This window comes from Poecile atricapillus, chromosome 3 (assembly GCF_030490865.1).
Source record: "Poecile atricapillus isolate bPoeAtr1 chromosome 3, bPoeAtr1.hap1, whole genome shotgun sequence".
Lineage (NCBI taxonomy): Eukaryota > Metazoa > Chordata > Aves > Passeriformes > Paridae > Poecile > Poecile atricapillus.
Genome location: NC_081251.1, coordinates 51,654,336 through 51,726,424, shown reverse-complemented (window position 1 = coordinate 51,726,424; position 72,089 = coordinate 51,654,336). Strand labels below are relative to the sequence as shown.

Below are 72,089 nucleotides of genomic sequence, written 5' to 3'. Positions count from 1 at the left end.
TGGTCTTGTTACTCTGCTAACTGGAACTTTTTTTCCCACTAAATGAACTTATGCCCAATGCCCAAATACCATCTTCAAAACATTTACGTACCCATCTGAAAGTATATCTGCTTTCTGCTTGAATATGTGGTATTTAAAACACTGTTAGTAAATGCCTTCTTAAATATTGAATTATCAAATTTTGACAAATACAATAACATGGTCAGTCCATATACTCTTTTTCATACACTTGAATTTGACAGCAAGGTTCCTTCAGGTCATCCCTACATCAGAAAAGAAATCTGACCCCTGACCAGCCCATGTGTGAGAGCAGGCAGACACATGCCTTACACTAAGCACACACTCTTGTTCTCTTCCTAAAGCAGACAGAAGAGAAGGACCTTCTCCACCCAGCTGAAAGGGTGCCTTGCCTTCACATCCAAAGACAGAGATGAGTTATAATCACAGTGAAAACTAAAGATATGTCTGGAAATAGAATGTCTATCACTCCTTAAAAGAAATGTTTTGAGTTGCCCTTTATAGCCTCACAGTTCTTCAAGGAGCTCCATGCCATTCAAGCTGAAGACTCAAGACAGCCTGCTCTTCTCATAATCCCTTTTGGAAACACAATACAAGAGACCATGGTCTGAAGAAGAGGATTGCAATGTCATAGGGGATGGGGAAAATAATGCACACCTTCTCAAAGGAAGGCCTGAAGCTGCAGTCTGAAGTGCCAAAATCACCTAAATCTGATCTGTCTCATAAATTCTTCCTTTCCTTACATTTATAACTGCTTGCTTGTTTGTTTTTGGGGTTTTTTTTTTATGAATAATGCACCAATCCTCTATCATGAAACCAAGCTAGCTCCAAATCACACCAAGCTGATTCCTCAGAATCCCAGAGGAAGACTATGATCAATATACAATGTCTTTTTGCAAGACTTTAAACACAGTAGGACTACAACCAATTAATGTATTTTAGAGAAGCCAGCCATCCTAAATCATTGGTAAACACAAGTCCAGAAGATTAGACTTCTGAAAAACCTATCACTGAAGTGCAATAGATTGCTATTATTAAAGTTTCTAATGGGTTCCCATGGAAGGAGTGATTGATTTCCAGTAAAAAGCATTGGATTCACAATAGGAAAGCTACCACCTGCTTCTGTTTAAAAAGAAGGTTTGAAATGTATAAAGTAGTTTGTGTACAGCATTCTCTTTTCCTGCTGTTAATTCTTTAAATTACCTTTTAACTGCTACTGCTACCATTTCTCTTTCGTTCATTAGTCTTAGGTGGCCCTATCACAGAATTCTCATAACAAACTAGAAAATATCCTTCAAACTTTTATAGTAGACATTGTTACTATCCATACTTCACAGAAATGCGACTGCATAATGAAACATATACAGTCAGATGCATAGACAATTTCATGGCTGGAGTCAGAGGAATGTAATATAAGGATGTACAAGAGGATAAGAGCAATTCCATGTGAAACAAGCTCAGACAATTCATGGAAAGACAGAGAGAAGGGGCTTTTTTTAATTGTTGAGTGGAACAAGCTGTCATTTTGAAATAAACTCGGGCCACAGAGTTCTGATTCCTGTTGGGATGGATACTGTCAGGCCACACTTGGTTTTCAGGCTCCCAAATTTTCTGATGCTGCCCTCAGTCATTCAGGAAAAACTAGCCAAACTCAGACACACCAGCAATACACAGATTTTGGCTCTGGTTATGCAGCCTGTCATTTTGAAGGAGAGCCATACACATGTTGGTCCATCTCCAGCTTTCTGTGTCTGCACAGCTAGCAGTGCCTCTGGCTCCTTTCAATACTCCATGGGAAAGGGTGGGTGGCTGCTTAAAGAACTATTTAATTTGAGAGCAGCTTCCAACATTGGATAGAGTAAAGCTCCAACAGACACGTAGACATCCTAATACATTAAACACTTTGCTGCCATCTCTTCTCTCATCCCTTTTACTCTTTTGCCTGCTTTAAATCCTCCACATACAAGGTTAGTTGTCTTTTTAAGTTACAGAACAAGTACAAGAGTAATTTTCTTCTGACTGCTCCAAGCAGCAAATAACAATCCTTACTTTGCTGACTGGTAGGTCAAGAGAACAAGACCTGCATCTCCACTCCCTGTTCCCATATGAGTCAATGTTCGGTTAGTGCTCAAATGCACAAATTCTTTGCTCAGAGTAAAGATCTGAGTTATTGACATTTTCCAACCAAGTTACAGTAACTTCAATCCCAAGTGAGTAACCACTGCTAATTATGAAGATTTCCTTCACTCAGTGAAAAATAGAGTAATTTTTAATTTAAACATGTGGTAACTTTCAACTTCTCCACTTAAAACAGCTATGGATCTCTGGATTATGATACCCCCTTCACAAAAGGATGGAAAGACCTCAGAATGAAACCTCTGAGAGAAGTCTTTGGGTCTCCATTGCTGTTTCAATAGAGGCTGATTTTTTTCAAGGAAGAGATTTAGCTGACCACACAAGAAGTATTCTCCAGATTCATAAGCAATGAGTCCATGGATCCAGCACAGGACCCTATGATTTTTGGATTTTTTTATTTTTTAAGGAAAGAAGAAAAACATCAAACTGTAGTACACACCCATCTCACAAACTAGTTTGATGTTTAGTATGTGTTGAATATAAAGAGGCACAATTTGCTAAGAGACACTGCAGTGTCTTTTATTGATCCATCACCACATAGATCAGTTGTTCAGGAAGCCTGAAATTTTATTACTCACATTTCTGAGGTCTTGAATATTCACCACAATAAAGACCAATGTGGAAAGGCTTCCTGGCCTGCCACAGTTCATTCCTTTTGCCTTGTCTCTCAGTACCTCTAGCATGGGCTGATACATCTTCTGAAGGAGGTGAAGGAGAGGTCAGATGTGTGTGCAACGTGCCTCTTTGCTGATGCAAGCCTTATGAACTGCATTTTATTAAGCAAGTATTGTCCTTTAGAGACCTACCTCTTAATTACAAAGAAAATGAGCAAAACCAGCTACTTCCATTGTTTAATAACTTGTAACAAAACAATTCTCTTCTCCTGGGGACTGCCTCCGTGCAGTGCATGGGCTGTTTCAGGTTCCCATTATGCCTCCCCTGCCAGTCATACCAACAGCAGCTTCCCCTAGCTAAGATTTCTGCTTTAGGATATGTTGAGTAGTGCCTTAGAAAGACTGTTCCTCTTTATTGATGAGGGTGTACAGAGTCCGGTCACATGTAAATGAAGGTTGGTCAAATGAATGCCATGCATTTTGACTCAAGTAGTTATTTGTCAGGTGCTCTTATTGTACATTCTCCTTCACATAAGTATCCAGCAGCTGTATTTTTGCATCAAAACACCATAACAGCAAGCAGCTCCCTACAGATTAGCAATGCAAAACATAGCATTTGGAGCATAGATTATATGAAGATCTCTGGCTCAAGGCAGATGGAGTACCTTCAAAGCATTGTGGTCCATTCAATTTTTCTGAAGAAGGAGTGGTGAGTAATTTAAGTGTCATTATGAAGAAACAATGACCTATTATAGATGCAGATCAAGAAAATTTGAAGAGAATGGTTTTTGGCTTTGAAAATAATATATAGACAGTTAAAGGTGTAGGTATAATTGTAAGTGTAGACACAGATATTTGGAAAATTGTTTTTCATTGGTGATAGGAAAAACACTGAGGTAACAACTTTTTTCCATATGGCAGAAAGACAGTCGATTTTATCTTGAACCCAAAAACAATACTCAAAATAATATGCATTCTATTGAATGAATTCAAGCACCAGGAGCTTGAACTGGAACAGTCCAGTTCCCCTGAACCTAAGCAATAGCAGACCACTCTTCCTTGTGCTGCATTTCAGGTGCTCTGCTCTGCATATACCTCCTATCTGATATTATTCTTAGGCAGTTTCATTTCCATTATACAGCTTTTTAGAGACAGGAGTGATTTAAATGCATTTTTCTCATTCCTAGCTAGCCCTATGAATTGCAGAACCAGCATTTTATGAAAATACATGATAATGAGGCAATTAACACATTTTTTCTGGTCAAATTTATCTTTTGCAGACCTGTTATACTCATAAAGGAAGAATAGGGTCTTTCTGGATAACAAAAGATGTCTTTAACGTCTTTGTGGTTCCCAAAACTTGTTGAAGTCTGTATGCCAGAGAGATTTTCCAGCTGATTTGCCCTTGCACTCTTGTTTTAGAAAATACACCACTCTCTACTTGAAGAAAAAATTTAAAAGCCACTTTGTTTTTGTAACGTGTTCCATGAGGGAGGAAGCAGAACCAGAATACAACTCTTCCTGACCAGTTCTCCCCTCACATTTTCTACAACATGAATGCCAGTCAAGGGCAGTGAGAATTAATTTCTTGGCTCCCCTTACACAGAGTGTGTCCCCTTCACACACCTTATGTCTCCTTCACACAGGAGATGACAATAACCATGAATTCTCCTCTTCACTGATCAGAGCAGGGATTCAGGTGATTACCTCACATATAGATGTCTAAAGTCAGATAATGTGAATTTCCCATATCTATCTTAATGACAGCAAGTCCCTGCAGCAGAACAGTCTTTGAAGAATCCCAAAAGAGGACAGCTCTTACAACCAGCAAATCTCAAATCCATCATAGCGTTGGACACTAAATAAGCCTGTAGCATACAAGCTATTTTAGTGAAGGTAGGAAAAGCCATACTGGGGAAGACTAAAGGTCTGCGTGTTTGTTTCTGACAGTGGACAGCAGTTGATGCCCAGGAATGATATGAGAATTCTGCAATCAGGAATGGATGCTCCTCTAATGAACCATCAGAATACTTGTATCCTTTGTCTAAAGATCTCCCTGAGACAGTGGACATACTCCTTTTGTGTTTAATGACCCTAAATAAATAATCCTTTTTATGAATATATTTTTGAAAGTCATATATATTTTCAGCATCTACAGTGTTCTATGGTTATGGTGAAAATGTTTTAATTTAAGAGTGAATGAAGACTCATTTTTTCTTATGCATCCTGAATTTGCAGCCTGATAATTTTGTGTGGTGACTCTTTGCTCATGTAAGAAAAAAAAGCCCCAGAAAGCTATTCAGTTTCTCCAAACCACTCATGAGTTTTTAGGCTTTTATCATACTTCAAACCCCACTGGCTATTTTCAGGGCTGAACTGTCTTAACATACTTACTCTCCATGTGCAAGTACCATTACATCATCTTTGTTATCACTCAATTAAAAATTTTTAGTTTTCTTATATTCTCTCTGTGCAAGCAAGCTCAATACTTAACTTTCTAGACTGACTATTGATGGTAGTCATCAATGCTGCAAAAAGTGAATACAATTTTTTTAATAAATAACACAATTACATGGTGTGCTCTCTGCTAAAGTAAATTGATTTTCAGTTGAGATCTGATCAGAAAGGAAAAGGAACCATTACATGCTGGAATAATACTTAGAGCATGGCATTATTTATCCTAATGCTTTAGTTCATTGCTCTCACCGTCACTCTAGATCTTCACTTTTCCCTCTCTCTGATCTACCTCTCCCCTTCCACACTGTGTTTTTTTTTGCTTCCTTGATACACATGGGCTCCTTGTCTACCATAATATTGAGAAATTTGTTGGTTTTCACATGTGAAAATGAAAAACTAGAAAGTGATACTGACATCTAAATCAGAACTTTTAAAATTTTAGGATTTTAAAAATAAAGATGCAAAGACACAAACTTATTTATTTATTTAACACCTCAGAAGATCTCTTCGGCAGTCATCAGGTAACAGAGGATGAGGTCAAAGCTTTGGGATGGATAAAGAGGAAAGGAAAAAAAAAAAAACAAACCTTTGAATAGATTAATATGATTCTGAAGGACTGGAGGCACATACTAATCAAATCATGACCTTTCTGAAAGGCACCTACAGCAAACAAAAGATGCTGACCCAAACAAAAGTTAAAAAAGGAAATTTAGTTCATAAGAAAGTATATGGATTTTGAAATGATACTTGCCTCATATTATAATGAATTTTAAAAATCCCAAAGGTTTTAAAAAAATAAAATATCCAAGTTGAAGCAGAAGTATTTTATGCCATTGTTTTAACTAGCATATCATCAAAGGAATAATTTTATCAAGATAAACATATTTAAACTGTTTTATAAAATTACTTCAAAAATGTAGATGACATTGAAATGTTTTACAGTTTCAAACTTGCTACATCCAAAATCTTCAGTAGAAAATAGCTTCTTGGACAGATTCTGACCAATCTTACTCAGGAGAATAAAGAAAGATGGGAAAAATTCAAAGGCTGAAAACTGTCCCTTCCCACTCAGCTTGACTCATCACACAGATGCAGGAATCAAAACAGGGTGGCATTAATCATCTGTGCCCTGGAATTATGGACCTCTCTATCTTGAGGATAGAGGCAATAAAGCTGAGGAGTGCGTTGCTTAAATTTATAGAGCAGGTGCAAGCATTAACTAAACTTTTCAGAAGACTAGTCTTGCATTTTAAGATGGGAGTTAACGACATGACTATTTTTCTAGTTCAGTAAATCAGGAAGTAAGTGACTTTTACTGTCCTCTTAGGCTCTTTAATCTTATTTCAGTTCATCTGTTAAAGGAACCAATATATATTTGCAACTTATGACTTTATATGACAGAAGTCAAGCAACAGAGCACGTTCAATTTAAGATCTTCTCATCCATGAGAAATTGTTGTAGTTTGGCAGATGAGACATAGAGCCAAAATGGATATGAGAACAGAACTTCCTTAAAGAAATGCAATGCTAATCATTCAGACTCATTATATCACTTTAATAATCAGAATAGCACGCTTGATTAAAAAAAATATTTTGTTTTAGTTATAAACTAAACTAGGTTATAAACAGGCAGAAAATCAATTTTAAAATCAAAGCCATTTTGAGAAGGAAAATCAAAGTCAGGTAGCTTTAATCAAAACGCTCTTGCAAATAATGACTGCAAACTCAAACATTAAAATCAATACCAGTACTGCCACTAGCCTCTGGTAGTTTTCCTCACAAAATAAAAAGTCCCTTGGGAAACTGTCTCAGCTTGGAAAAGCTGACAGTTTTATTCTCTGCCTTCCCAAAATTAGTTCTGTGATGGCACTGATACTTTTCTCCCTAGGGTGCAGCAGTTCTGTTCAGTGAAGCTATGTGACAAAAATCCCACAGAAACTAAAAGCCATATAAAGTACCACTTATAAAGAAGAGGTTTCCATATCTGACATGCAAAACAAGGAGCTCTGCTGTAACTGGTCTCCATGGCCCCTCATTATTTAATGACTTCAACCAAACACTAACTTAACTCTTCAATCTGAAACACACAAATATCACACTGCAAACAAGCAGTGGTAAAAAGCAGCAGGCAGATGCCTTTTTGTTGTGGTGCCCAACCAATACACAACTTTCCCTGATAGCCTTTTATAGTGGATAAATTCTTACCTGAGCTTTAAAATGTAAATAAATAAATAAATAAACAGTGGTCATCTTATTAGTATTTTTTTTTTTCCCAAGTGTGAAAATTAAGACAGGGTAAAATTAATTCTTTCCAGTGGAAAATACTCAAGATAAACCACATTAGTTGCATTTTATTCTCTGAAGAGGTATAAATTGCTGTCATCTTGGGCTTTTTATTGCATTGTTAAGGTGCTTCTAGGAAAGGGAAACTAGGCAGGAAATTGGCATCATAATGCATTTTTAAGCTGCTTATATTTAATCATTAAAAACAGAAAATATTTGAATAATAAACTGGGGGGAATAGACAGTCAAAAATAAATTTTTGTAGCTGCTGGATTGTGAAAATGTCATTTGATGAATTACCTTGAAACAGAAAAAAGGAGCCATCTCCTCCCCTTCCAAAAAAAACCCAAAAAACCCAAAACCACCACATGAAAAACCCTCACACAAAAATCACCTCATCATCAATAAAATTGGAAGACAGGAAAATAGTAATAAATGAAGATTAAAGCAATTCTTCTCTAGTAGATCCACAAGCTTCCTTTCATAATTCAGGACATTAGCAGAGAAATTTAAAGGCAATGAACTTGAGAGAATTTAAAGAAGGGAAAAAGCAATGACAGCAGGTCACAGCTTCCCTGAAAGCCTCTGCATGGTTCTCCACCAAGCATCAAGTGGCAGAGGATGTTACTCACAGGAATTGTGACTTCAGGTCAATCTCAGTTAATGACTGAATTTTAATTAATCCACATTGCACTGCAGTTGCCTCTGTATTTACTAAATAATTATAATGAGGCAGTTTTATCATAGTGAGAAATTAAAAGTAGGCTAAATTTTAGAATCCCAAAACGGTTTGGGTCAGAAGGAACCTTAAAGATCATTAAGTTCCAGCCCCCTGCCACAACACCTTCCACTAGACCAGGTTGCTCAGAGCCCCATCCAACTTGGCCTTGAACACTTCCAGGGATGGAGCATCCTCACCACTCTCCGAGTAAAGAATTTCTTCCTTACACCTAACCTAAATCTCTCCTCTTTTAGTTTTAAACTGCTCCCCCTTGTCCTTACACTACCTGCCCATGTAAAAAGTCATATTCCTAGAAGATACCCTTCTTTCCCCTTGCCTAATTCTGGAGGCTGAAGACCGTAATTTCCTAAAGTGACTGCAAATCACATCTCTTTTAGAGACTACGTACCTGACAGGTTTGCAAGCATTTTTTCAAACACTTTCTAGTGCAGTACCATTATTTCACTATTAACTTTAGTCTGCAATTTATTTTCAAAAGTCACTATATGTCAAAGGGTTTTAATGACACTAACACAACTTAGAAGACTATTGTGGGTTAGTCTGCTTATATAGGGTTGCATCAACTTGATGATACTGAGATCCATGGCTACATTTGTTTTACAGAAGAAAATGAAGTCACACAAACAAGAAGTTAAGTCAAAAAAGATAAGTTGTGATGTGCCAGGTACATGTTGCATTTCTTTTTTTTTTCTGCAAAAAAACAGTTTCTCCTTGAGGTCTTGGCTACATGAGCATTAAAAGGATTTAATAATGATAATATAAAGCCTTAACAGAGAAAATCCAGTTGACAGTATAACACGCAGCTGTACCTCATACTTTATTCTGAGCACTTTCAGATATCAGGGTACACTCTTGGTTTGTGCTTGCTTGATCTGAACTGTAAAAGGGTATATGCATTAAAGAAAAAGAAAAAATTGTAAAGCTTTGAATTTGTTGTCACTTCCCACTATTTTGTTTATTTAGAAACTAATTCAAGGCTTAGTATTTCACATTCAAATTTTATAAATTTTTGGTCTATACATCAAAATCTAAAAAAAAATCTCATTAAGATTAAGCAAACTGCTTCTTCATCAGGGTTAGACTTTATTTGGTGATTCTAGGATTGGGACATAGTTAAAATCAGTCTCATTTTTACTTTTTTGCTCCAAAAGGAAGAAATTATATGTCTGTCAAAAAGGGTTTTAATTTTCAGAGACTGAAATTAAAATAATGCTATTAAAACATATGATTATCTGTTTTCTGTAGCATTACCACTGCTGGACATAAAATTTAAACAGTTGTATTAAAATATTTTTATCAATATTTCTTCTGTAAATTTAATGGTGAGACTTGCAAAGTTGTATATCTGAATAGAAGAGAATGATAGTGTAAAAAGAAAGAAAAATATTGTCTCCATTTTGACCAGTGTGACATAGTTTTGCTACACAGACACTTTCTCAGTTGCTAATCTCCAGGGGTTTCAGCAGTTAAGCTGATGGATGATGGGAAGAGGATTTCTTGACAGCCCAGTAATCTGTCCAGAGGCGAAAGGATGCTTTTGGTCAGGGTTCAGGTACTGGAAGGGCTTTTGACTAGCCAACCATCTGTACATGTCTGGAAGGCCAAGGGCTGTTTTTCCCCAGTACTCAGCTCATGGGAATGAAAACAGCACTGCCGAGAATCATGCAGGCAATGCAACAAATTACTTTATTTGCTACTGACACCGAGAATTTTTGGCTTTGTGAACACTCACTTTGTTTTTATTGTGCTCAACAGAGAGATTTGTATAAACACTGCTGGTACTATTGAAATTATTAGCACAGTTCCCAGTTTCACTGTGCACTCCTCTACCCTTCATCACAGCAGTGCTACTGTGGGCTGCACCAGAGCTGTGGTAGCACGATAGGTAATTAATCCCAAAGACTCTCTCCCATATTCCTGCACATCCTCCTGGCCATGCCACTACACTGATGGGAGTTACACTGACAATCTCCTTTTGACTGGAGGTCGTGTATGAACTCCTGCCCACAGGGAGCAAAAAGTGTTCCTCTGCCCACCTACCTACTTTTATGGTACTTCATGTCAAAATGTCTCTGCAGCCCCTGTGTAGGTCCCCATTGCCTCCCAGTTCCCTCAGAACAAAGGCAGATCTGGTGCTCTTTCTGCCATCCTCCAACTCCCAGGCTGGTCTCTTCTGGTAGGAACTGAAGGTACTGGAGTCTGCTGTGAACTGCGGGCTGCTCTAGCCAGCTCCACATCAGAGCCAGGCAACCTGAGCATGTCACAACACACTGTCACACGTCAACACAAGATACCAGCTCCTCTTCCCACAGAAAACCGACATTAGGAAAGGGGGTCCAACATGGTGGAGGTGGGGTGAGACAAGCACACACACCCACACACCCCCCAAAGGTGCACACACTGGGATCAGATTGTTTGCAGGGCAAAGCAGCCTGGCAACACACAAATGGATAGTGGTTATAACTCAGAACACTGGCATTGCAAACCACACCGTTATAGGGGCTCCAACTCTGCTCAGTCAGAGGGATGCAAGTGAGGGATTTCCAAGGGAGCAGAGACATGTACTGACATGTAGCTTGTACAGTTACGTCATGGTGAAGTGCACCCTTATGCAGCAAGGCTTATATATTGTGCACAACCATGCAGCACCTGGGAGCTGAGGGACTACATTCAGACATAGATGAGAACACATCAACATTTCTTCAACATGCTGGAGTAAGAAATGCATCTGCATACACCACTGAAATTATGTGTGAAACAGGAAGCTACTACAGCCTGGTTTGTTTTTTTTAATCTCTGTAAACCAAAGAAAAGATATGGAAAATGTACAGAAGAGGTGAATAAGTGTCCTTGTGTCTAAAGCAGGACGTACTACAAAAATTACATCAAAGAAGCACATGATTACTGTAATTTACCAGCCCCTCACATGGGAAAAACAAAATCTAGAATGAAATATGGTCATTTGGCAGGCAGTGCTCCAATGTCGTAAAGCCTGCTGTATCCCACCCTGGTTAATCTCTCCTGAGAACAGAGACACTTTCCTGGAGAAAGGGACATCTCTATGAAGAACTAATACCATCTCTCCCTGATGTGGCATCAAAAGAAAAGTCAATGAACACGAGACGATGCTAGAGAACACACTACAAACAAACCTTAGAGGCAGGAGAGTAGGAATTATCTTGGAGGGGGAAATGAGCTTTTCTTGTGTTGCATCTCTACATGATCTTCACCTGTGAGATAAGAGAGACTTCCAAGTGACGGTTCAAAATGGTATTGTAAATGTGAAATATGTTAACTCTCTAAAACTTACTGATGGGTGGAAAGAGACATTCAGTGTTACCAGACTTTCATGCTGACATACCATTCAGAATTTTTCTTTCAATACCTTGGTAAAAAAAATGCAGTTCACCCAGTTAAAGTATGTCTCCATATATGTTTTAGCACAAGGAAGCCAGACAAACACTCCCATGTACAAACACAAAAATATATATGTATTTTAATTTTCATTTGGTCATATTTTATTTAACAGAATGTCATTCTTCCTCAACAACCAATGATGATTTAAAGTAGTAGCACTCTCCAAAGCAGCCCATTGATCACAGAGAACTGATGATATTTAAATATACAATATAAAGAGTGATGTTTCACAAAGTCGCTTTGTCTTCAGACTTTAGGTTAGAACACAACAGACCAAAATTAACCATTTCACTAGGTCCAAGAATAAAATTCAAACTGACAACAAGTTATGAAAAGATAATAGTTATTGAAACTTTACAGAGAAAGAACATGATTAATAAACTTGTCCTGGCTTTACAAATCTCAGACCCCCTGAGTCCTAACAGTACTAAACTGAGAAACAAACAAAATTTATCCTGAGGATACAAGCACTGTTTATAAATTACTCCTGTAATTTAATTTTGAATCTTGATATGGTGATATAATGTTTTCCAAATATTATATTTTCCAAGGTTCCAAAGTAGATTGCTGCATGCAAAAAGAACATTATTCAGTAGTTACTGCTATGTAAGTACTACAGATCACAAGAGCCTTAAGGCACAGATTGCCAATCTGCAATTTTAGATGTCACCATGACTAGCTGTTAATCATTATTCTCGTAACAGAGCTGTATTAATAGATAATGTGAGTGCTTTTCTATTTGCATGAGTGCATAATCAACAGAGTTAACATGATTAATGCACAGCCTTCACTGGGACATGAGTACTTCCATAACATGTTGTCGATTAAATGTTGGGGCAGTAGTTCCTACATGAAGAGTGACAACTAAGTCAGGGAAGGTAACATCTTCAATCACAAGAGTTCTTTCATCTACATCCCTAGCCAGACTCTTTCGTTTAGTATTCCTCTATGATGTGGTTGGCCTTGGTCTCATTTTCCATCTCACCCTGTAAACCAGAGATTTATACAAAGGAAATATTTAAAATACTGGTCCTTGAGATCTAGTCTGCAGATTATCAGTGTGATGGGTTTTTCTTAGAGTTTTTTTCAGTTATTCACAGAATAAAGTACACACAGAAGACAGGATAATGTTGAACACAAGAGGGTAGGAGAAGGGATGAAAAGTTGGGAATGTTTTGCAGAACACATTTCACACAGTAATCCAAAGGGTGAAAGAACTAGAGAAGCAAATTATTTAAAAGAGTCATTATTCTCAGGCTGAACACTAGAAAACTGCAAAACAATTTTTCTTAATAGTGTCAGGTAATCTAAAAGTGCCCCTCTAAATGTATTCATAGCATTAGAATGACATTTTCTACTATTAAATTCCTTCTACCGTTGCTGAATCAAAGATACATGTGAACCTCAGGGACAACCATACTTAAATGCAAATCATTATATACTAAGCCCCATCAAGGATACAAAGCAACCAAACCCTGGATGTCTTTAAGATATCATAATCTTAGGCATTACTTGTAACAATCACCAATTTAATATTCTTAGGCATTAAGTGTAATGCTTAAAGTTGTCAGTTTCCTTTAAATCATCTCTGCTCTGAATGACTAATGGCTACAGTTAACATCACCAGCAGCACTGTTTGAAGACACAGGACACAGATCACCAGCTACAGCTCAAAGGCTGCATAATTAGCACGAGACACCGAGGTTTGCAGGGGACATTCCCACACCACTTCCACTCACAGCTTTCCACAGAGTAGGTGCTGATACTGATGTCAGGGCAAGGCAGGCTGTAACTCGAGCAAGTGCTGGATTCTCCCACAATTTTTTCTCTGCAGCAGGGTTTTGCAGAATACGTCCCTCCCTTGTCTTCCTATGGACAGGTTGGGAGGCTCTACCCTTCCAGTTCCTGCATGCTACATGATACCCACATCCTGGGAGCTACTGTGGAAACAGCAGCAGCAGAGGCACTTCAGGTTTAGCATATGCATCAGGTTTAAATGTACTGAAATTGAGTTTGTGTGGGAAAGTGAGAAATGTTATCTTTCCTTCCTGATGACACATGCATCATGGGGTTTGTAAGTAATCTCTTATATTACTGAGCAGGTGAAAGCCTCCCTCACTATGAAAATGGTTAATCAGTTCACTCCAAATCCCTAATGCTGTCTTCTCCCTAGGCCTGCCACCTTTCCTTACAGCCATAGGGCTCCTTTCATTCTCTCCTTCCATGACTTCCATGACAGCCACCAGGACGCAGCACTTCTCATATTCCTGGGACCCATCTACAGGTGAGGCTCTGCTGTTGTGTTCTGATCCCTTAAATCATGTTCACAAGCTCAGCTACAGCACCCACCATTTTACATGGTAACTCATTTTCTAAAGATTTGGGAAACTCCATTGGGCCATATATGATAGACCATGTGAAAAATGGAAACTCTGCTCATAATGTAGAGGGGGTGACTCATAATAGTGCTCATAATAGGCTACTGATTAATTTCTTGGAAATGCTAGAAGCAAATTCTATCACATCATTTTTGCTATTCATACAGCTCTCCACTGCAAGCTTGTTTCTCTTTTGATTTTTTAATTATTTTGTTTTATCATCTTCTATTATCTCTTCCCTTGATTTTTTTCTTCTCTTAAATTTTTATTAACCAAGGGACCTGATTTGAGATGCCTGCCTTTAGGCACTGCTGTTTGTTGCTGATGATGCGACAGCCTCTTTAAGGAATCACAGCAGCATTTCCATATCAAATAAAAATCCTAATTAACTCCTGCCATTTGTCTACCGCAAATTGACAGATATGTCAATTCTCTGGAAGTGAATTCTCTGCAAAAGGAAGCTTTGTCATACCTTTATTTTTTAGAGACGACTTACTGTAAGCCACTGATTCAGAGAGAACAGAGCTGGCTGACCACCATCTCTGCAGACAAAATACTTTGGCCACATTTTAACAAAATGTGTACCATAAGGAATTATCAGCATCTTCCTTTGGAGGTCTCTCTATTTCATCTGCGTGCAGGGTCCCCCTCCCTCCCTCCCCACTTTGGAGTCCACAGCAATAGCTGACCAATCCAGGTTCTGAATTCACTGCGGAAACCTCTTTTTCCTCCATTTTTAAATTAATATCATGCAAGTGTTAACATGTCTTTTATCAATCAAAGCGGTTTACACACACAAAACACTAGAGAAGGAGTGACACAATAGTGGGAACTTCTGACCCATGTTTCAACTTCACCACTGCCCAGCACTGCACAAGTTGTTATTTTTTTAACAACAAAACCACTTCACAAACTGTGCAATCCAACAGGGGTCAATGTTGTTTTGTGCCAACAGACCCCTTATGAAGGAAACAAATTAAGATCCCAAAAGCTGATAGCAAAAGAATTTGTACACAACTGAAAACTGAAATGCAAACTGAAGGGAATGTCCAGGTCATTCTGCTAAATACAGACTTTTGACACAGGATTGTTCTAAGTTACAAGGCAATACAGGATGTGGGATTCTATCTACCTGGCTTGCTCTTTGATTTGGGGTCACCTGGCCATGACTAAACAAAATGTTGATGTTCTTTGTATAGTTAATGGAAGATAAGTATCTTTTTTCATTCCTGACAGAATTCTTTACAGGGAAAATTTCCTTTTGGGGGGTCTTTGGATTAAATTACCTTTTTTTCTCAACAATCAGACAGGGAAAAAAGTAATTTAATTTGGGGGACATACACCTTTTTTGTCATTTCCACAGCAGAAATGGTTAAATGTACATTCATATTTAACCCCACAGGAAAGCAGACCACCCCTGGATTGCAAAGGTCTCATGATAAAGTGTTCTAAAGAAACTAGGCATGGGTGAACTGACAGTAAGACCTTATACAAAATAGGGACACATTATTTTCTCTCCTGCAGTTAAAATCAGACTGAGTGACCAAAGTGTCATCTTTTCCACATAGAAAAATGTCTTTCATTGAAATATGTCTCTAATTCGCTGTGTTCCTGCTTTACTACCTGAGAAATTGGATAACTATTATTCTCTCAATTTCTTAGAGTGTTTTGAAGTTTGTGGACAAAAGAACTCTTCTCAGCACCAGAAGTACACACTCACAGGCTACTTACAAAATACCTTTCTTTAGAGGGATTTGATCCAGCTAGCCATGTGATTGGTTTTTTTTCAGTACAATCCTTTGAGACCTTTGCTCTTGTCTTTCACATTGATATTTATCTTCCAAATTTGTCTTGGAACCCAACACTGCCAATAGCTCAGCAGGAAATTTCCCAGACACAATTAAAGATTATAAAATCCAAACTCAGCATTGCCCTAAAATCCCATTTTAATATTCTAAATAAAATCCTGAAGCCTGATTGATTTTGGTTTTTTCTCTCTTGCATGCTCTTTCAAATATGACTTTATCAAAAAAACTTGACAAATACATACATCTATAATCATAACAGAAACAATATAAGAATAGGGATATGAACAAAGCTTATTGCAAAGAGTTTTCCAAGTAATGCTAAATGGTAATTCTTATGATGCTTGACAAACTTTAATTTCCCAAACAGAACAGGAAGATAATAAAAGGCATGAACAAAATACTGTCAGGTTACAATTTTGTCAGGTAATGTGCTTAGGCTTGGCTGTGACTGAGATTAAATAATACAGAGAACATTCCATGCAAGGTACTGAGCTAAAACATTTGAGAGCGACATTAAAGTGAATCTGCTCCTCGACATATCAGTGACCTCTTGAGGTCCCTTTTACTCCTCTTTTCTTTAATTCTGTGTTCAGTTTGTGACTAGGCATAGCATGTTGATAGAGTGCAAAACATCTTTTTAAATATGCTATACAGTAAATTTACATTTCTGTAAAGACATCTCAAACTATTTTACAACTAATAACTATTGGGAGGGAGTCTGTGTATTTGTTGGAGCTTAGTGGGTCTGATTACCTGTCTCTATAAAGCCAAGATTCTATCGACATCTCTGTTAACAAGGAGGTTTTGGTCATGGAATTTTCCATAACTTTTTCATATGTTTTTAAGCATTTGTGTCTTGGAAAAATCATGTAAGAGGATATTTTTAGATCTTATCAAAGGGCCAAAACTATCAAATGTTACATTTTTTTTTTTTTAATCCTCTTTTTTTTTTTTAACATAGTTGGACAGGTATATCCAGTTTCTCCACTAAGTTCCTTATATTGCAGGATATTTTTATATGCATATCGGCATGCATAATTATGACAAGGTTTTATTCTACCCAATACACAAGAAAGGTAAGAAATTAAGAGGAGTTCCTCCCAAGCATGTGTATTCTGTTTTTAGCACATCAATTCTGCTGTAAAAATTAGACAGCAATTCCTATGGTAATAAAGATTGGAAAAAGTTTTCAGTCCAAATTCATCTAATAAAAATTGAACTACCTATAAAGATTTTCTACAAGAAAGGTGGAACCCTTTATGTACCCTGATATGTAAAAGAGAAGTGCCTTCAAAGAATACTGAAAGCAGGTAAAGTGTGTTTATTTCTCTTACCCGTTTCCATATTCTTTTTCAATGTCACAACTGCAATTACCACTGTCAGAATTTGCTTCAGTGAAATAAAAGCTGCATCCAAGAAGACCTGTAGCCCAATTCTTCAACAGAGAGAATCTTATTGACAAAGCAATTTTGCTGAAAGATGAGGTCCCAGTTACACAAAATTATAATATATCCTACTTTCACTTTCTGGAAAGAATGTATTAATACTCATTACCTTAAAATTGAAATCAGACATCAGAAAATATTACATAAATTACAGTTAAGTGCACAAATAAAGGATTTTCAAACAAAAATTTATAAGCTTCAAAACAATTTTTAAGCTTCATACAGTGGAACAGATTTGCATTTTTTTATTACACAGGTGGTGCACTCTGAAATCAGCATTCTGCTGTCTCACACCAGTCTGGCCCATGTAGCTAAAAGGATCCATCAAGATTTTGATCACCACTGTGTCACAGCTTGTATAATGTGGAGTACTGACTAAACCCTGAAGCCCTTATAAGGAAGAAATGTCTAGTGATATTTTAATTTAATCTGAGAAGAATTTTTAAATCATAACTATGACAATATACTACTCTATTAACCAGAAGTGTGGAAATATATAACATACATTCAGATGTGGCACTTATGCGAATACTGGAGACACATTTCACTTATACAGCATGATTTTACAAAGAATGTGAAAAATAGAACTGAATAGTATATAAGAACTGATCATTTTTTCAAGTCTCTCAAACCACAGAAGTAGTATTAGGACAGTTTCTACTACTGACAACTTGTAGGACAGACTGATAAGAAGTTCAGGCTCCATATCTTTCCTCTCTGCATTTCCTAACGCGTACCACAAAAACAGAATTAGGAAAGCAGAAAGGCAATGAGTTGTTCAGACAAGTTCCTGCAAGGTGATGGCATATTAGGGCTTACACTATTTATCAGTGCTGCTAATAACCTGTGAAGCAGGAAAGCTTTATCTGTGTGCTGCCTGGGCTAATCAAGGGTGATGCTGGAAGAGTCAGGGTCGTCTCAGCCCTGAGAAATGCTGAAGCTGCCACCACAGGAGTTACAGCTAAACTCGAGACGACAGACTTTCAAGTTTTCACTCTCTGCTTTTAACTCATCTCAGCCTATCAAATCTTACAGCTGTAATCATCCTGGATGAGAAGATGTGACCTACAACCAGTAACTTTGAAACTTCACCGATCACTGGAGTGATGGAAGGAATGTTTTAAACTTGGGCATTTTGAGGCAGGGTTGCCGTGAGCTGTCACCTCCACTGTGGTGAGTGTTTTCTTAACTAATCCCTGTACTGCCTGAACATGCTCTTACGATATCTCTAATTATTCAGATGTCTTGCTGGGCACTCTGTGTGTCTTCCCACTCTGACTGTCAATTTAAGTCCTAATAAGAAATTACATTCTTGCCTCAGCATACCACAGGCTGCACACAGATCAGCCAGCACAGAGATGACAAAATCCCTATGTTTCAGTTGATTTACCCAATCCCTAGTGAAACCTGTTGCCCTTTTGAGGTAAAATGTATTTCTCTATTATGGCACATGTTCAGTATATACAGTTACACTACAACCAAAACAAAGGTGTCCTAAACTATAGGCTGAGATGTTTGACTACAACTTATTCATATTAATCCTTGCTTGGAGTGGGATGCTGTTGATCTATGGAAAGTTTTACTATATTAATAATGACAGTGTCTCAATATACAATCTATAATATATCTAAGTACATTGAATAGGTATGATTTCTTGTATAAACCTTCAATGAAATATACTTATCTAACAATGTCACCTTGTATGCTTGTCAGAGATTGGTAAAAATATATATATATGTATCCAGTCTCCCAATGCACAGGATTCAGTGATTAACTTCTGCTGCCAGGCTTTACTTTCAGATACTGGTTATTGGACTGTATTGAGAGGACTAATGTCTCAATCCAAGGGAGAACACAATTCTGGAAAAATTCTTGATGTGCACACAAAATGCAAGAGAAGTAACTCCAATGTGTCCCACATTGTAACACCCAGATTATGGTACCAAGCCGGTTACTTGTGTAAATGAAAAGTTAGGGAAGAAACCTCAGCGATCCATACAGCTAAACGACAAAGCTATCCAAGAGCTGGTTCCAGTTCACCTGTGATCTTTCTTACAATGCACAAGGTTTATGCTAAATCACAATCCTAAGCCCCAGTGTTATTTGAGAAACCAGTTCCTACAGTTAGGAAACATTCCACTGATTGCAGCATCTCCCAAGTTCTTATATTCCCTCTTTATCTTAGCACACTATGTGAGCATTGCAGAAAAGATCCAGTACTAAGTGTACTAGTTGGCTTCCCATGGGAAGGACAACATTTAATTGGCTTTGATATTTTATTTTGTTCAGTATATTTGTGTATGTGTGCATGTGCATGTGAGAACACACACGTTTTCTTCTCTTTTTTATAGTGCACTTCACTGACATATTTAATAGTCACTCATTCCCATAGCATTTGTTTACCCTAACTTACAAAGTAAAATTGGAGGGTTATATTGTATTTACAAACAAGTTGGCACTTACAGAATAAATTATTGATTCCTTTTCTTTTTTATTTCATTTTCTTTTTTTTCTCCACTTCTTTTTCACCAAAGGGCATCCAGAATTCAGGCAGAATAGTAACACCTGCTGCCAATATGCTACATTAACATGAGTAAATAGGATTCCAGCTGTTACACTCTTTCCCAATGATTTGCTTGTTGCTGAGAGGCAGTGCCTTCCACCTCAGTTCATGTCCAATGCTCAGAAACTGTTAGTCAAGTGAAAGCAAAGGCTGCATGTTTTCTTCCTCATTCTTATCCATGCGCTTCAGCACCCCAGGATCCACAACTGACTGAGACCTGCAGAGGGACAACATGTTTATTTGACATTTCTAGATCAAGACAAATGAGGGTAAACATCAGCTTTCTTTTGTTTATTTTCTTTTCTGTTGGAGCTTAAAAATAAGGGTACAGCATTACCCAAGCATCTGATCATTGCAATATCCCTCATGGAAGGATGACAGGGCTTTACAGGGCTCAGTGCTGATTTGTAAATATAGGAACAAAAGGCAGAATAAAGCAGTTCCTCTCTTCAGTGAAATCGTGAAGCAGGGAGCATCCTCCGCACCCAAGAGCAAACTAAGCTGTCCTCTGTGGTGACTTAAGCACTGACCATCTCTCCAGAAGGTTATACAGCACCGGGCTGGCAAGGAAGATACAATTCAGCCACCCAGCTGGCTAATCACACACTGCAATTAGCAGGATGTGTTAGCTGGAAGCACAAGTTGGTCCTTTTCGGAATAGCATCTTAATTCAACAGTGCAAGATCCTAAGCCAAACCTAGGAATAGTGCCATGGTTAGCAGGATTTCTGGAGCAGCGGACAAATGTGTCAAACTCACTTTTCAGCTCAACTGAACAGGGCAGGGAAGGATGATCGGGGCAAATTCAGTGATGATTGTAAAATTTCTCTAGATTCTCTGTTTCAGCCCAGAAGCATAACATGGCACTGGTGCCCTCCAACAGCCATATGTGATGGACAACAAGGAAGGCCAAGTCTCTGGCAAAATCAAAATGTTCCACTGGAAACAAAGCCTGGAGTGTTCAGATGGGGGTCTCACATCAGCTATGGCTCAGATCATCAAAAAGCAGCCACGTCTGGGGTACAGTAAATGCAACCCTTTTTAGATGTTTCCTTTAGTGAAGAAAATCTCACACAGGAAATGCCTACTTCTCTTTCTTTCTGTAAAGATTTGAGATGACTAAAGAGCATGTGTACATCTCTACAATGCAGGCATCTATTTTTGATCAGCGGAAGCACACTGCGCCTGCAGCATTGCCACAGATTTGCCCATATGGAGTCAATCCCCCCCCTTATAAAGTGGCATCATCCAGTGAAACCAATGAATGAGGCTGGTGAGGTCTATCTCAAAAAAATCTAAAGAAAACTTACAAAAACACAAGAAAAAACATCTGACTTAAAGCCTAGGTGAAAACTTTATACACAAGGATATTTTTTAGTAATATTTATCCTGTTCTCATACTAAAAATCAAGAAAATTAACTTTAAAAATATGATCATCTCTCTTGTGATAAGCATAATTTAAACTTTTTAAATTAAGAGTATACAATAATACCCATCCTGAACACTAGTCAGCTCCCCAGGCAGAAAACTAAACCACTGAATTAAAAATGTTTTTTTTAAATCTTCACAAGGTACCGTGCCAATGCAAAGCTGATTGAAAATTTGCTGGTGGGAAGCTGCACTCATGGAAAATCCAGTTCATCATGATAAAAATTGCTGTGGAAGCAAATTAACTTCAAAGCTTTGCCAAGTGGATGTAAGTGCTAAAACGGAGCCTTTTCCTCGGCTGCCGATGACTGAGCAGACAGGGTTTCCAGTTCTCATCTGGGGAAAACGGAAGGGGAGCTGGAATGGCTGCAAACCTGGCCTCCAATTCCTGGCCATAAATTCCCAGGGCCTCCAAAACCCCAGTGCAGGTGTGAAAATTGAATTGCACCAATCCTGATCCATGGTTTGTAAGCTCAGATGCCCAAATGCCTTGAAGAAGAAGGAGAAATAATTTGCACCCAGTTTTAAAAAGAAATTTAATATCATGCTTCATCCCATTCACCAGAAACTCACAGATGAAGGTATGTGGAAGGAAAAACATTTAAGTCTATAGCTCCTTCTCTTCTACCTACCTCTCCAAAATAACTTTACAAACATTACTGAATACATTTTGAGAAAACACAGTGGGACTGAGTTATACTGTAAAGTTATACTGTAAAGTCCCCTTGAAGAGGTGAGGAACCAAGCCACAGCTCCTCTGCAAAGTTTATCAACACAGACACCTGCCCTGCTGGGTTAGGTGAGAAGAGGATGCAGGTCTCCAGCTGGGTGCCTCAGGATGACAGCCACAGGCTAAACCTGACTGCTGAGACAGCTGCAATGCCAGATGACGTAAACAAGTTCTCCCCAGAGGTCTGTGCTAGAGGTGGCATTAATTCCTCCTTATCTCCATCATCCTCCCCCCAGTCAACCTTCTTTTCAAGGTAAGGTCATCCAATTCACCAAAAATTCAAGGAGGTCTGGAGGAATGTCAGTGGTTCACATTGGCGACAACAAATAAGTAAGAAAGAGATGAATTCTCTGTAGGATTTTGGTTTTAAAAGGATATTCAGGATAGTAAACTAATTTTAAAATGGTAAGCCAAATTAAACAAGAAAATTGTTGGAGATCTGCCAGATGCTTGTGAAACTTGTTCTAAGATAAGCACTTTTCATTGCCTTAGTCATGGTTTTTTATACGTTAAAAATCTTCTGCACTAATATATCCTACTGACTGTGGGTTTAAACTGAGAGAAACAACCATCAGTTGCTGAAACCAAATTAAATTTAATTTTTAATTAAATAGAGTTTATCTTCTTTATCTTAACTTTTCTATTTATGTTATAACAGAATCTGTGTGCTTAATACACTGAAGGCTTGGGGCTTTCTGTCAGTCTTAGTAGTAGCCACAGTAAGTCTATTTAGCACTTTTTATGTCCAGCAGCAGGGAACAAGGATTCCAGCAGATGCTGGAGGCATTCTAACTGAGAAAGCATACATAGAAGGTGAAGAAACTTTAGCATAATATTATATAGAGAAAGACTTTAACATGTTTATTTTCTGTACTAGGTCTCCAACTCTGTTAGATCACCCAGACTGAAAAAATGTCAATTTGAAGCTTACACTGAAGTGTAATACTGTATGAAAAGAGTTTTCAAGAACAAGTTAAATGAAAATAAAAATTAATTGAGAAAAAATTAAGAATCTGGTCAACTCTTCCACTCACTGCTTTTCCACTTAATAATATGCTTGCCCAGGACAATCTGGAACACTCTGCTCCAAACAGGCAGCTCCAAAAGGACTTGTCACAGGCCTTCTCATATTTTTTGTTGCGCTCTTGGATGAAGTTACTTACTCTCACATCATCATTTTGCAGCAGGACTTCTGCATTTCAGTTCCTTAATTCCATCCTTCTGTCTAAGACAGCTTCTCTAGTGTCTCATAATGCTTGTATTGCATGCAAATCATATAAAAGTGTATTGCTCACCTTTCCCCTCCCCTGCCTCTTTTTCTCAGTCCCATTTATTGTGTTAGTTACACAATTCTAGCTTCATATATATGGGCACTGGGGATTTTGGAGGTTCTGGGAATTTATGGCCAAAACTCCCTCCCTCACTGGGAATCTGAGACCAGGTCTGCAGCTATTCCAGCATCCCTGTTATACAGTTTCAGAACCCTTTTTAACTTCTTATCCTAGCTCATTTCTATTCAGTTTCTTGCCATTTCCCACTTTCAATAGAGTGGAGGTTTTTTTCAACACAAAATCCTTAAACTTCACTGCTTTTTTTCTTTTTTATTTCTTATAGCAATCATATGTTGTCTTCTGTTTCCATAAAAATATCTCCCTTTTAAACCACACCGTCCTTCCCAGTCTAGGCAACATTTCCCAGCCAATATCATCTTCCTGGCTGAGAAATCTGGAAATATTTTATCTTGTTTGATCTGTTTCCAGAGTTTCTTTCCCTTTTGCATCACATGCTGTCTCCTGAAACTGGGTTCCCAGACTAGCATATCCTAACTTATTTTTAATGACTTTATATATTGGTTTCTGTCTTATTTGTTCTTTTTTGATCCAATGCTAGGCTTGCCCCTTATGAGCTGCACTCTGACTTTTGCTGCCCTTTCTGCTACCTTTTCTATCACAGTTGTAACCTTTACTCTTTTCCCTCATACTGCCTTGGCAAGCTTGGATCAGATTCACCCCTTCCAAGTTAATGACCTCACTGCTTCCACAGTTACTGGAGAGGTAACTAAGATCTTCCTATACTTTATTCTGAATGGTAAAATGCAGCAAGCAATTACACTGTACCTCCTCAAAGAGAAGAAAATCAGAATGCCAGGATGTTTACCAGACTTGAGTATAACAACTGGTACTGATTTTGGTCCTGGTTTTCCTCATATTTTGTTAGGCATGGAGTCACTGTGACTGATGGTTCAGATGCTGTAAATGTCCTGGCACCTACAGGCTGGTGGGTACCAGGAAGTGGGCTATGAGATGGAGGAAGATAAGAGCTAACATCACCACCCAGAAAGATAATTGGCCCAAATTTACCCTCTGCATAGAGGCTCACTCCAGCTAGCACTGTTTCTCTAATAAGTGCTGTAGGCTGAGGTGAGATAGCTTATTCCAAAGACAGTGCTGTGTACACAACCTATATGGCACCACAGAAATAATCAGCTGCACTGAGTTCACAACTCACATGGGTAATAATCAAGGCCATGATCTCTCAGCAACACTGATCCTTTTAGGAAAGGGGGAAAAAAACCCAACTGTCTTCCTATATAATAGGAACTATGTAGGAACTTCCTATATAATAGGAACTGCCTACAGCTACCTATAACTGAACTACCTACAGCTTCACAAAGGAGGAAAAAGGCAAATTTTAACCTTAGGGCAATATTAGAAGAAAATAGTACCTTTAACTCACCTTTTCATGGATTTAGGAGAGAGGTCCTTTTCTATATCCTTTGCAGGAGTGTTGTAGGAGTCCGCATTGCACTCACTGTCATCATCGTATTCATGGTCAAGCAGCGTTCTCGCCCACGTCCCCATGTCATAGGGGGGCAACATTCCTCCAAACTCTGAAGGCAGGATCTCAGGGTGTATGAGCTGATGCAGGCTGTTGAGATTGTTACCATGCAGGAATATCTGTATGTACACATGCAGGTAAAAACACAGGGCTATCATCAAAAAACCATCAAAGCCCAAATGACATCATCATTGTTAAGAGGATATTGTACAACTTAAACATTCTGGTTGTGTTTGGCTAACAGAGGTGCAGAGGAAGGCACACATCACCTCTGTCTTAGGCACGGTCATACCATGTTCATAAATCTCCAAAGTGATTAAAACATAAATAACTTAAAATGTTTGCAGGGAAAGGGACTTAGGGAGGGTAAGAACTGGTGTCTGGTATCTAGATGGACAGAATATTAGATAGATAAACTGCCTTGTTAATCTCTTGTCAATTGCTCTCCCTAATTCAGTTAACTAATTAAGTTAATAAATTAAGATAATAATAAATATATAAATAAATATAATAATAATTATAATAAATAAATAAATAAAAATAATATGAGCCATATACAACAAGGAATATATATTGACTTTCAGCATGCAGCCATGAGTCCTATAAATAAGATATATTGTGCAGAGTAATGGCAACAGTGCTGGAAAAGTTTTCTTCCTTAATCTAGTCATACCAGTAACTGCTATTTATACTTGACAATAAATGAAGAAAGTAATAACAGTAAAATAATCCCTTGTGACAGCACTGAGGGAATAGCTGATGGACTATTTGATATTTTCCATCAATGTTTTGGTAGACTGATATTCATATATACTTTATATTTATATATCTATATATTAGTATGACATGACATGAATACTCGTATTTATGTTTAACTTTAGTGTTTCCCCTCAGAGATCCTCCACAGTCCACTTCACCTTGCAGGGACTCCTCTGGGCATCTATACCCTTAGCATGATTTATAAGAGTTAAATTCAAGAGGCTGAAAGACAAAGACCAAATATATGCTTGTCTTTTATTGCTTACTTCAGACCACCTTCCAGTCAGCTGTAGACCCAGGAAAGTTAATATGACTGTGCAAAACTAGTGATTTTCTTCCATCTCAGAAAGGAATTTTTCCTTTTGTGAAAGAATGTTTATTAATGGTGAAAGTTATTTGCTTTATAGTACTTTCACAGCTAAGTGTTTCATTTCTTAGCAATTCTTTTTATATATGCCTGCAAATATACATGACAAATTGAAAAGAATCATAATTCAGGATAAAAACAACAGATAAAAATCTAAAGAAAATTCTTTTGGGTTTGGAGCTTTTTTTCCCTATCGTTTGTTCTGCATCTAATAGTTTTTTTTAAAGCTAATTTTAAGCTTTATGTGCTGGCCATAACTTTCACATTTTGACGCTATATTTACAAGTGTAAATCAATATTTAACCACCTAACTACTTTTTATAGGTATTTGGTATTGACAAAAAACAGTTGTAAAAAGTCAGCATTTCTGCAAATATATGCCACTGATTCAGGTGTCTAAATAAAAATTTAGATCCCAACTGATAAGCCTCTATGTTCAATTGCCTAGTCACTTATTTTTAATGCTGTAACACTCCTGTGAGCTGCACTTTACTCCCTAGTTCTGCATATGCAGCACTTGAGTTGAAAAGCCTCAGACATATCTGGCATTACGATGTTCTTTGCAGAAGCTGCAGTCAACAGAGTGCAACTGAATCCTGCAAAATGGGGCTTTATTTGCATATTTATAACAGATATTACATAAAAGGCTTTGTGATCTATAGTTCAAAACCGGTAAATACCAGAGGCCTCTCAAGCATAACCTGTCAGTAAAAACCAGCTCAACACCAAGGATCATTGTGGCCTTGCAGAGTGTGTTAGAGGAGAAAAAATAGAGAGCTGCATAGGGAGCTGATTCCATAAAACAAAAAAATCATGTTCTTTGTACTGCCCCTTTGTACATGATGTTGACTGTGTTTTCCTGAATGACAAAGTTCCTGTTACAGAAATAATACTATTCTATATGCTATCACCACCAAGCTCTAATTTAATTGCACTGATGCAAATGGTACAAATTCAGCAACATCTCAGAGGCTGCTCATGCTTATGCACAGATGCATGCACACAAATTCCCTTCTATAGGCTTTCATTCAAATTAGTATTTGCAAACTAATACTACTAGATGCCAGCTGGGTATTTTAGCTCATGGTAATGTCAAGGAAATCACACTAGGATACGACTTTGTAACAGTCATTAACTTTGTTTTTAAAAGAAAGACACAAATATTTTTTACAGAAATTAAACAGAACATAATTGAATACAATCTTAATAGAAACTATAATGTTGGCAATATTTTTTTATATATCAGCCCCAGGAGCAAGCATATGCTTACATTTGAAAATACATTTAAGTGCACTGCTTGACTGTTCTAAAGTTTCTAAAACAGTTGAAGGTACCCTTTAAAACACAGATATATTTAAACATTTCCACCAATAGCAAGCTGCTATTTCATGTTAATCTACTTTAATAAAGTATGATGCATCTGCTGATGACAACAGCCGGGAAACAGGCAATTAAAAAGAAGAATACCCTTTTTCGTGTCTTCTCCTTTAGAAAGGGCCGGATAACTGTGTAGAGAGCATGGATATACCACGGCTGATTGACAAAATGTATTCCTCCAAACCGAGCTGGAAAGCTGTCCTGTGTGTCACAAAACAAATATATTTAATTTCAGCCAACTCTTAACATATGTTGCACATGCATCAAATAGCGTTTTGTTGTTTTTTCCCAGAATGCCTTCATTGTAATAATAAACCTAACAAGAAGAAAGATTATTCAAAACTGAGTCCTCTCAGCTGAGTTCCAGCATTCCACACCAAGGAGCAGCACACCTTGTGTGGAGGAAGTGCACTGAGATAGCTTTGCTATTCAAATAAAGGCAGAGCATTTCTAACCTCCAGAAATGCTTTAAACATTTATGATTTGCCCATAATCCATCCATGCAATATATTTTTCTCTTTTTCACTTCTATGGATTTTATTCATTTTTAATAGTAACAATCTCAACTCTCCCAGTGTCATTGAAGAGCACTAAAAATGTCCCTCGTCTCCACCTTAAAAAGAAAGTGTAAATCTAAACTACTATTCAAAATGTCTCCAATATTATCCATATTTCATAAAACTGAGACTGCATTAAACATTATGCATAAACCATTATGCAATATCCATGACAGTAATTCTTGTCACATAGTCAGAGGCCTTCTGGGAACTTAAATGTAAGGACAGCATATCTGTATTGAAGCAATGGCTTTTCTTTCTTACTTGCTGAAAATCACAAGGGGCAGATAACTCACTAGAAAAAGATTCTGATATGCATTTTCAGTTTCTAAGTCAAGAGAATATGCCAGAGGGTTTGGCAGTTTGAGGAGGGCAGCCACTCTGTCCTGGAATACAATTGCCAAATTCCTTGTGTTGTCCTCATTTTGTCTTTGCAAACAAGGCAAAATAAGGCAGGTCCTACGTTTCCTAGGGTTTCACCATTGAGGAAGGAGGAAAGAGATGCAAACAAGTGCAGTTGATGCACATACTCTTTTGTTTTCATGGCTTACGTCAGAACCTTCTCAGTGAAGGACCTTCTCTTAGTTATACAGATGTATTAAATTAATGGCTTTGAAGCTTAATTTAACAGGTGACACAGCACAGGCAGCCATGTTAGTCACTTAGATCAAAACGAGGTTCCTCACAGCAGCAGCTCCCATTTGACCATACAGGCAACAAACCAGTACATCCTTTCCAGCTACATCTCCTCCTCTTCCTCCTCTCTTCCTCTGCCTATGTGGATGCAATAAAGGCAACTTCAGGTCTGTGCCACTGGGATCAAAGGCTCAAAAGGAGGCAATCAAATGGTCTGACGTGATGCTTTGTGCAAATAAACCTATTCTGCCTCCTCTGGAGACAAGAGAGGAGGCCCTACAGAAGCACCCAGCAGCCTTGATGTAATCTGCAAAGCACCACTTGAAGCACATGGTCATATGCATACACCAACAAAATGGCCATGAAAAAAAATTATAAACTATTCCAGCCAATCAAGAATTGTCACAAAAGGAAGGCAGAAATTGCAGGAAGGAAATTGTCCTTTAAATGTTTCCAGACAGGAATAGACTTTTTCAAAGTGCAACTGCCAGCACATACGCAGTACCTCTTTAGTTCTGTGAATGTGTTTAGACCTGTGGGAATAATGAAGTACGAATCACTTACTCCTCTCCAAGGATCCATTCACATCCTGTCAGCCATGCCTAACCCAGGGGCTCTTTACAGCCAGGTACCTCTTGCCTTCAAATTGTAAGAACTTGCTGGATTTCCCATCAAGGAGGCAGTACCTTGACAATAATTTACAGGGAGGATGACAACCACAATACTCACCACTCACGTCTGGCTGGCCAGAGCACGACAGTCAATGCAATCAATGGTCTGTTTTGCAGCTTTTTTCCAGAAACTTTTGATTAACAGCAGATTTGAAAGAAAACAATCCTATTGAAAGACCGCTGCAGAAGCCTCATTCTGCTAAATGCCCAATTCCTGTCAGCACTAACAAAATGTCAGACAGGATGGTTGATAATTTGACACATAATTCACCCTGTTCTGTATTGTGAATCCCCAAACACCATTCTGAGGACACAGCTATGATGTGCAAAAGGTAGTAAATTATGTTTGTATCATAGTGATCCAACAAATCCATTAGATAGGATAAATCACCGAATGACACCTTAACCTTTAGTTACAGGAGATACAATTAATCTACAGACAGTTGTGTTTATTTGGATTACCCCTGCTTGTTCTCCAGCAAAGAGCGCTCCATGCTGCATACCATGCACAAAAAAGCACATACTTAAAGCTGCAGAAATCTCAGCAGAGCTGAGAGTCACACAGAAACTGAGGACAATTTGTGAATAAGATGATCTCAATAGGCAAACTGACATGTACGAACACAGATTCAGAGCAGAGTGCCAAAGGCATTTATATTCTAATGTGGCCTCAGAATGCTCTGTATCTTTTTAAAGATATAAAATTTCCAGCAGACAAAAGGATTATCTTTAAGAAGTACCAATGTGACACGTCTACTATCTTCTCCTGTATCTTGGAAACCACTTACAAGGAAGATCACAAATATATGTGGAATGACCCTCAAACAGAACATGCCACTTGAAGGTGAAAGCCAGTTTGTTTCAGTGTTTCCCAGAAATTCCAAAGGCATTTTCTGGAACTAAAGAAGATGGGTATTCATCAGTCTCTGTGACTGAACTGTGGTGCCCAGATTCAGAAGCACTTCCTAAGGTGTAATTAGGACCCCAAAAATTTGTGCCAGAAAAGAGCAAGGGTGATTTGGTCAGAATGATCCTGCATTGTACACAGTGCTTAGACCAGTATTCAAAAGCTCCTGAAAGTAGATCCAAAAGCAAATCTCAAAAGCACCTGCTGAAAAAATAAAAAAGCAGAATAAGCAACTACATCTGCTGGAGAAACAGGTGTCAGAAGGTTGTCTTGCTCTTCTCAGATGTACCTGATTTCCACATGGGGATTTGCCAGACAGATGGTCATCCTACACAAACAGCAGGTAGGAATTTCTTTCAAATCACTGATTCTTCTGGGGTTTTATGCAGATTAGGTTACAAGCACAGTGGCAGTCACAACTGCTTCTGCAGACATACTGCACTTCAACAGATGAGCCTGTAACCCATGAATCACATGAATTCTAAGTAAAAGGAATCTCTTGTCAGAGAACTGTAAGAAATGGAGATCAGCCGTAAAGTGAGCTGTGCTTCTGACTGAAAAAGTAATGAGTCTGATGGGGTATTACCAAACTGAAAAAAAGAACTAATTACATATACACAGTGGGTGGATTTTTCTTCACATTCACTGTAACCTCTCTTCCAGCAGCAGAACGTAACTTTTGCCTGTCTCTGATGAGCACAGTTTGTGACATGGCCATGCCAGAGACACAGACAAGCAGGCAGCTACTATCAGAGACCACAGGCCCCATGATATGAGGCTTGCAAGTGACAAAATTAACAGTAGGCTGCCAAGGAAGAGGCATGACCCTACCCTACTGTCTGCAGCACTGGGGGACTGCCAGTGCACCAGCAGCAGCACAGAACAATCCCTCTCTGGGTTTCCATATCTTATGAAATGGTTCTGTGGACTCACAGCACAGCAATTTCAACCTCTGTAGACTCACAACACAGCAATTTGAACCCCTCTGTCAAACATAACTTATACAAACTATCTTTACAAGCTTTCTCTCCAAGGACCCAGCTGCTGTTGCCTGCTACCACCCTTGGCACATACTAAGAAGCCAGGTTTCCATTTGCCAGACATCACATTCCACCCTGTGCTGGGCTCGACCATCACCTTAGCCAGCTCTCAGGTTTTCACATAGTCCCCTGCTCCACTTTGGCCAGCAGGAACTCCTACAGCACAGGTAGCAACAGCAAAACCAGCATATGTCATTTTCAACAGCACTTACGAGAAGAAAGTGACAACTTCCTACTGAAAACCAGTGTGAGTCTTCTTAATGGTGTCAGGACTGTTATCATATCATACAAATGACCCATCTTTTTATCTTTAACAAATGCAAAAAGTTAAAGAACTTCTTAAAGGCCACAGCATTCTTCACTCCTTGAGCACTGTGTCTACATTTAAATCTCTAAAGTCTACTCTTAATGAAGCAGCCCTCCTGGCTGAACTCCATACTGTAATCGAATTTGTTTGCACAGCTTTTAGAAATGTAGTCTTAGAAACTGCTGAGACCACTATGTGCCCAAAGGTGCTTTGGTAGCCCATTGTCATCAGAGCCTTGAAAGTATGCTGTTCATCTACAGCAAACAGACTGTCTGGACACACCTTGCCACATATTAACACCGAGACAGTGCTTGGGCATGTGTGCTCTGGGGTTATTTTTGAGGGTTTTCTGTCCTTACGTGCAGTGAAACTGTTTTTGTGGACAGTCAAGAGACGTCCTTCAAAGGACAGTCTAGACAAACACAATGAATACGCGCACACCCTTTATTTAAGGCTGCACTCGGGTGCTCTGTTGATTTCAGGCTATAGCATCTGCAAATAAGAGGTTACAAAGTCAAAACTGCAACAGCTGTATCTTAATAACAAAAATTGCAAGTTCAAAGAAAGCATACAAAACTGTTAATATCTTAACTGTGACTTAAGACCTATTCCTGAAGAGAACACATTAGCCCTCCTTTAGGTTTTCTGAAAAGGCAAGCGCTTCAGGGAGAAAAAAAAATTGTGATGATGAACCAAAATAGTTTCTTTATAATGGAAAGCAGCACTGTAATAAAAACAAACATTCTGTCTGCTACAAAATGCATCACAACTAAATTTAATTTTTAGCATGTTAAAGAGAAGATTATGGAAACTCATGGAAAGAAAAAGGCTCTGGCTAGAAGGAAGAGTTCACATCCTTAGTATTCAAGAACTGAGCTACCAGAGGAACCACAAGTCACTGCCATCTACATCAGGAAAGGACACTCATCTTGCTACCAAACTGTAACTTTCACTGAAGGTAGGAAAGAACAAGGAATTCCTAATGCCAAACTTCCTGCCAGCATCCATCCATGACATGAGTACTTGCAATGCCTCAAAACAAACAAACCTTTATGTCAAGATCACCTATGTGCAAGACATGACTGGAACCAATGGTGAGGACTGGACGATTCAGAGACTGGAAAGTTAATCTTTGGCATCTAAAAGAATTTGGGTTGGATTTTTTTAAGGAACAGAGAGAGGCTAAACACACTAGGGAGAATAAATAACAGGTGAGGAAAGAGTCTTTCAAAACAAAGCACAATGTTGACACTGAAACAGAGGGGAGAAAACTGACCAGGAACACAACTAGACTGGAAGCTGGTAGACAGCTTTGAATAGCCAAACATGCATCAAGACTGGCAGGGAATAAGCACCCTAACTCATTTTGATAAAATTAGGAAATTCTGAAGAAGCTAAGCTTCAGGTTGTCAAACAACAGGAGACTTTCCCTCTGTACCTCTCTGTTAAGGCTCTGTAAGGCTCAGATCCAAAAAATAAGTCTTGGGTGGTGCAATTTTGCTTGATGCCTGGAACAGCTGCACTAATGATTTCTCTCTGTAAGACTAAAATGTTGTTCTCTCCAAGTCTGAGCTTTTCATTTTTATTATACAATGCTGAGCCATTTCTAAGACAAATAAAAAGTGCCCAAATAAATTTTTGTTACTGTGTTCAACCAAAAGCACAGTACCTAAAGGCAAATTAACATCGTTCAGTGACATTCCTAAAAAATAAGATTTAATTATCTAGAACTGTATGTTGTCATTTTGCTAAGAAGCTTCCAGTGAATTTGACTTTTGGCAGTCCTTTCAATTTCTATTAGTCATTTTATCTTATAGCTCATATAGAACTATGTTAAGTTGAATGAAATGAGAAGGGAGATGGTATCTATCTAGTGAGAATATTGCTTTTCTTATTGAAGTATCTGTTTTAATTTCAAGTAGTCTTTTTCATTTTAATATGCTATTCATAAAAATTATATATTGTTTAAATTAATTAGGTGGGATTTAAAAGTCATTTGACCATATGTCTCTGCATGTTTATATATAAATATAATAAAATTTAAAACCTACATAGATTTTGTGCTTTCACTGTTTGGATAAAGGGATTATATCACTCTCAATTTTTAATTAGGTGGGCTTGATAAAGAAAGTATTTTGTGTCAAACCTTCATTTTAAGTTGAAATGACTTTATTTCTTTGCAAATTACCTTCAATAGGTTTTGACCTTTTTTATTTTAAGTTTTAATTAGAAATTGTGAAATTATTTTCAAAATTTTTCTTCATTTGGATGGGGACTTGTGGTATTGAACATTGGTTCTTGCCCTATTTGTTTGGCTTAAAACTTGAAAATGAAGGCTTTAATTTTAAAGAAATGAAAAATGTTGGTTTTCAAAGACAATACTGTTCTCAACTATCAGCACTGCCTCTTTTCTTAATTTCTAAGACTTCATTTGAAATATGAGATATTAAAAAGGGGGAAAGGATCCCAAAAAATTTTACAGCCCGATGCTATTTTCCAAATCAGCTCACCCAGAAAAATAGTAAGAATGAGGGTAGAAATAGGTTCTTCTATTCTGTTTTCTACCCTGTGATGAAAATTATTCTTTACAATAGACAATTATTAGATAGTGATTTATTCTATGGAAATTCCCATGGGGAAAAAAAAAGTCTGTTTTCCAGGCAGCTTGTGAATGTCTTATTAGATTAAGATTACAGACAAAGAGAAAAAAAAACACTATACCGCAAACTGTTATGCATAAATACAGTAGCAATACTTTCATAATACTGGTGGAATAAAAATAATGTGGAAAATTACTGTTCATAAAGGATTCCATACTCTAGCTCCTGAAGGCAGAAGTCTTTGGCCGGGGACTGCATAGTAAGAGCTGAAACGCCACACCAGCATCTCAGCTTTTACCACCCTCGTCCTGAAGCCACCCTCTTTTTGTGAGTGAGACTGTCCAAACAGCCCCTGGTCTCTGCCAAACTGCTGACCACAGGATTACTGTCAAGATGCTTTCCATCATGCAGAAAACTTCCCACAGGCCTGAGATCATTTCAAAGAGAAGCATTAATAGCTATCAGATACCACCCCCTTCCTTGTATCTGACCACTTCCAAATATGAGTAGGTTAAACAGCACCTGTGAATGAAGGAATATTTTAATATAATGTTAAGATGAGGATTGAAAGAAACAAAGCAAGACAGAAACCACAGAAATAACATCGAAGTGAGGAGCAGAGGAGCTTAAATAAAAAATGGATTTCAGGGAGAGATATCAAGATAGTACTATGATGCACAAGAGAAAAACATTCACCTTGTTCCCTCTCTAGCCTCTTTCTCTTTTCGAAATTTCCACAGGAAGGTTGGGAAAGATAAATATAAAGTATTCCTGCATGGAGGACCCATGTTTTACAGTCACATGTCAAGATTGATTGTGCAGACCTAAACTCAAACAGGGTAAATAAATAGCAAATCTTATATCTTCCATGTAATTTTGTATATAATTCCAGCTGACAATCTCCTAAAACCAGACTGAGCTTAAGGATTTTCAGTTCAGGATTGCCTTCTGTCAAAATTTGCAAGAAGCTAATCTGAACCTGTCCAGGCAATGGGATGCACAGGTCTGCAGATGGATGAGGTGAAGAAAGATCCTGCAGAGAGGGAAAAATGCATGTTTTCAAATAGCACAGCATAGCTATCCAGTGCCAGGAAGTTACTGAGTTGAAAGATACCATTTCTCCTACCATATTATTCACTCTTTCTCCCCTGGAAATGGAGAACTTCTAAACTGGTGCCTACAATTTTATCATTCAAAGCTTCTCCAAAAATGCAACTCTCAGTTTCAGACAAGATGCATTAAAATTGGATTAGCCCTCTGTAAGTTTCAATTTACAACAATACAATAAACTGAAAACTATAGGGTTTCAAGAGTCATTTTATGAGCCATGTGTTTCTTCATACTATGAGGAATCAATCTCCATCACTGCAGTAAGCACTAAGAGCTGCAACCATTTTAGCCCTCTAATTTTAATCTGTCACTCCATGCAAATGACAGTCCTGAGAATTGAACTGAACTGTAAAATTGGAGCGATAGTGACTTAAGAAAAATCAGCTGAGGACAGCTACTGAGATCTAGAATGCAGCATAATTAAGCTTTAAATTACTGAGGAAATTGAATACTGACTTGAGATCCATTAATAAGTATTATATTTTATTAAGAGCAGAGGTATCATGAACTATGCAGCATACATAGTTTCAAGAGGTCAGTTCCCCACAGGACAAATCTATTTCCAAAAAGTGTTCAAGTATCTTTGCCATAGTACAGAAAGAAGATTTATTTCAACCTTTCAGCTTTAAAGAAAGCATTAGTCTGAACTGCTCAGCTACACTTTGTCATTACAAAGGTGCTTGAAAAGGTATGACTTCCTACATGCCAGCTCCACTTCAGCTTCCCTCTTCTTTTGCACTCCTGCTGGTGGTACACACTGGTACGTGGGAGTCCAGGGAATTTCAACATTGTTTGAGGGAGAACTTTCATTCAAGTTATTACTCTAGAGGTCCCTAAATCACTGCTGTTGAATTCTAACTTCAGACATCAAAGACCCCTGTCTTTGTAAAGCCATATAAGCATGGGTGTCTCTGTTCTAGCTTCTGTGGAGGAAATCTTCCAGTAAAAATCAGAGATTCACAACAACTGGGAAAATAAACAGTTACATATTTTACCATACACATCTAGGGCAAGGCTAATGTGTTTGCTGTCCTATCAGGATATGCCAGTAATGAAGAAATGTGATGTAGGAGCTCTCCTAAAATCACACTTTTGAAAATTCATGTTCAAGGAGTTGGGAGATCAAAACCAGAAATGCAAATGTTTTCTTGCTAAGATAAAAGTGGAAGCCATGTGAATGTATTCTCAGCAAGAGAAAACAACAGTAGCCTCAGTTCACATCACATAGATACCCACAGAGAAAACAACTCAACTCTGAAACTGTCTGGAATGTGGGGTCCAGCACTGGGATTCCCAGTACAAAGCAGACAGACACGTACTGGACACAGTCCAGCAAAGGGCCAGGAAGATGACTCAGGGATTGGAGCACCTCTCGTATGGACAGAGACTGAGAGAGCTGGGAATGCCCAGCCTGGAGGAGAGAAAACTCAGGGGAATCTCTGATGTATATAAACACCTAGAGGGAGGGTATGAGAAGCTGTAGCCAGGCTCTTTTCAGTAGTGCCCAGTGATAGGATCAGAGGCCATGGGAACAAACTGAAACACAGAAGGGTCCTTCTGAACATAAGGAAACCATATAGGAGCACACAGTTCTAAACAACTTAGACACTGATGAAAAATCTTTTTACCTGGTATTTTTCAAACCACTTACCACAGTTGTGCTATTTTTGAAATTCCTCACCAGCAGAAGTAACCGTGTCACAATAGACTCCTCAAAGGCAATTAAAAACCAATTTGCTAGTAGATGCTAATATTTACCCTATGCAAGTTAGACACTCTTGGCTTGGCTGAGGTCACTCATCTTAACAAGTGACTGTCAAAAATGTGCTTGGATTTCTCCACCTAAACAAAGGCTTACCTTACCTGCAAACCCTGATATTTAATGCATCACACTCTCTGAACCAGGATTACAGAACGTAGCCACTGCCAAGCTGTCTGCACAACACTGAACAAGTTTAGTTTCCAAAGGCTGGGAATGAGCTGCCCGCCCAGTTCTGGCAACCACCAGTGAGCCTGTCTTTTCAGAAATGTCAGAGGGCAACACAGGCAGCTCACAGACCAGGGAAAGTCAGCAACAGTCAAATTAACTCCATTCATTAACGACACCTCTAGGAAAGAAGTTCAATTCCCGTTTTGAAACGGACAATTTGCTGCTCTGCTCTTAGCTCTAGCAACACAACAAAGGGTGGTTGCATCTGAAAGTATGTGTTTTTTTTAAATATAGCATTATTTACAAAGATATTGCTTTTGCATATGTAACGTCTTCAGATGTTTATAACTAGACACTGCAAAATGTTTATTGCTCTACTGCTAAAACCTTATTCAAATTGTAGCATCTTAAGCGCAATATAATATACTAGACCAGTGTAAAACCTACTTTTTACAGAAAGCGTAAGAATGCATGTAAAAAGATCCTACTTCCCTCACCTTCCATTCTACTTTTCTGATTTATCCACTTTCTGATTTGCAGCCCTCTTCTACAGCGTGGCTTAAATTTTCTGCTTTCCTCTACTCCTGTCGCTCCAGTGCTAGTGGTTGATGCTAACCAGAGAATTAAATCCCCAGCACAGGGATGATAGCATATGGCATGCGTGAGTGGACTTAATGGAAGGCAGAGACACCCTGCTGGCTGTCTCTTGCTTCCTATCCACTAGCACCACACGAGGCCCCGTGCCGTGCAATCCGGCACATCCACAGCATCAGTGCCACGGCCGTGCAGCCGCGCCGCTCACGCTACAACTGTAAAGGCCCCTGCTGCGACCACCGTGTGCACCTCCAAAGGAGGCTGAAAATACAAAACTCCTCACTTCAGTGAGAATATCATTAAACATTAAACCCTAAACAAGCTTCTACCTCCACTTAACTGAACAGCCAAGAGTCAGCAACAGAGGAGAAGCTGAAATAAAATCAGAGCCAATGCTAATATAAGCAGACACGGCCTCTTTCAACCAATCCATTCACAAATGGATGCTGTTGTTGAGACCATGTCACAAAGCTCTTGCATCTGTACAAAAAAATAGTTTAAGCTGGATGCAGATACAGACTCAAAATGTATCACATTTCCTAGACTTAAGACATCTTCAATTGCCAATGAACAGAACTGCATTGAAATCTAAAAGGAATGTGTCAAAACAGAGTGCATGTGTGTCTGTGTATAAAAATCATTATGCCTCAAAATGGAAAATTAGTATCTTAAAAAAATTATTAACATGGATAATTTGGCAATTTCCAGTAGCCTAATCACTTTAACATAGATTTAACAGCTTTGACTACCAGCATAGGACAAAAAAGGCATTTCCTATCTAGGAACCAGAATCAATTCTTTGTGCCCTACTGGTAGATCAATTATGTATTAGAGCTGCTGCTGTTTGACTTTTAATCCACATCAGTTCACAGACCCTAAACAAATTTGATGCTACCATATTAAAAAGGGAAAGCACTGGAATAAGTTATACATAAACAAAAAGGAAAACAGATCAAGCAAGAGACCAATTAATCAGTCAGATGCTGGCAGTGCGGGGACAGGCTGCCTACTGCCACCACACAGGGAAATAAGAAACACACAGATACACCATTTAAATTCCCTTAAATGTGATTAAATCCAACCTGAAATAACTGTACAATAATTTTTAACATGTTTCTTTGTTAACCTTAGTTTTGGCAATTCAGACAAAGAAATTTGCTGATGTGCATATATCTTTGTAGTACTATAGACCCATACTAACAGTTCTCATCCTGAATAAACACTTTGAGCCACATTCTGGATATCAGACACCAGCTGTATGCTTAGCCATTTAAAGATCCTGGCTGTGTATTTACTGAAACAGATAATTTAAAGCAGTACTTCAGTCATCTCTGCCTGTTTTGGAGCCTGGCTGATAAATCTTCACACATAGCCGAAGCATTAAAAAATCTTCCGTTTTCTGAGCCCAAATTCCTGCATCATCGTATCCACTACAGTCTTTCAGCACTAAAATTAAAGGCAGCATGAATATTTAAATGTTCTTTGACAAGAACGCAGCAGCTAAACCTCTGCCAGTATACAAAATGCAAAGGCTACCTTAGAATTTGAGTTCACTGGGTGGAGGGAAGGAAGGTAGATGTAAAAAAAAAAAGCAGGGGGGAAATTATCTCAGAAATCTTCCTAGCTATTGCTGTTGCCCTAGGAGCTGTAGTTTGAATGCTCTAAGCTTCCATTTCCTTACAAAGACACTGTTATTTAGTTGAAGTATTTTTTCCTACAGTGCACAACAGTCTCTCCTGGAGAACAGATACAGCCTAGAGGTAAATGGGGTATCTGAATGCTCCACTCAATGCTGGAAGCTTTCCCAAAATGAAACACTTCCATTTTGACCCATTTGGTACTTTTCAAATAAAAAAAATCTCTAGAAGGGAGACATTTTACATAAACATTTTCTTACAGTCATTATGGAACATTTGTGATTCTTCTTAGAAAGGCCTCAGAGTAAATGGCTGTAATGTTTCTGTTTAAATTTTTAGAAGAACTATAGGCTTTTTTTTTGTGGATAAGAATGCAGCATCTTAGAGCTATTCTAACAGATTTCATTCTGTTACTTGCTGTGATCATACACAACACAAGCTTACGCCAGGATAAGAAATTGAATTTCATGCAGATCTGATATGGAGAGTTATGTGATGAAATAAATCACAGACAAGTACAGTCCTGTGTGTCCCAAGAAACCCTCAGTATTCAAACAGATTGCTTTGTTATTTTAAGCTGTCACACTGCTGCAAATTTCATCACCCAGTCCTGTGACTGTGACAGACCTCACCTGCAAAGTGAGGCCATGCAGAATGACCTCCAGGTGGAACCCAAAGTGATGGCCAGTGGTTGTTGGCACTTCAGTAATTCGTTCCTCTCCTCCAGCTCAACTCAACTCAAAGTTCCAACACAACTGAACAGTTGGTGTGCTCACTGCAGCTGCCAGCTTTCAGCAGGAAAAAAGTAACAAAGGTTCTTGACCATTTCTGGGTGTATCAAGTTCCGCAGTGCCATTGTAGATGGAGAAGCATTAACCTCAATGACTTGGTCAAATAGCAACTCAAGGAACTTCACTCTGTCTATCTAAATCCTCTCTATACTTTCAGCTGACACCAGCATTTTTACAGCAGCATTCAACTGCCTCAAAGTGTCATCAAGAACTGGAAAACACCAGGCACGACAACTTATCCAATGTAAGATGTGATCACGTCATCACTACAAATGTTATAAGAATTTATAGCAAGTGGGTCTGATGAGCTCAACTAACTCTGTGACATTCCAGTCCTGCTACCTCAGCCTGCAGGGGTGACTGCAGGCTCACCAAAGATCTCCAAAGCAACATTCCCCACAGCTGTAGCTCACTCACTTGAACTCACTGTGGACTTGCAATAGTTTGAATGTATCGGGTGTACTCTGTCATTTCTGACTACAGAGACAGGGCTTTCCCTAAGAAAATGTACCATAAGAAGTACAAAAATACACAAAATAACATTCTACAAAATCCCAAGCAGCACCCAGAAACATTCATGAAGGAGAAACTCAATTATGTGTAACTGTTTGTCATGGGGTGACTTTACCTTTAAGATAGGTTTGAGAGCTAAGGAAGTTGAAGTTGATGGTGACTGATGGGAGTCTTTTCTCCTGACCAATTATCGGTCATTACTGGGAATTGACAACAGTTTTGACCATTGAAAAGTGGGATCAACTTGTGAACCCTACCTTAAGATGTAAAGTCAGAGCACTCTTGTTCTCTTTATTCCCTGGCTGTGAAAGGTAACAGAGCTCCGGCTGGCCTCCTGTTCCCTGCCCAGCCCATGTGGCCCGGGCGGGGGCTGGGCTGGGCCCAGCGGCTCCCGGCCGGGAGATGGGGCCTGCGGGGCTTGCCCCGGGCTCTGGCCGGGCCAGGCCGGTCCCTGGCTCGGCTGCAGTTTTTGCTGTGACTGAATTCACCAGAAACTGCCGAGTGAAGAAAGAAAGGGGCTCTGAACCTGCGGCGGGCTGAGACAGTGACCACACTCTCCAGAGCAGCCATGAAGAATCTTCCATCGCAGACAACTCCAGATGCTGCTCCAGCAGAGATCACAGAACCATCTACAAAGCCTGGGCAAGATTTTAACCTTTTCATTACCCAGATGAGACTTGCAGATTAATCCTCTTATCCAGAGAGAGAAAAAGAGAGTAATCAACATGTAAAGAGACTTTATAAACTATCAGAGACAGTAAAGAAAATAATTAAGTTTCAGAAGGGGTAGAGAATAAGGAGATGCTTTATGAGCTGAAATACCTTTCTGTTGAAGCTATGGAAATGGACAATAAGGTCTTGAAACAACTCCTTTAATTCATGACAGTATATAGAGACGAACAGAGTGTTCAAAGTGTAAATTTTGAGTAAAAAGTAGAGTGATTGTGATACAGTGGAGTGCTGGAATAGAGTAAAGCGAAGATTTGAAGCCTTTGGGGGCAATAAGAAAACTGTTTTCTAGTGAAGCTCAGAGAGACAGATGAAAAAGACTTTTGCCTTTGAATAACTCATCCTTTAAATGACATCCCTAAACTCATGACCCATACACACCTCAGAATGATGTGAAATGGGAGGAGTGAGCTCTGATGACAGGATTTCTGGGCAGCTGACATCAGGGCAATAGAAAACTATAGCAAAAATAGTTTTCTTGTGAGAAACTCTATAGATTAGCAGACAGAGACTTCTGTTTCTCTACAAAGACTGATGAAAAGACTCTAGCAAGAATTGGGACTGTTTTAAACACCAAAGTTCCAAAGTTTTTGTCTCTGTTGTCATGTGAACAAGGGAATGGTGGGTAGTAGGGGATAAAAAGGGTTTTCTGGAAGTTTACTCTGGTGTTCTTATTCTTGTAGTTTGTTAATAAACTTTCTTTATTCCTTTTAAGTTTTAAGCCTGTTTTGCTCTTGTTCTAATCCATATCTCACAGCAAAAAATAAGTAATCTTTTTTTAGTTACTGGTTTAAAACCACGACACTGTTAAATGTAAGTTATAGCCAGCATCCCTCTCCCAAAAAGTCTGGAAGGTAAACAGAAATCAAACACCATTTCCAAAATGACCTTTGAATGTAGCTATATGCTGAGGTTAACAAGAATGATAAAGGTCAGGACATAGCTACTACAGCAGAAGGGAGCAGCCCTGGGCATGTCTGTTTTGTTAGTGCATAGTTATACTCTCTTAGAGATATTCTCCACTGGCTGTTGTCCATTATAAACCAGCATGAAACTTAGGAGAACATGAAGCAGTTTTAAATTATTATGCCTCATACAAAACAAACATATTCAATTTCAAATGTTAGCTACAGATTTTTTAAATTCTATTCATTACACAGATTAAATCTTTTAAATACCATTAATTAAACAGAGTGGCTACTCAAGCACTATGAGGTCTATTGTGTAAATACATATTAAGGAGTCCTTAGACATGTATTTGTCCACTACAGTGACCTCTACTGAATAGCTTTATTTTTACAAATATTAATACCACACAAATGGTTCTGTTCATATCATATCTGCTGAATTTTTTATTGTCCATATCCTGTATAGGCTGAAATGGTGACTAGAAATGCCTGCAAGATACAAACAATTCTCCATGCAAAATATGCATCATTATTACTTTCTTAGCCATCAGGTCTTCAGCATCATTCAGTTCCTTTTCAACAGCACTGAGAAACGTACTGTCATTTATATTTAAGGTAAATTATAATTAATTAGGTAATTAAGTTCTGTCCATATTCCAGTTAATTCAGCAGGCAACTCAAAGGTTTCAGTTAAGAACCCTGGATCATTAATAACATTTGGTAAACAGGGAAAGTGAAGGAGAAGAGCCCAGATCTGAATATCAGTCACAAGTGAAGGACACCCTTCATGAAGAGCTCACTGATCAGAAGATACAATGAGAACATGGCGGGGTTTTGGAGAACCTCAGTCACAGCAACTTAACTATCTCTGAGGAGCTGGACTCTGCATCAGGTGAGAATCAAGTCCAGTCTGAATACACAACCGATAAATCCAAAATAAATAAAATCCACATGCAGGGTTGTAAACGTTGATGATGATAATAACTACTTCTGATAAAAAGTAATTTACCTGGGCTATGTGATTCTCCTTTTTCAAACAACATACTGTCTGAAAACAGTTCTCTACTACTCAGTATCTACTGAATGCTTTTTCTATGTAAGAGGGTTCGCATGCATATAATAAAAACAACTTATTCCCTATCATCAGTAGGGTGAACAGCAAGACCCCAGTGGGAATAGGAGCTAGATTAACAGACAAGCTGAATTCATAGTAAATAAAAAATGTGAGCAAGACCTTCGAATGGTTTTGCATTTCACAGAGAAAAAAAAAAATTATTTACAAGCATTTTATACTTTTGAAATAAAACACTCCCTCATTGTGTTGGTTTTCTTTGGCACTAACATAAATATAGATGTAGATGTATTGTCAAAAAATGAATTATCTTTTCTGCAACACCACTGTTAAACAAGCGTTGACAGATTAATGTAACTCAGCATCAGTGCAAAGACCTTACGAAGTGTATTCCAACAGAGCATAAAGTTTATAAAACAGATGCATTGTTGCATGATCAGTAGGCTGTATATAGTTTTATATAGTCAACACAAGCTATAATTCTTCCATGACCCATACCTATCATACTGGCATGTGCTTCTCAGTACTACACAAAGCAATAACAAGTACAGATGCTATTTACTATCAAAACATGTGCACAAGTATTTGCATCATCTACAAGTTCTGCAGATGAAAAGTATTCCCAGCAAGGATCATACTGCATTGCCCTGGACAAGGCTTCCAGCCAGGTAGGGAAGATATTTTCTCTTCAAATGAGAGATCCAAACTAATGCCTGAAGCAGGAATCAAACCAGAAGTCAAAATTTTGAAATTCAAGCAAGTAACTCTCTGTCCAACCTGGCAAGCCTAGCTTTGTTTAAATCCACATCAAATTGACACCAACTCTGATGATCTCCACAGACAGGCGACCGCTGCCAACTCTCAAAGCTGCAGGGCTTCAGAAGCACAGGAGGCTGCACCAGAGCTTGCAGGAGTATGAAGATAGGCACAGAGAATAGAGAAAATATAAAGACACAGAAAGACACCAGCATCATGGATAGGAAAGTTTGGATCTCCTGCACTGGAGCATCTTGTCTAGCTTGAGAGGAAACAGGGTTTGGATCAGTTTTGGTAGCAGTCACCTGCACGCTCACTTCAGGTAACCACTGAGCCTTTTCTGCAAGGATAGAGAGCTGCATTCATTACTTTAATTGTATTAACTAGAAATTTTATTGTTAAAAATAATTAAAGATATTTAAAAGCTGGTTTGACTCACTGTTATGTAACACTAAGGGAAATTAGATCTATTTTAGGACTCTGAAAATGAGGGCAAAACAAATGGCACACACAAAGATAAGCCTCTATATCCAAGTCCCACTTCACAGTCTGGACATCTCCCAGCCTCAACACACTCACCTGTTACCTGGGAAACAATGTGGAAATTTGACTTTCCAGCATCAACTCCTCTAACTCTATGCCTGATGACATTTTCTTGCAGTGACAGCTCCTATTTTCACCCCTGCTGCTCCTTCTCATTAACATATAAATGCATTACAGTATACTTCATTCTAAAATAACTTGCTGTTCATCCCATTTCTATTTTACAGTTAATGCTCAAGAAACAGGATGCCCTCGGTTGCTGCATTATCCATCCTCTCTGCCTTCTCCCCAGTCTCCTTGATCCATGCCAACTGTCCTCCCCAGGTTTCAGTGCCATGGGTCACCTTTCACCATTTCACAGACTTCAGCGCTTATTCCTTGCTCACTTCACAGTGAGCATCAACCCTAGAGAACTCCCTTTTCCTGCAAGCATTTCAGTGTCAGTCCTGTGTCAATATGCATATACCTCAACTCGTGTCTTCCACTGCCAACTCTCACCCATCATTACTGCTTGTCTGAAAGCTCACTAACAGCACTAAGCTCAAATTCACTCAATTTTTATTTTTTCTAGTGTTGTACCAATCCTCACAGTGCACACAGCCATCAAACTCACAGCCTTGGGTTTCTCTGTAAAGTCCTGTTCTCCACAGTGTCTGCAAGACCAACATTTACCGTATCTTTCTACATACAATGTAGAATGTTGTGGGAAACCTGACCCGGTTATCTTTAATATCCTACTGCCACATTTTGTGCTGCCTGGAAGTTATTCTAAGGGTTGAGGTTTTTTTAATCAATATGGGTTTGATGAGCCCAGGGCTGTGAATTTCAGTCCATGTTGAAAGGATCAAACTCAAGAGAGAAAAGACAGGATCATCCACCTAATATAAGCAAAAACAAAACCAAGCTGACACTATTTGGGTGACCAGAATTGTGATCTATGTGAATCCTGAGTGAATTCCCTTCTAAGTTTTTACTGTGAGTTGAAAAGAAAAGCAAGGCTCTGAACAAGGAGAGGCGAGAGAAGCAAGCAACACCTGGTCCAATATGACGCACTAATAGCAAAAACACTCATTTTCCTTTGCAGTAAAACATCTCTCCTCCAATAGAGTATGTGAGTCAAAGCTCATTAAGCCTGGGCTTCGCTGCAGAATGTGGAACCAAGCAAGTCATCCCAAACCAACCCCCCCATCGGGCCATGACTGATGCAAGGTCAGGAATGCCAAATAAAAAGCTGAGCAGCATGCCAGGGCTCCACTCACTCCATCCGGCCTTACCTCAGGAAGAGGGACAGATGGTGCCAGTGACTCAGAAGAACGCCAAAAGGCTCTCATCTCACAGCAATAACCTATGTCCCAGCCCTGTGACAGTCTGTCATCCAAGCAAATGGTATTTTTCAAGGACATAAGTGTGAACTTGACACTGGTAGGAAAATATGACAGAATGCTCTCACAGACAACCTATGTTTTTGCAACCTGGGCAAAGATAATTCTCTTGTGCAGTTTCACCTGTGTGCCCCTCTATGTGAGAAGGCAGGGCCTTGGGTAATAATGCCCAGCAATATGAATTACAGCTTAGTGTACTGCTTCTGACTAACTTTAAATTGTCAAAAACCTATCCAGGAATAAAAAGCCTCAGGGAAAGCTTAAAAGATTTGTGAGCAAGACTTCATAACCTTAGAGGAAATCAATCTCAACTTTAAAATCTGTTAAAAAAACCCCAACAAACCATATCCTCCAGATTCTGCTTTTCTCTTTTCTGGGTTTTTTCAATTACTGTGTTTGCAAAATAGAACAAAGCAATTGTAGGTCTGTTCCCTATCTCTTTATTTATTTTTTTTTCCATTAGCAAAGTGCAAAATTATGGCTTCCCATTTCTACTTGTAGGGAAAAAAAATATTGCTATTGCACTTCTTTTCCCCAAAAGCAGGCACTGAGTGAATAAATGCAGCAAGGCACTGGTTCAACATCTGGTCCCATACAGAAGGCAGGACTGATTTAGGACAAACAGAACAAGGACAGAGTTCTGCACTGGTAGACCAAGACCTGGGCACAAATGAACTGCTGAAAAGACCTGTGCCAGTAACAGCTCCTACAATGGCATTCTTACAGACACAATGCTATAATGACATAAGCGCATTAAGCTTCCTGGGGAAGAATAATTTTCTCCTATTAGATAAAATAGCACAGAATGAGACATCTACATATTGGCCCAAAGTGCTATTTAGGGAGCGGTTCCACAACAAAAGCTTTATATTGCACCTTTATGTTCCTTACGACACAGATAATTCTACTCTTCCAGTCTCAGCTCAGTATACCAAACACTTGGGGATTTGTCAATAACAACTCAGTTTCCATCTGCACTCCCAGCTCAGAGTTGTTTCTCAAAAGACTCACCCTGCTTCACATGGGTCCTGAAGTACTCTGCCCTTTGTCCCATTCTTTTTTTTCCATGTGGCAGTCTGAGTGCGAGTTCACACTTCACCTCTGTGCTGGTAGCTCACATGGAGATATCCCCAGTGCCCTTCTGAACACTAACTTAAATATACAGTGTGCTGCTATAAGAAATGTCCAGCTAAAGCCCAATGTAGCAAGAAAAAGAAGCTCTAAACCTGCCAGCCTTACCTCCATTCTCAAAACTTGCACATGACAGAGCTGAGTCATTCATCATATTCAGGCCCTGTCATATTTGATTTCAGCTGCTCTCAAGCCCCACACATCTCACCTCTGCTTACATTCTGCAAATTCTCCTTGCATGGTGTTGCTTAGACAATGTAAATGGCTGAGAGTGTGCTCACCAAAGCAGCAAATTATCTTTTTTTTTTTTTCCAAAAACAAAGAAGTGTGGCTTTCCTGTTTTTCAGAGAAGATATCAGTGCTGCAGATGCAGTTTTTTCATCTCAGTCCTCATGTCTGCTTTCTTAGCCTGTGATTTAATGAAAGATTAAAGACTAGCTTATGAAAGTTCACCACGGCAACTGCTGATGTCATTGGGAACTGGATTCCCAGTCAGGGCTTAAAGGAAGATGAAGACCATATTGATAACTGACAATATTTCTGACATTATTCAGCTACCTAATTAAACCCCAACCCATGCCACTACATATGCTCAAAACTGACAGAAAATGTAGCACCCTTAATATGCTTAGCCATTGGTGCTACATAAAATAAGCCTACAGAAATTAGCTGTCCATGGAAGGTGTAGATTATTTACTCCTTTCTTATGAAGCAGCAGAAAAACAGCATTATTCATTCATCTACTTCATGATGCCATGCCTTTAATAATCCTACCAAAAAAAAAATGTGCATTCCTCTTCAGAAAGCAAACCTAAATGCTGCATCCTTCATGCCATAAAACAAAGTGAGATTTTTTATTCATTTAATTTCAAGCATATTCAAGCATTGAAAGAAAGGAGACACATTGACAGCCTGGACAGCTTTGCTGGTAGTCATTGTCGTGTTTGCCATCCTTTAGGGATGAAGCAAAACTTTTGTCTATGTACAAACACAAGAACAAAAAGCACATTCAAAGTAACCAAAGTGTACATATATTCCCCTTCTGACTCTTTCTGAAACAAGTTACTGCTAAAATGCCTTCATGGTAGTTTGTTACTTGCTTCATCCTCCTGCAGCAGTCTAAAAGTAATGTAATGATGGGCAGTCAGTCCATAGCATGGAGATACACCCAGTAAAGGAGATTATCTGCCACAAACCAGTAATTTTCAGGGATGGTGAACAGGAGGCTGCTCAGGACTTCAGCAGATTTCATGAGGAAAAAATGCAATTAGGGGAGGAAGCAAAGGTTGATTACACAGATTTAAGAAATGCTAGCGATGAGAACAAACAGTTATGCTTCATGTATCTACTATGATTACAAGTATTATGATGACAGGAATGAGAATGGAGGTAGACAGACTATCTTCTCCCTGCATTTAAGTGAAAGCCCTGAGACCTGGAACTGTGCCTGAGTGCTGGACACAGCCAAGAGGCTCTGCAGTTCTCCTGCACAGTGTGGCTGTCATCCTCATTACAAAAACAGAGTAAGGTTGTCAAAGGGGAGCTCTTAAAAGAAGACATTTACAGTCCCTATACAAAACTAAAACAATCCACCAAGAAGATTTAATGGGACAGAGTATCAAGATGAAGAAAAAAAATACATAGTAAGGCTCACCTTGCATGTAAGATGCTGCTTAGTTTGCTTCACTCCTACAACTTAAAGCAAAAACACACATGGTCCAAGATGTTCCCATGGATCTTCAAATAAATTCCTTCTTAACTGGCTTTTACACAGTTGTCTTTAAAGACATGTGTGCTACTTTCATTTGGTACTGCATTGATTTTCTCTGAAATTTCCTCCTACCATGGCTACCCTGATCAATTAGTGTGCTATAAATAGAGCAGTCAGATTCCTTTCACTGGTCTCATTAAATTGCACTCCTGCTGAATTTCTGTGGAGAACAGAATTGGATCATTCTGACAGCAATAGTATGAAGACGTCCTAGGGTTTTCCAGAGAAAATCAATTGCTCAATATTCCTTACAAAATGCTTTGAAAAGCATGACCCAATGGATCTCAGCTAATGCCCAAAACATATGTCAAACCTTGCTTGCAGTTCTGCATCTCTAAACCACTGAAAAATAAAGGATGAGAAAATAAGTGGTTAAGAGGCTCAGGCACCTTCTCACTGATACATAATCCCTCATCAATCACAGCTATTTAACTGCATCCCCTCATAATGGAAACATGTTGTGATGCCTTGAGAGGCTACCTAGAACAGAGACTAGACAGAGCTAAAGGAATAAAGTAGGTATTTATTGAAAAGGCCTTCAAAGATACACCTTGGGCAGTACAAGAGCCTGGCTTGGCTCTACCCAAGATGTACAACGGGTCACGAGTTTTCACACTTTTGTAAGTTTTGGTCCATTTACACATTGGGAATAATTGTCCAATTACAGCTTCAGGTTATGAAGCCCCATCCTCCCAGATTGCTCTCCTCAACTCACTGTTGTTTACACTTTTTGGGCCTGTAGCTGTAACAGTGTCCTTGGTTCTCAGGCTGGAAAAGAATTGTTTCGTCTAACTGCACTGTGAAGAGAACTTGCTAGCACTTTATATGAAGTTCAGAGTTATATACCAATGCAGTACAGAATCTGGAAAATATGGAAGATAAAACTTAAGGCATCAGTTGCTGGAGGTATGCAGTTAACCCATATAAGTCTTCTGGAAAATTAATTAAGAATTTGAGGAGGCACACTTGGTGCCTGTCAAAGTCACCATGTAATGGTGATGTGCTTGCTGACTAAAACTAGAGGGGAATGACAATATCTGGTGCTATGGGAAAGGTTAGTTATCGCAGCAGATGTGTGACAGCTATGATTTCAAAAATGTTTTACTTTCCAATGGTAGGTCAGTACAGCTTTTAAAAAATTTGTTTTAGAGATGACATTTTATTCAATTACATTGACAACAGCCATAAAATAGGAAATATAATTGTCTGTTTTGAAACATTTCAAAATCTCAACTGAAGGGCAGTTTTTAGGTCTGTCTTCTGCCCAACACCTTGCTCTATCCTTTCATAATTATCCTGTCTTCTCCTGACATCATTAGTGTCCTCTTTGTCCCTCTGTTAAGCAATATCCTTCAAAACCTTTTCCATCTTCTTCGGAAAATGAATCAACATTTTCACCATATACTCTTCTGCAGGTTGAAAATCCCAATTGCAAAGGCTGCACTTGAATTACTGAATGTATCCAGTGTTTTTACATGGATTCACTCTGTCTGGAGTATAATCCACGGGGGCTTCTACAGAAAGATCCACTGCAGATTTCAGAGGACTGGCTGTACCTTCCAAAGATTTTCTGAGGAAAATGCTGGAGGACTACCAGTACTTGATGATTTGCCCTGGGTTCTTCATACTTTGCACGGTGGCCTTCAGCCAGAAGATGCAGTGCTCTAAATTACTCTTTCAGTCAAATAGTTTAGCATGAGATGAAGACACATCCCAAAAAACTCAGAAGCTTTTGCAGGTAATAAGGCACATTCAGTGTAATGTCAGATAAGAATTAATGAAAATTGCAGTTGAAACACACCTTCAGGGAGGCCCTCCCCTGAATCACATCAGAATCTCTTTCTCCTTCCAGAAAATGTTTTCAGTGGTGGAAGTGGCCAAGGGTTGAAATCCAGTTCTTCACTGAAAGGAAGCCCTACCCCAAAAGATTCTAACAGCTATAATGGGTTCTTGAGAACCAACTAAAAGGAGCAGGGAAATAACAAATACATTTGAACACACAATCTTTAATCACTGATTAAAGACTGCATTTTTCAATGACACTGTGTGATTATACTGTGAGGGACAACATGAAATGTAACCCAAAAGAGCAAGCAAGCACCTCGGCATAGCCAGAACTGTGCTGGAGGAGATGCTGACTTGAGGCTTTCTCAGTGTCAGGCACTAGAGTGAAATTCTTTTTTTTTTTACTGAATGTAAATTTATTTTCCTCAAAAAAGACGATATGTTCAGCCACCTCAGATTTCAGACCATATCCATGTTATCCATTCATTATGTGTAAACAAAACATTACTACCCAATCCTTTTCATTACCGAAAACACTGGAAAAGATTATAAGCACTATTTTCATATTTCACATAGTAAGAAGAGATGTTTTTTAAGAACATATTCTGATTGTTGCAAAATATGCAGGAAAAGACTACACAAGTGCTTGTTGGGGAAGGGAGCTTTTTGTTAAAGTGTATTTTTAATATTTTTAATATTTTTTAAAATATTTTTAATATTTTAAGTATATTATCCACACTGGAGTATGATATTTTAGAAAGAAATAATACTTAATTTTTTCTTCAGAAATACAATTTTCTTCATTTGTTATATATCTAAACTTTCAGCTCCTGAACTACTTTATACCAAAGTATCACTTATTTTAACAGTTATGCCTATTAAAACACACAAAAATTGAATTTTCTAAGTTGTTTTATGATTAGGAAACATGAGATGAGAAAAACCATTACCAGCTATATAATTTCACATTTTTTTATGATGCTTCCCCCAGAGAAGATTCCCACAGTTGTTTTTAAACATTAGTGAATTATGACAGCAGTGTTCTTCCTGCACAGCAATCACTTCTAAACAAAGTAAAAATTTTGCTTATAACCAAAGGCAAATTGGATTCATAAAAAATAATTATCAAATGAGGTGAACTCTTGCTAAGGAATATAAACCAAAATCACAAGAAAAATACTTGCAGGATGAAGTACTGCAAGACTATACTGGCAGAAGCACTATATTCATGGGCATATGTGCAGTACACACTAACATAAAAAAACTGTGCACAGCCTAATAAGATCACAGGGGATTTATTAGCATCATGGAAAATGAAGGTTAGACTGGATTCAGAAAATAATTACAAAATGATCCAGTGCCTACTCTTAAGGTAAAAGTGAAAGATACATATATAAAATGTATTGATAACACAGGTAAATTAAACACTATAAAAAATAGACTTAGGCTCTCCAGACCAAGAGGATCCCACTAATTTTTACGTCTCAGTATCTCCAGTGCCAAACAAGTCAGGAGGAACATCTCCAGGTCCTGATTCCAAATTACTGCCACTGCAGAGAGGTACTGCATCACAACAATTCTTTTCTATGGGTTACTGAGAGTCACATACCAATTCCTGCTTTGGACCCAACAGCACACAGTGAAATAGCAAAGGGCTTTATAGGAGTTGACATTTTGAAATAGAAAAATTAGGATTAATGCCGAGAGGAAATCTGAAGAGCAAAAAGTCACAGAGAGGTTTCCAAAGAATCTGCCAGACCTGCCTTCTAGCTTTTAAATTAAACTGTGAGAAGCACTAGAAAATATAACGCACGGGATAATCTTGCCTTAGCAGGAAGGTGAACTATGATCTTAAAACATGTCTTCTGTCTCTAACATTACCATTTACAACAAATTAGTTTTATTTCTGAGTGACCTTACAAGGAAGACTACTATTTATTCCCTTTATAGCCTTAAGATATTGGAGAAAAGAGAAATATTTAGACCTTGACTGAGATAAATCACTTTCAAAAATAAACAGGTATTTTGAAGCTGAGTTGTAACCATATAGTTGTTGAATTCTGGTCTACCAAAGAAAACAGAAAGTCATTCACAGTGACAAGAATTAATTGCCTATACCAAGTCTGTGCTACAAGCCCTTCATGTTTGTGTCACCTTAGTATTGTATTACTCTTTTAGCCTAATCAGAGCAATTTAGTCACTCTCTTTAGTTAATGCAGATAGATTCCGTTTCCTGATAAAGAGAGGAAAAACAGAAAAGTGGATAGCATTTAGCAAAAGCTCAAGAAAGAAGCAGCCTGCATGTGAGAGTCTCTTCTATTTTCTTTCTCTCAAGATGCAATAATTCTATTTGGATGTTTTTCTCTATTGACAGAGCTGATGGAAAAATATCAACTATGAGCATTTTCATTGGTTTCTACACTAACCACATCTACTTTGTTGAGTAAAAGAAAACATCAGATTAAAAACAAAAAAAAACCTTCTTTTTCTAGATCGTGCCATGTCATTACCGCAACATCCTCAGAAGCTCCCAAAAAATTCTGCCTGACTCCACGAGCACTGAGCCATGTGTACCAAGGAAGCCAGCTCCAGTGTGAGGAACTAAAAGGAGAGTTTCCTTAACAGCCTGATGTCTAAAGGACTCACCTGGGATGTGAAGAGATTAGGATTCACTCCCCAGTGCCACTTTCATAACTGGTATGAAGAGCAATGGGAACACTGGGTAAAAGAAGGTGTGGAGATGGGAAGGTTGAAGGTGATTGGAAGCCAGATGTGGACAGCATTTGGCCAGTGAGATCACAAAAGGCTGAAATCTCCTAATGAGTCTAAGATGAACTTATTGTTCCACGCAGTCATCTACTGTGACTAGGTTTTGGAGGATGCCATCAGAATAGAGACAGAAAAAACACATCAGTGAAAACTTGTACAATGACAATGCCAGCAGGAGGGGGTTGAGGAACTGGGGAAACAGTAGGACTGTGGCAAAGCCTGCTCAGAGCAAAAAGGGCAGGAGGAACAAGCAGAAGAGTCTGTGCCAGTTAGATCAAAGTGTCTGAACAAAAGCCAAGCTCCCCACAACTAATCATGCCTTGCTTACAGCAAATATCTGCAAACCACTGGCAAAGTGCCCTCTGCCTTTCTTGTTCAGGTTCACATGGAGGATGACAACCTACTGCAGGCAGATACTCCACTAGCTCCAGTAGCAGTGTTTGGAGGGTGGGTATTTAACTCCATTAAGTTTCCTTGCAGTTTTCAGTTAGATACCACAAAGCAGAGCTTCTGGTGGGGGGGAAAGGAGAGTTTAGTTTGCTGCTTCTTCTCATTTGTTTCAGAGGTGGAAGCCCACGTGGCATTATGTGCATTCAAAGAGAATCTAATGAGAAGATCTTAATTTAGACATGCTATAACTCAGTCTCCTGGTTTGCGGGCTCAAGATCAAGACTAAAATCTTGAATCGTCCTGATCTAAAATAAATGTCAGCTGGACTCCAAATATGTAAAAAGTGACTGAAAATCAGACCATATCCTGCCACAGCGGGCACCCCAAATTAGAAAACACTTAACAGTAATCTTTCAGTGGAATTATTCTCAGCTGGGGATAGAAAAATAAAAAGAAAAAAGATTATGGTATCCCCTCATCTTAAAAGTGTGTTTGTGACAATACATAAATTAACATTCCAAAAGCATTGAACAATTTTTTATGACCATTCTAAAAGATTCTAGCAAGTAAATTAATTATTCTGTCTTCAGATAACAGGTTAACAGCTGGGACCACACTGAAATAATGGCTGTGTCTGTACAAACATGCCTGTTTGTAGCTGAACTCAAGCTATGGTCATAAAGTTCTTTCTCAGCCAGCAGGTTAAGCCCGTCCAGGCAGCAGGTGAGGAGCTAGAAATAACAATCACTTCTAGTCCACTCTGTTTCCACAGTAAATTGCTGGTAAGCCTTTTTATGGCCTTTTTACAAGCAAGGAAGACTGAGTGTAAGCAAACTCTTGAAAATAACAAGCTCTTAGGAAAAATATCCCATTTAACTGCTGTTGTTATAGAGCATGAGTCGAACTGGTATGAAATTATGCTGTTTACAAGCACATCCCTCTGTTCTCTGGCAAGTCCTGGGCTCAGGAGACTCTAGCATTTACAAACAACCTAATTCTTTGATTGAAAAACAAAACCTTAATGAAACTATTTATTAGACTTCCTGAAAACAGAAGATACTCCCATTAAAAGGTTGAGTCTGCTACTTTTTAATATTCTCTCAAGCAATATGAAAAGTATCAGGACCTTCCTCTCAAAAACAGGTGGAAAATTCAAGCACTGAATGAGAGGGGTGTATGTTTTTAAGTCTGGATGCAAAAACATTTAAAGCTCTATTTTGTGGTTTGCAGCTCACTGCTAGCACTAACTGTTCCTTCAGCTCATTATTAACAATGTTATGCACTGCACGGAGCATGTGACCGTGTAATTATATGAAGTCACAATATTTCAGAGGCATCCTTAGTTCTGGAAGTCCCTGTCTTAGGAATCCTTGTGACTGCAGCATGCTGGCTGCATAGATGTAGTCCAGAACCAGGTGGCAAAATTTAAGCACTCTCTGTGTTTGTTAAACCAACCCTGATGTTCAGCAAGATTTCCTGCAGGACATTGATAGAGTTCACACTAAGAGAAAATGGGAGTAGGAAGTCCTGTCACCTTCATCACCAGACTGTCCATAGCCTGTGTCTGGTACTTTCACCTTGCATTGCTGCAGCAAATCTGGCTGGGGATATTGTTCTTACAAGCTCAAAAGAACAGCTGTGTGAAAGACGGTTTTGAAAGCAATTGGAGCTGCAAGGAAGCTGCCTTCATTTACTTTCTGGTTTGCTTTCATTTTTACAAGAGCGAGTTTGTTTTAGCTTATGAAGCCTTTCTCTGTTACAAAAAAAAAAAAAAAAAAAAAAAAAAAAGGACATAGTTAAAAGACCTGCCTTGTCCCCCATAACACTATCACTGTTTCCTCCAAACACCCCTGTCCCAGAAGCAAGAGTCTTCTGTCTTCTGCAACAATGCTGACTGTCCACATATGCTCAGCTCCCCATTTAAATGTGTATCATCTCTTTTCCACCAGCTCTTTAACTAGAGGAGAAGCATTCACATTCAGCCACTGACAACAACACACTTTTGCAAAGCTTTGGGAGGTACACCATCCTGTCTCAGTGAAAACATGCATGGAAAAAAATCTGTCATGCATGCAACTACTATTATGCACTAAATAGAAACCAATATTTAAGAAGGAATTAGTGCTCCAGGTTTTAGAATACTAAATATCAGTTAATCAGTTAAAGTGATTCATGCATACCTATAGTGTTCCATTTTGCAAAACTCAGTTATAATTACCCCCAAAGCTGTCTGTCAGAGTTAATAATAACTGCAACTTTCAATATAATTTTCAAATTGAATTTTCAGTCTTTGAAATTGTTTTTACCTGTCTTATGAAAACAATTGTGTCGTGATAATTTAAAATAAAAAGTCCATATAGGGGTATATGTGAAAAAGGACTATCACCAAGAAAATAATCATACCCAGAACCTCACCCCTCTTTCTGCCCAAGTGCTCTCAGATAGGTGTTTTGGTAGCAGGGGTCAGGGCAGTGCCAGAAGCAGTAAAATGAAAGGCAGGTTTTCAGAATGGGGGAAGAAGGAGTGAAATATGCAACACCTAATTATGCCGTACCAAAAGTCCACCTAGCCTTATATCCTGTCCTTAATAGAAGCCAAAAAAGAGAGCCTAGAGCAGCTACAATTTGGACAACATATGTGATTATTTCCACTCAGCATCCACCTCATCTCCAATTTTGTACAGCCGAAGGAATTCTGAACTTTGTTTTTTTATATATTTAATAATCTTCAGTTCATCTCTTTCTTAATTTTCCCTAAACACAACTAAAATTTAAGCATCAAGAATTCCTCATGGCACAGAGTTCCACAGGTTACCCAGATGTAGTACAAAGGAGTCAAAGCCAGGCCTCGTCCTAGTGTGGCCTCCACCTGATGATGCCCATTTCTTAAAATGTAAATAACAAATAGCATCTGCAACCTGCCCACTCTCTCCAGCCATTCATGATCTGTTTTGTATCCTGGTCTGACTCCATCAGACTTTAAGGATGAGGCTAGATTTGCCAAGCCCCTGAGGTCTTTTCAAAGCTGAATTATCCTATGATTCTATGGTTTTATAGATTTCTGTACTTGTCCTCTACAGTTTTTCTTCTTCCATCCAGATGAATTCCAGCCAATTTAATTGTTCATTGTACAGAAATAATCTGATACATTTTGGCTTTTTGCTCAGAGTTCATCACTGTCTATAGAAATTTAGGACTGTTTTTTTCCAGAGCTCTCAAAAGTTCTCTCTTCTATGGGAAAAATAGATGAAGCACACAGATTGCAACCCATTACTGGTGAAGGAGGCAAAATTTTGTAAAGTTTTTGAAAGAGACCTTATCAGGGCACTCAGGTATTGAAGCACACAATGCTGTAACACCCCCTGCTTTCAGCAGCTGCTGAGTAACATGAGCTTCTTCACAAGCCCAAAATCAGTGATTGGCTACTGAGATCAATGAATGGGGAAAGTGGGCACCTAAAGATTGGAACTCCCACATTGAATACACTAGGGAGAATCAACACAAAGTCCTAAAGTCGAGGCATGTGTTTCAGCTCTCAAAAAATGTTTTCTTTCTGATTTTACACTATGGAAGGTGTAGGAGCTCTAAGTGCAAAACCTCCTTCTCACTGATGAAGAGCAACAGGAGTGCTGTAGGCACAAGCACCTGCAAGGAAGAGTGTTGCTCCTTTTTCCCAAAAGCACACAGCCAGTGTGTGAGCTAGGACTGGAGCATCAAGAGTCCCAGCCGAGTGCCACCACCTCCACATAAAGTTTTCTTCTTGCCTAGCAAAACCATTTGTCCTACAAATCAGCACTGACCTAAAATGCACCAATTGTTTGGTACAGCACTGTGGCCATAGGCATGCAAAATTTTCACATCAGATTACAGATAATCACTGTCCCGTAAATGCTGTGATCAAAAGTCTCTTTTCCTGGAAACAGCTACCTAGGAAGTTTTTCTAATTTATACAAGTAAGATTGGGGTAGGATTCTTTGCACACTCCTGTTTAACACATATGCAGACAAAGTATATACCAGAGTTCATATTCTTCTGTACACTCGAAAACTGTATATTTACTTATCTTGCTTTCCAAAGCAATTTCCTAAACATTAAGCCGTTGTGAAAAGCCAAAAGCTGCCATAGCTTGTAAAGTCTTTGGTACATACCATATTGAGTATTCTGCTCACCATGCAAGCTAAGCAAATATAATGCAAATTCAGTAGATTTCATTCAGAAGGCAAAGGGATTTGGCTAACATCAAATTCAGTGGTCACTAATCCCACTCTCACTGTCCCCTTCCGCCTAAGCAACACAAATATTTAAATTCTCCAAATGGTAAAGTTCAGTATCTTGAGCCCTGTGTTAAATCTTATAAGCCAAAGTAAATTTCATTTCTCTGATTAAATATAAAGTATTTACAAAGATTATAAACAAATAGTGTGTGTGAGCTATTCTTGTTCTTTTTCATACTACCTGATTAAGCACTTTGTACTTTGACATTAATCCGAATGATGTTTTCGCTATACATTTTCCTCCAAAATAAAAGGCAGTCATTAAAATGCCTTTTCCCACTCTCTTCTGGAGCCTCAGAGCCCACCCAAAGTTTGGTAGGTCACCTGAAGTTTTGTAGGTCACAAAATTGATCATACTTTCAGATGCAATTATTCACTGCAGCTCTCCTCAAAATAACCATCTCTGGATAATGCCCAAGAAGAAACACTACAATTTGAAAACAAAGTCTACTAAAGCATTTGTTCATGTTCTAAACCATAAAACAAATGTCTAAATTTAAAAAAAGCACAAAAAAGAAAACAACTTTTAAAGGAATAAAAGGAAATGCAGTACTTCTAGAGCACAGGTCTCACTGCTGCCTTCTAATGTAGTTGTGAAGATGATGAAATCACACTGTTGCATAAGGAAACAACAAAATGAGAACTGAGATCTTTGTCTCATGTCACTACCCTTCTGTGTGCAAGTGTTGAGCCAATTTCATCAGTTAGATCAAAACTCCATATTACTGCTACACAAGTTTCTTCAAAAATCACACTATCACAGTGAAAAAGGTTCAAAGGTAAGGCTGTTATTTTGCTTTATGAGTAATAAAAATGTATAAATGATAGAAACATCACAGAAGAGGAATACATGTCCTTCTGAAAGCAAGTACACTGCCACGGGAGCGAATTACAGATATTTTTAATGTGGCAACTCACGCTTGTGCAGAAAACAACTACCCTAACAACTTTAGTTTCTCATTTTAACAAGAATAAAATACCATAGGAAACAGATGTGAGTTATGCAGTATCCTTTTCACCAATGTGCCTGTGCCACGTAAAGTGCATTTAGAATGAGCTGAAAAAAATTTAAATCACTGCATGCTCAGTCCCAGAAGCTGCTGCTCAGATTAATCTTGACCCAGAAAAAGAGCCAAGCACATGCTGAACTTTGAGTAAATAAACAGTCCCAGCTAATTGTCCAATCACCAGGCCCTACGCTTTCATGACAAATGATGTAGAGTCTGTCTCCGAAAGAATCAACCAAAAAAACAACCTGGCGCGGCATCAGCAACCCCTATTTCGTTAGCCCTGTGCATAATTACAACATAAGCTGATTACTTCTAACTTCCTGTTGCAGAAGCTACCATCTGAATTTACAGAAAGCCAGTCACTTTGGAATAAAGACAAAAAGTTACCTCATATTTATAGCAAGGAAGGAGCCTACACATCAGGAGATACTGCAGTTAGCTGACTGAGTTCACACTTTTGTCACAAGTAGCTTGCCTGTACACCCACACCTTAAGGTGTTAATAGCCTTGCTATTCATAAGCTGTTGGAATTTTGTTTTGTTTCGGTCTTTTTTATTGACCTAGATTTGTAATGAACTGCAAAACGAAGAAGAAATAGCAAAAGAAAGAAAACAATAATGTTACCTGAAGGCCCTCTATGGCTAATCTAAGCATGCTTGGTGTGAGCTTGGAGGCCTGCTTGAAGGTGAAGTTGCTCCAGTCTATAATCAAAACAAATCCGTTCACTTGCAGCTCGGGGTCTTCTATCATGGCTTCCAAAGAAAGAAGTATGGCACGCAAAATATCCACCAGCGTGTACCTGAGAATGGGAAGAGGAGATTTGGTCAGGAAAGGAGCAACAACCACAGAGGCAGAGAAGTTCTGAGTGTTCTCCCTTTGTCAGTGGAAATGTGTCCTCAGAAGCACCTAAAGCTGGGAAATCCTCAAAAGCTCAACTAGTCGAGCTCATCTTCTGCAGCAGTATTATGTACCTATAGACCATCAGCCAGCCAGAATAAACTACAAGAATGTAACACATCACAAACAAATTTGAACTTTTCCATATTATCCTAACCTGCTTTAGTATCTTTATGTGTAATAACATGTCTGAATAAGAGCTTCTACACAAACAATATTTTTCTAAAACCATAATGATACCAAAACCCAAGACTAATACCAGAAGCATAGATCTAAAGTTTCCTCCTTTATTTTTCTAAGGAAATTAAATAGGTCCTACAATCTCCTGAATGTCTCCCATGATGCTATCAAACAGAAGATTTCAAAATTGTGAGCCCCTGGAAAATTCTGCACCATTCTGCATAAACAAAAGAGCACATAGCATGCATGCCTACTTAGAAATTACATTAAATTATACTGAATTTGACTTGCTTTAATACAATGAGTATGCTGTTCTGTTGTGGACATAACTGCATTTTGAAAATATCTGCAAAAGGAAATAACACAAATGAAATGTATCCACTGTATCTGACTCCTCACATCTTTCCATGTTTTTGGGGTTTTCTAGCCAACTAAAACTCAGTGAACTTTCCAATTATGTATTCATAGGAAAGGGACTAAAAAAGGACTCTCCTAATATTAGAACAGGAGAAAGTGTGTTTTCACCAGAAAACACTAGGGGAGGCATTAAAAATAATTCTGTAAAAACTAAATTCTTCTCTTCATTTTGGAGACTTTTTTTTTAGAATTTTTTTAGATTGACAGGGACACAATTTTTTCATATTCACCCCTCCCCTTTGAACTTCTCTGAGATTTAATTCCTTTCTAATGCTTTACCTTTCTGACATCTAAGGTTTGCAGGAAGTTTGGAATGCCTTGATCTGAGGACGATTGGCCACAGTTCGTACAAGGAATACACATTAAAAACGTGCAAATTCTAAATTAGCCTCAACCCTACCTGACATTTAGATTATCCAATTCAAAAGATCTCATTCTCCAGAAGGGCTCCACAATGCAGAGCCCTACATTCAGTCCTGGAACAAGGGTCCCAAGTTCCTGATGTACATCTCAAGTGTCCTCCCCAAGGAGTTTAAGGAGATATGACATGCCTTGGATTAAGATCTTTCTAGTGGCACAAGGTTGCTAGAAATCTGGTGCCTCAGACATAAAGATTTTTTGTTTATGAGGCCAGTCAGCTCCCTAAGACTGAGCATAAAATGTTTTTTCATGTATACTTATGTCTTAAATACAAGATGTATACACATAAACAGAAATACACCGAATTAGGTGTTGAATTCATTTAAATCAATGGGAAAACTGTCAGGCAGCAATGGGAACAGGATTTCAGCTACCATAGAGAGTAAATAATAGTCACAGGGCTGGGTCTCCACAAAGCTATGGCATGTTCACCACCACCTCCATAACTCCTTTTGTAGGTCCACAAGTGTAAGAAATACAGTTTAAAACAACAATAATATTTATGTTTACTCACTGAAAATAAGAGAGAAGTCCTGCACAAAACAGGTCCGGCTAAATGCAAGCAAGAACATTTTCTGCCAGAGGGAGGTATCTGAAGTATTCTTAAAGTCTGAAAAGCTACATCAGGAGTGCACAGGGACATGTCACTAACAATCAAGTGTCCCACCTCAAATACCCTTCAGGGCAATTAGTTGAAGATAGGAGCTGCTCTTTGTTCTGTACTGGATCTCCTCTCTTGGTTTTGATACCTTACTTAAGTACAGTACAGAGCACCAGAAAAACAGACAAATCCTTTAGCAGGTATTTAAAGCAGCTTTTATTCTGAACACATGCTAAGGCAAGCCAGAAATGTACACCTGGTGTGGTAGATGAGATCTTGGGTGGTGCAAAATGCTGCGTATTGAAAGTATCAGCTGAGCAGCCCAAGCAAAAAAACACAATTGAAGAAACTGCATGGAAGCTTTCCCACAGCACAGAGTTATTTGTAAAGATTCATCTTTAATCCACTCCAGCCCCATGTTGTCCAACATTTCATCTCACTGCTACCACTGTTAGTGCCAGCACTAGGATGCACAGGCTCAGCTATAAAATACACTCCACCCTGGCTAGATTTTAGGGAAATCAAAATCCTACGTAAAAAGAAGTTGTGAAAAATTACTCCGGATTTTGTTGCTGAAACTTTTATTCCACACTGAAATTACTTTCCACACAGATACAGAAGTATAACCAGTCAAAAGTGAGAAAAACAGAACAGGCTAGTGTGTGTGAAGTATATTTGGTCCAAGACAAATATATAGCTCTGACTGCCTTTCTACTTTGAAGGAAAAGAAAAAAGAAAAAGAAAATATTAGCCTTTAACTTGGAGACCATGGTGTAGAGTCTGATGGGAAGATGATACTGTTTTATTCTTATCAATCTGTACTAAGTAATACCACGTACTTAGGGAACAGCAAGCCACTCATTTTGCCCTGGCACCAGTTCTTTAATTACTTGCCCCAGTGCTGTTAGATATGTTTGCTGTGATGGGCCCAGTTAGCTGCAGTGCATGTTGTGTAGCAGCCTGAAATTAGGCTGTGAATAAATAAATCCTAATTTATTTATGGCTAAATCCAGTTGCATTCACTTGTTTAAACAGACTTTTATGGGACATATTGTAGCTAGCAAGATATTACTAATTGCTGGGATAATCAAGAACTCGTAGTTAATTTAAATGTATTTAATGCCTTCTATTTATAGAACCATGCTTAATTCGATGGAAAACTTGGACAAGTTTTTTAGTCCAGTTATTAATGTGAGTAACAAATGCTGAAAATATGTTATCACATTTATAATGCACTCTTAATGTTCCTTTTTCAGTTTGAGACTGACTGAAGCAGGAACTGGAGTGCAAGACACACTCTGCTATCTCTTGAAATTTTTCATTCAGCTTGACTTGAAAGTAATAGAGCCTGAGAAGGTGTGACAAGTTAACAGCCACACTGACAGGGATTCTTTCAAATGCTTTGGGATGGCTGCCATTTCTACCCCAACAGTGACAGAGCTTTCGAGGGAAATACCTCACTGGGGTCTTTATTTGTCAAGAATAGAAGACCTCAAACAATTTACTAAGCATCCCACTCTCTTGTAATTCAGTAGTGGCAATTTCCCCTTTACAAAAAAGAAAAGTTATATGAGATTTTTCTTTGTGGGACATGAACAGATTCAATGCATTTCCAAGGATTTCTGGGGAAAACAGTCTTGCAGACACAGCTATGAACTCTTGGCAGTATTTCACCAGGACCTTTCACCTTTACCTCTAAGTTATGTGGTCTATCCATCCTCTCGTATGAATCCACTGGGATCTCCACCAGGTCAATATAAAGAGAAGAGACAGGGAGAATGCAGAGTACAGATGTCTCATGTCAAACGCAGCTGTGTCAGCTGTTTTCAATACTTTATGCTCTTGATGATGAGTGGCATCAACCATATCATCTGTTTAACCAGATTCTGGTTCCAGCCAATTCACTTTTGCCCTGAATAACAGATAATCTGATTTAGCAGAGTTGCCCTGCTATCTCTATGGCTATTTGTCATCTCCTCCCTAAAAGAAGGAAATTTGAAGTCATTTTGAAAATTAAAACTGAATGGCATGAATGTGCCTCTCAGGATATGAACTAGAAGAGATAAATGGTAAGTCCCCTTTGTTTGAATTTGAGCCATATGTCTCTTGAAGGTCCGAAACACATAAAGAATACACAGTCTGTATTTTAAGCTCCTCACCATTTGGACAAGAAAAGGCTTCTGTCAAATGAATTCTTGTGCCACTGTGATTTAAAAGAGAAAGCTGGTCAAGTCTTTGAGACATCATCCCATCTCTAAGCTACTCTTCTGGCTCAATATTTTTAGAATTTCACCAAAACAAGAGTCCTCAAGATACACAAAGGAGTACTTTGAAATGATGCTTTATATCTCCTTGGTTTGTCACTCTGGGTACTGATTTGAATGCTGAAAAGATGGGGAATTGAAAGTTCTCTTTGGCTATTCTGCATAAAGAGTGGCAGCATGCCCTGAGGATACCTCATTCTAAAAACAAAAAGCATCAACGCTGTTACAAAATAATGCACAGGAAAAAAACAGAAATAGTTTTAAATATTTTACCAGATTGGCTTTTAGATTTAGATTCAGATTTAATACCATGCATTATGCCACATATTTGCCCAGTGTCAAACAGTAACAACCACAGATGAAGATTTAGCTGACATAAATTTTACATTGATCAAAAAGCTCCCTAGTCAAAACCCCTACAGTCTAAATACAGGTGATGATAGGCTGATAAGGGAAAACTAGGAAAGAGTAAAACAGCATCACTCAGCAGGAGTAACCATAGAAAAAATGACAGTTTACACTAGTTAATAGTTATCATTTGGAAGATGTAACTTCCAAACAAAAATCTGTTTTTACTGTTAATATGTTACTACTGTTAACACTGCTATTTATTTTGTCATACTGCCTCCATCAGAGCTTGAAAACTACCTTGCCATCTTGCCTGTTGTTTATTGTGAGCTGAGGAGCAGACCAGCCTCCTCATAGCTACAGAAGTTTATTTTCATTTAAGAGGAGGGAAAACTTGTAGCACTTGTGCACATGAAAGCCTAGTTTTGAAAGCAAACCTGTGGATTCTTGTCTTTGGCCTGCTGTAAACAGTCCGATGCAGCAGCAGAACCAGCAGTACATGAGTGCAGGGGATTTCCATATTCACTGAGGATGGTGTGAGCTGACTGGGTCACTGTGACACCGACAGAACAAGGTACCATTGCACTTTTCTAATGCAGTTTCTAGGGAAGAACCTGAGATAATTAATATCAGAAAGGTTTCAAATGCATAGCATCAAAATGGACTGATATTCCTGGGGAATGTGTGTCCAGGTGCCAGGAAGCATACAGAAGACTATGCATTTCAACAGATCCCTTGCAGCTGAGAGCTGAAGTTAATTGTGCTGTTAACTGAAAAAAACTTCACCAGCTGGACATATTAAGAAAAAGGGAGTCTTCAAATGCACATAAGACACCTACAAGCCAAATGTAGTTAAGAATCAACAATCTGGAAGCTAATAGAGAAGGCTGATCCCCCCCTGAGTGCTATCCAGCTTCCTGGCAGGAATGCCACTGACTTTAATTTTCCCCATAGTACAGGCAGGGTGGAGAGTTAGCCTGGGTCCCACTGAAAAACTGCTGGGCTACTGAGTGTGTTATCTTTCACCTTTCCTTTTTCTTGTTTGTTTGTTTTAAATACATGTCTGATTGGGTTGTTCAGATGGCAGGACATCTGGTACAGTGTTCAGGCCCTGCTTTAATTTAATGATTTAACATCTAGTACACAGGCTTGTTTTACCACAGGAATTTTTTGCCTCCCACACTTTTCTTTCTAATTGGAACTATGTAAATCATAGGCTGACAGTGCTATATAAATAATCTCTAGTATGTCTGCTATTCATTTATATAACAAATTGGAATTTTTTATTTCTAATTGTTACATCCTGGCCATAAGTTGCATATATATGATAAATGTGGAGGCTTGCTGTGCTCTATTAACTTTATATAGCACACAAAGAGGGCCTAAAAAGACAGGCTTCAATAAGTAATCCTCCTGTTGTTGCTGTAAGAAGAACACTGATTTACGTACTCCAAAATCTCAAGTTGGTTAAGGCATAAGCTTGAGGCATATTGCATTGCAGCCAGGCATAAGTTCCACAATGCTCCCCAGGTTCAGCCACTCAGCATCAGATAATGGAAGGCACTAAATTAATTAGAAAAGAAAGTGACCTAGCTCCATTCCCAGATGTGTCACTGACTTGTCATGTGCCTTGGAGCAAGCCACTCCCCGCAGCTGGGCTTCAGCTCTCTCTGCTTTGTCTGAGCGGTTTGCGTGAAAACAAATCGCTCGCTCTGGAGGAGAGGCGTGCAGTGCTCAAAAGCAGTAGGCACCCAACTGCAAACACATCCATTAACTACTCTAGTGTACCCCAGCCACTTTGCTGTCACAGCATAAATAATATTATTTATACCGATAGGAGTTCATAAAAAAAAAAAAACACAAAAAATTTATTGCTGTGTCAGCTGAGCTCGTGTACTTTAAATATCAGCATATCCAACGTCAAGAAGAAAATAAACCAATTCATTCTACATGACAATTACTATTTTAAATGCTACTTTATCTCTGCACTTGAATTCTTGGTATTCTTTTGACTAGGATCAAGTCAAGTGCTATGACAAGTGTCACACAAAGCTTTAGGATTTTCTCATTAATAAGAAACAATAGTATACAATAGGTAATGCTACCTTTAACAAGAGAACATCATCATCATAGACATACAACTTAATAAAAGTCCTAAATATCTGTTTCTTTGCTTAGGGGATTTCTAAGAGTTTGTGGAGTCATTTTTAAAATTAGAAGTTGACCTGATCCTTATGTGGGAAACAAGGAAGGTCCTTATCTGGGAAACACACTCAGCGAGTCCTTAGCCTCATCACCACTGCTCTTCACTCAGCTTTTATGCTCCATCTGCTAGAAAAGCAAAGCAGAAAAAGGACGCTGGCCCCAGCTCTGCATATATTCAGCCACCCTTTCCAGTCATTGCCCTGGCTCTGGGCAGTTTTGACTTGTGCCAGACAGCTTTCTCCCAGTCCCTAGACTGGATTCATGGGTTAGCAAGGGAGAGGAAACTTCTCCCATAGACAATGTGGGTGTGTCTGCCGTGTCTGGAGGAGAGGAAAGCCAAGGTGGGCCAGCATCCCTGTGGACAGAGACCTGTCCATAGCTGTAACACCAGCTGGGGCAGGGAGCCGTGGGAATGCTCCCTGCAATAGCAATCCACGCAGCCCGCAAGAGGACAGCAAAACAAACACCAAGTTTGCCAAAGGGCAAACTTAAACATGCCGCTCCCCCAGATTTTGTCCTTTCTATCCACACCGACAGCTGTTTGAGTCCCCCCAAAGTTTCAAAGTAGCTGAGCTGAGGATATCTGCACTGAGCACTCAGCACTGTGTTGTCTGCAATAAGGATGGCAATTTATAAGATTCTAAATTTCTCACTAAAAAGTGCTTCAGATCCTAAACCCGCACTCAGGTTGGGAGCTGCAGAAAACAATGCAGTACCCCAGAAGCAGGTTTTAGAGAGTTTAAATGTACTGAAATCAAGCTATTTTTGTGGCTATAATTTTAGACTGCAGGAGAAACTGAGCGTGACACCCCAATAATGTATTTAGAATAAACAAATAGCGTCACATAATATCAAGCCAATTGCTAAAAAGGGCCTTGAAGGGAGACAGCTCTTGGGTCACCCTACTAAATCATCTTCAGGCTACAGTAGTCCCCCCCCAAAAAAAAAAATCAGAAACTGTTCTAGAGGCTAGTCTTCAATTTGCTATCAAAGCTTTGTGTACTTGGATCTTATTATGCAGAGAATTGACATTTGGAGCAGCATGGGTGAAAAAATAAGTGGTTACAGAAACTTCCATCCTGGCATTTCCAGGTGGCTCAGGAAGAGCTTTCTTCAGCTGAGGGAAAGGATTCAGAGTCTCAGCTTCCTGCACAGGCAAACTTTCCAGCTCAAAAGTCATGATGGATACTCCTGTTCTACTCACAGTGTCTCCCACTTCCTCCCACGGCACCTGAGCAGTTCTGTGTGTGCTGAAGCAGAAAGACCAGCCGAGAGTGCAACCAGCCTTTGTCTGGGGGATAATCACATCATCTACGTGCCAGCTCACCTCGGCTGAGGGGAGGCAGAAGGATGTAAACCTCCTAGCAGACAGCTGTGAGAAGAACACGCCAGCGGTGTCTACTTGCCTCCTAAAATTCACACCCCAAAGGATGAGCTGGCTGAAAGGGCCCTAAGCCACAAAACGTATTTCTTCTTTATTCTCTCCCTCTGCCTTACAGGCTGCTGCCCAGCCCCCTGTGGGCAGCGCCGGGTGTGTCCCTGCTGCCCACCCTCTCTCCTCTGCTCTGGCACGGCTTTTCCACGCATTGCCCGGGGGGAGAAGGGGTTGAAGTGGGCGAGTAGCTCTGCTTTTACCTGCTCTGGTCCCAGTTGGCAGCAAAAAGGACGAGGATCTTCCTGCCGTAGTGGTCCAGGTTGGCCAGCCCGCCGGGGAAACCATCCTTCAGCGCTTGTTTGATACCCGGGTCTGTGGCCTTGAAGCTCTTAAACATGTCCAGGTTCTGCTGGCGATATTCAAAGTATTGGGCCAGGAGGCGAAACGCCTCGAAGTGCTGAAACTTCCTGGCCCGCAGAAACCGCAGGATGAAGGCATCGTCGGTGCGGAGGAAGCCGATGTCCGGCCGGGTGATGACCATGTCCCGCACCTCCTGGATGTCCTGGTGCAAGGTGTCGGGGTTCTCGTTCAGCTCCAGCCGAGCTTTCTCCAGAGTCTCCGGGGAGAGACCTGCCTGCAAATGAGTCATGGCGCTGCCCTCCTCCTCCCCGGCTCTGCTGCCTGCGCTCCTCAGCCTCCCGGCCGCTTGCCCCCCGGAGGGGGGGTGCTCCGGCACGGCCGGCCGCCGCTCCCCCGCCCCGCCGGGCCTCGCCCCGCCGCTCCCCGGCGCCGCCGCCGCGGCCAGTCCGTCCGCCGAGATGCGAGCGGCTCCCAGGCAGCCGGGTCCCGGGGGGGGCTGGCACCGACACTGCCCCCGGGCTGCTGGCGGAGGCGCGTTATCTCTCTGACATAGCGCCCTCCCCGCCGCGGGGTCCAACGCGCCGCATCATCCCCGCAGCCGCTCCGCGGAGGCGCCGAAACCCGCCGGGAACGGGGCTGCGGGCTGCCGCTCACCGCCCGCCCCCGCCGGTGCCGCTGCCGGTGCGGATCTCGGGCAGGGCGGCAGCGAGGAGCCCGGTCGCTAGGCAGGGCGAGCGACGCCCTGGGATGCTCCCCTGGCCCGGGGCTGGCAGGGGAGATGCCCTCCCCGGAGCAGCACCATTTACGTAAGATCAGCGCTCGCCCCGCTACAGAAGCGTATCCCTGGATTTGAGGGAGGGTTAAGAAGAAAAAAAAAAAAAAAAAAAAAAAAAAAGCACCACTACCACCAAACTAAAAAAAGCCAGCGAGGAGGAGGAAAGCCGATCCGCAGGTACTTCGCCGGTACTGCTGCCGAAGCGCCTCCCGCTCGCAGGCGCGGAGCCCGGAAAGCCAAAAGGAGCCTCGGCCTGGAGGATGCCCGTGCCCCCCTCCCGCGCCCTCCTCCGCTCCCCGCCCCGGCTCGCAGACGGCACCAGCCGGCGCGGGGCTGCCTGCTGCGCGGCCCCGCCTTGCGCGCGCACCCGCTAGGGCCCGCAGCCGCTCGGGAGCGCGCCCGCCGCGCCCCCGGGCGCGGAGGCAGCGCGGCCCGCGGGGCTCCCGGCGGCGCGGGAGCGCGGAAGAAGAGGGTGGTGACCCGGGGCGGGGCTGCGGGGTCACCGGGGCCACGCGTGAGCCCCCACGGAGCATCCCGCGTCCGGTCTCGGGGTCGTGACAGCAGCGAGATGTTGTTCGTCAAGCGGTGGTTTTTCCGAGCAATCCTCCTCTTGTGACTGAATTTCCTAACATGAAGCGCTGTGAGCTTAAAAATCTGGGAATAAAATAAAGCAGCCCTCTTTTGTGGCCTCGTATTGGAGGCGGCATGTCTTTAGTTGCGTTATTGCAAAGGGCAAAAATATCTTGCTTCTGTGCACAGACTATTCCGGTGAGGAAAGATGTATTTTTTCCTGCAGGAAAGTTTGATGCTGCAGTCTCTTTTGGGGAAAAGTTTCCACTGAAAAAAGCATTTAACCTTCGTCTATAGGACTGGACCTGCCCGATGCAAATACACGTGTGAAAATCAAGCTTACACAAAAGACACTCATGGGAAAGCCTGCAACGCGTACCTCCTCCTTCCCGTAGGGAGGGCAGCTCTTCGGTACTGCATTGGGCTCCTTTCCCAAGGTGACAAAGCCGGAGCACGCAGGCTGAATGACTGAAAAGCACTGAGGTCACTGATCCCATCAGAGGGTATGTATGGGGAGTGCACCAGAACAAAGTATAGGATGGGTTCTCAGACAAATAGCGGGGCTCATGGAAACATTCCAGTGACAGCCTGGTCGTCAGCAGGTGCTTGGCAGCAGGAGGGAGCCGTCTGCAATGAGCAAGGTCTAAGCAGTGAGTAAAGCTTAGGTAGCAAAATTTTCTTTCGGAGACTGAAGAGAGTTTTTTCTGGTTTGCTGGATTTTGTATGGGTTCCTGCGCTGGGACCAGATTTCCCATGTCCTATCTTAAGGAGAAACTTTTGGAAGGACCAGCCTAATAATGCCCAGTCATTGTGCCCCAGCTCTGTTCAATCTGAATTTAATGATGTGATTTGAGATCTCTCACAAAAGAGAAAGATACACTATCTATCTAAGGGCTGAATCACTCTCTGAAAATGCTTATTTCTCTTTGTCTGATAAAATGACTTTAAATTACCCCCCTTTTGTAGATGTGATTCATCTAGGTTGATACCTTTTTCTTAGAGCAGTTATTGCTCCAGAAATAGTTTGTGCACTTTTTTTATTATTTTCTATTATTCTGAAATTTTCATTTCCCTTTGCTCTTACTATCTTCCTCTACATTACCTCCACAGAGAGCCTTTCAGAATAGCAGTTTCCATCACCCTGTGGAACAAACTGCCAGGCTTTTCCTGCCATCATTTTCCATTTCTGATGCTTCTGTTCTGCCTTTTCCATTGCAACTAAGCTAATAAAAGAGTAGGTCATGTGACAAGTGCCTTAAATTCACTCGGTGCAAGGCGAGCTGCAGGCATCCAGTGTCTGGCAAAATCAAGTCCATAATATATCCTGTCTGTGACCTTGTAGTGGGTTCATGCTGGCTGACTGCCAGACACCCACCAAAGCTACTTCTCTCTCCCCACCACAGCTGGACAGGGGAGAGAAAATATAACAAAGTGTTCATGAGTTGAGATAAGGACCAGGAGAGATCACTCATCAAATAATGTCATGGGCAAAACGGGCTCAAATTAGAGATATTAATTGAATTTGTTGCTAAGAAAATCAGAGCAGAATAATGAGAAGTAAAATAAGACCATCTTTGTGCCTTTCCCTCCTTCCCAGCTCTACCTTCTCCCCCAGTGCCACATGGAGACAGGGAATGGGGATTGTGGTCAGTTCATCACACATTATTTCTGCCACTGCTCAGGGAGAGGAGTCCTTTCCTTGCTCCATTGTGGGGTCTCTCCCACAGGAGACAGTTCTCCATGAATTTCTCCAGTGTGAGTCCATCCCACAGGAAGCAATCCTCCTTAAACTGCTGTAATGTGGGTCATCTTCCATGGAGTGCTGTCCTTCAAGGCTGCTCCAGCGTGGGTCCCCCATGAGATCAGAAGTTCTACCAGGAAACTGGCTCCAGCATGGGCACCTCTCTCCATGGGTCTGCAGGTCTCTGTCAGGAGCCTGTTCCAGCACAGGCCTCCCATGGGATCACAGCCTCCTCTCAGGCATCCAGCTGTTCCAGCATGATCTCCTCCGTGGGCTGCAGGTGGATTTCTGCATCGCTGTGGAGCTCCATGGGCTGCAGGGGCACAGCTGCCCTGCCCTGGTCTGCACCGCAGGCTGCAGAGAAATCCCAGCTCCAGTGCCTGGAGCACCTCCTGCCCCTCCTTCTGCCCTGACCTTGGTGTCTGCAGGGCTGTTCCTCCCACACATTCTCACCCTGCTCTTCTCTGGCCACAATTACATCTGCACAATAACTTCTTTTTCTCTTGTTTAAATCTGTTACCCCAGAGGTGTTACCACCATTTCTGATGGGCCTGGCCTTGGCAAGCGGCACATCCATCTTTAGAGCCACCAGGGATCAACTCTGCCGGACATGGAGGAAGCTTCTGGCAGCCTCTCAGAGAGGCCACCCTGTAGCTCCCCTGCTACCAAAACCTGGCTGTACAAACCCATACAGACTTCTAGTAACACAATCCTTAATCTGCTTTAGTTTTCTTTTGCAAATGGAAACATAACACATATATTAGA

General features: G+C 39.8%; 1 protein-coding gene across 1 annotated transcript; it reads right to left on the bottom strand.

The window, feature by feature from the left end:
• Nucleotides 1–19,757: 19,757 nt before the first annotated feature.
• Nucleotides 19,758–68,584, bottom strand: CLVS2 (clavesin 2). Its single transcript, XM_058836007.1, has 5 exons — nt 68,139–68,584; nt 59,796–59,970; nt 27,450–27,560; nt 24,755–24,975; nt 19,758–20,077 (listed from the first exon to the last, which is right to left on the bottom strand). The coding sequence occupies exons 1-5, from the start codon at nt 68,525–68,527 to the stop codon at nt 19,990–19,992; spliced, it is 984 nt and encodes a 327-aa protein (XP_058691990.1). The 5' UTR covers nt 68,528–68,584; the 3' UTR covers nt 19,758–19,989.
• Between the last annotated feature and the right edge of the window lie 3,505 nt (nt 68,585–72,089).

Bases quoted from the DNA above. Each gene is read 5' to 3' on its own strand.
- CLVS2 (XM_058836007.1), bottom strand. From the start codon at position 68,527: ATGACTCATTTGCAGGCAGGTCTCTCCCCGGAGACTCTGGAGAAAGCT. The intron at 27,561-59,795 runs GTAACATTATTG...TGTGACACACAG, and splicing joins TAGCCATAGAGGGCCTTCAG to GACAGCTTTCCAGCTCGGTT. The intron at 20,078-24,754 runs GTGAGTTAAAGG...GTCCCTCTGCAG, and splicing joins TCTCCTAAATCCATGAAAAG to GTCTCAGTCAGTTGTGGATC.